The sequence below is a fragment of the Cupressus sempervirens genome, chromosome 1 (assembly GCF_028749045.1).
Source record: "Cupressus sempervirens isolate cs-2001-9-10 chromosome 1, ASM2874904v1, whole genome shotgun sequence".
Taxonomy (NCBI): domain Eukaryota; kingdom Viridiplantae; phylum Streptophyta; class Pinopsida; order Cupressales; family Cupressaceae; genus Cupressus; species Cupressus sempervirens.
Genome location: NC_143118.1, coordinates 342,224,829 through 342,296,917, shown reverse-complemented (window position 1 = coordinate 342,296,917; position 72,089 = coordinate 342,224,829). Strand labels below are relative to the sequence as shown.

At 32.8% G+C, this 72,089-nt stretch overlaps 2 protein-coding genes across 2 annotated transcripts; both read right to left on the bottom strand.

Annotated features, from left to right (window-relative positions):
• Window positions 1-44,653: 44,653 nt before the first annotated feature.
• On the bottom strand, window positions 44,654-47,545 carry LOC149577613 (methyl jasmonate esterase 1-like). The gene is made up of 4 exons (XM_089790199.1): window positions 47,246-47,545; window positions 45,707-45,847; window positions 45,497-45,628; window positions 44,654-45,393 (listed from the first exon to the last, which is right to left on the bottom strand). Exons 1-4 carry the CDS (start codon window positions 47,483-47,485, stop codon window positions 45,124-45,126), a joined length of 783 nt encoding a protein of 260 aa, XP_089646325.1. The 5' UTR covers window positions 47,486-47,545; the 3' UTR covers window positions 44,654-45,123.
• An 8,275-nt stretch (window positions 47,546-55,820) lies between these two features.
• Window positions 55,821-56,800, bottom strand: LOC149577612 (methylesterase 8-like). Its single transcript, XM_089790229.1, has 2 exons — window positions 56,463-56,800; window positions 55,821-56,050 (listed from the first exon to the last, which is right to left on the bottom strand). Exons 1-2 carry the CDS (start codon window positions 56,700-56,702, stop codon window positions 55,940-55,942), a joined length of 351 nt encoding a protein of 116 aa, XP_089646355.1. The 5' UTR covers window positions 56,703-56,800; the 3' UTR covers window positions 55,821-55,939.
• Between the last annotated feature and the right edge of the window lie 15,289 nt (window positions 56,801-72,089).

The window sequence follows — 72,089 nt, the reverse complement described above, 5'->3', positions numbered from 1 at the left end:
GTTTGTATATACACATGTGTGTGTGGTACTTACTTATAGATATGTATAAATAATTTTGAAATTTATGTATATCTTTCTTTGATGGAGGGTCCATATACTCCTTGGTTAACCAATTCATCTTCCATTTTATTCCCTTTCCTATATACATGCTTAATTTTAGCTTCTTCATATAAATCTAATAGCTTAATTATTCTTTCTAATATATAATTTAATTTCCAATTTTAGGTTCCATGATTTGATTGAGTTAATATTTATTTGAGAGTCTCGTTCTATTTCTAGTTGTTTTACCCCTAATTCTTTTCCTAATAATAATCCTATAGTGAATGCTCCAATTTGTGCTATGTATTTACTATTATTATTTCCTCCAATTAAATACTTAACATGTAATATTCTTTCTTGATATGTAGAAGGTTAGGCTCTATTTGTTTGAATTAATCAACAAAAAGATTTTGTATACACTGTTGTTGATAACAAAAGAATCTACTCCAGTGTCTGGAAACAAGTGTAAATTATTTTGAATCAATGTTTTAAATTGCACTTAGAATTGCTGACAAAACAAGAAGAAACTATCAACCTAGGAAGAAACAAGAGATTCTAGTGTCACCATAGACCCATGATAGAAAACATTGGATAACATGAGTTTGTTATGAAGCAATTGTGATATGAGTATTTATATACTTGATAATTGACCACTGACTTGATATTATACTATCAACTAGAATTTTTTTTAGGGAACTACACTACATATGATTGGAATTTACACAGAAGTAAATGAGACAATGAGAAAAGAAACTAGCTTAGTAATACCCCTACACTAGCTAGACCATCAAATTGTTAGCATCTTGGCTTCAGACCAAAGGAGCCTTCATTGCTTGACTGAAACATTCCTTAAACCAATTTAATAGGCTTTTTGGCCTTGGCAACGTTGAACCTCTTGCATAAGAAAGGTTCTCATTAGGTGTGTTAGCTCCTCCATTTCCAGTATTGAAGTTTTATAGCTATGACAGATAATATGCACCTGAGATTATATGTTATGGTTTCTTGAGATTCATTAGCTATTGTTTATATGAAGAGACACATGACATGTGAAGAGACACATGTTTGGAAATATGTAAAGGTATGTAACATGCAAAGAGACATGCATTTGGAAATATGAAGAGGCTCGCATTTGGAAATATGAAGAGGCTCACATTTGGAAAATGAAGAGACTTTTGGTTATGTATGAAGAGTCACTTAATTCAAGATATATATGATTCCTTTGTGTGATGAGTGTGGTATTCAGTTAGACACATTATACTCAGACCTCTAATATTTAATAAAAGAGGCATATATTTGGTGTGGCTAGGTTTTTCCTTCAAAATAGAGGGTTTTTTCCAAGATAAATTGTTATGACTTATTGCTCTTCATTTTGTTTATTGCTATTTATTTTTATTTCTGGGCAATACATTAGCATGGTATCATAGTGAGTCGGATAATAACACCTTCATTTTCTTATGCTTGGTTTTGATATTTCTGGGCAATACATTAGCATGGTATCATAGTGAGTTGAGAGCTATTGGATTTTAGTTTAGAATTAATTCTGAGGATGAAACCCAACTCTAGTTGAATCTAGTTGTTGTGAGCCTAAGGTAACAGGTAATAAAAATGGTTAAGGTTTTTAAAAGATGAAATTTAGCTTCCTGAGCATTACAACATTTATGCTTTACTATAGGAAATATCCTCTTCTAGAATCAAACTCTACTACAGTTATAGGGGCTTAGATCAGATTGAAGATGAATTACATTTAGAATGACTTCTCTGGGTTCATGGTTAATAGAAGTGCAGTTGCATTGTACCATCGAGTAGGTTTGGTACTGTCGTAGAAGTCATAGTTGAACTATATTAAACATTCAACATAGGGAGATGGTTGGGGAGATTTTTTACATTTTCTATAGACATGAATATCATGCAATATTTTTTGAACATTTTAATCTATTTTTTAAATTAAGAACAAACCATTATTTGAGATGTTTCTATCTTGTCTGAGAACCATATGGAAATGTGACTAGGAGTTGTGTTGGTCAATTCCTATAAATGTATTGCTAAACACAACTTGGTTATTTACCATTGTAGGGAGGTAGTAACAAATTGTGCTCTTTAGATGATGTGGCTGAGAGGTGCACCAAACTAAAGGAAGCTAACAAGACCTCGCTTGTTGTTAGTGTGAAAAATTTTGTATTGAAGAAGGCGGCATACACTTTATAATTTCCCTATGAGATGGTATTACTGGAACTTGAGTATCTATAGGACATAGTAGGAAATGCTTAGAGACTATTTCTTACAGTGTGTAAATACTCCTTCCCATTAATCTTTTGCTTATTGATCTCAGAAGTGCCTTTCACTAAGTCATTGGAAATTAAGTTTTGTTAGCGAGTTTTAGTACGATTGTGCACAAGTGATGAGAGTCATCTTAGGCTGTATATACTTAATGTGTATTTATAAACACAATAAAAATGCTCTATTATTTAAAATCATATCGATAGATGGCAGTAGAGAGTTTGGAGAATGATGTTGGCCATGTTCTCCAACCCATCTTTGATAATCACTGATTGTTCACATTGATTTCTTAGCTAAATCTGGGAAAACTTGGGATCACCATGAAAACTACTTGTTCTTTGAATCTTATTAATTTGAGTGACTGCCTAGTTAATGTATCAAATATGCATTTATTTTTTCTTGGGATATATTTAATATCAAACCCATAATGTATCAAAAATGATTACCACCATGCATTGTCTTTATGGTAGCTTATATTTTATTATTTGGTCTGGTAAGATTGATTTTGATTTTATTTGGTGCAGGACATCATATGTGGCAGATGCATTGGCAGTTTTAGTAAGAATGGGTCCTCGAACCATTAGCATGCAAAGGTGCTTTGGAATAGGAGCCACAACTATCGGTAACTTTCTACATCAGCTGTAAATGGATCACATCTATAATTCCAGCAGAGCAAACAACATACCCTCCCAAAGAATTGTGTCAAGGTAGAACAAATTGATGTTTCTAATTTGGATAAGAACAAGTCAGGTCATGAAGTCATTGAAATTGACAATTCAAAGGGGATGAGGAACTAAATGGAGCATGAATAGGCTCTGTAAGGTCAATCACATTCTACTAGTGGCAACCGATGAGCATATCGAATGTTGAAACTTATGATCATGTACCAATTGGAGGATGAAATCAATTGGTAGACTATGTGGATGAGGCCATGGTGTGTAGTGGGCAACAAGACTTGTTTGGTGGATCAATGCCTCTACAATCCCTGCAACTTCTCAACACACGTCCATCACTTGTAACCTCAACGTACTCCACTGATGAGACTTGTTTGAATGATGTAGTGGGTGCATGTGGTGGTTAGCAACATGGTTTCTTCAGAGCATCGGTCCCTCTACAACTCCTACAACTTCTCAACATATGCTCCCCTTCCTCATTCAGCATGCTTGATCTATTGGAATATTTAATGCAGCGTTGACATTTTCCCCTAGAGCCAAACGCTCACCTACCCCCCTGATGTCCAGAACAGATAGAAAAATTAATACGGGTAGGTGAAGTTTTTTCAAACTCTGAAAAGAGGGGGAAAATGGTATGTGACAAAAGGAATTTTTTATTCATTCATTCAATAGTTTTTGCAGATCAAGCAGATCAAAGAGAAGTTGCAGAGCTGAGAAGAGAAGGAAGAAGGAAAGAAGTTTGTGCCTGCAGTTGCACATGTTTCCCCTGCTCACTCAGTAAGTTTGTTGTTGTTTAAGATTTTTCCTATTGAAGCAGTGATTGATCCAAGCACCATTGTATGCATCCATTAGAGTTGCAGGTTTAAAAGTTTATTGAAGTTTGAAGTATTATCAGTTTAGGGTTTTCTGGTTGAAGCTAAATGCTCCCAGGTTTTGTAATAGTTTAATGAAAGATTGAATAGAAAGAAAGTAGGCATACTTGAATCTAGTGTTCTTCCTCTTCTATTCATTACATTTGAGAAACTTGGTTGAAAGGTTAAAGCGTGGCTCTTTGGTTTGAATTGTGAAAGCATTCACATTAGATTGTTTCTAAGTTATAAATTTTTTTAGTCAGAGCTGACCTTACTTGGCATCCATTGTCTTCTTTGAGTGTCAAGCTAACTTGACATCTACTAAATTTTCCTTTGAGTGCCAAGCTCACTCGGCACCCTCAAGTGCTGAGCAACCTGTCACTTGGCACCATCATGTGCCGAACAAAACTGGCACTTGACACTTCTGTGCCGAGCATTTTTCAAGTGCCAAGTAAAGTTTCTGAGTTAGGGTTGTGAGTATTAAATTAATTTTAATTGATATTTCTCACATGGTATCAGAGATTTGAGGCCCCACATCCAGAGTGAGTTAGGGCATTTGTTTTCTTGGGAAATTTGACATGGCAGGAGATGCAGGAAAGATATGGCAGCAGCCACCATCCTTTAATGGACAGAATTATGATACATGGGCAAAGAAGATGAAGACCATAATGGTTGCAAATGATTTGTGGAAGTTTGTGGTCAATGGATTCAATGATGTGACTGATCCAACTCAGTATGCTACTCTCACAAATGCATAGAAGACTCATTTGAAAGAGTCAAGGAGGAAGGATGCTAAGGCATTAAGTCTTATTGAAGTAGAAATGACAGAGACAATTTTCTCAAAGATTGCAGTAGCAAATTATGCAAAGGAAGCATGAGATATCCTTGAGACAAACTTCAAGAGGAATAATAAAGTTTGTACTATAAAGCTACAGAACATTAGGAGGGAGTTTGAGAACTTTCAAATGAAGGAAAATGAATCAGTTGCAGACTTCAGTTCAAGGACCACCAATGTAATTAACCAATTGAAGTCAAATGGAGAATACTATCAAGAGTAGAGGATAGTGGAAAAGATATTGAGGAGTTTACCTCATAAATATGACAATTTGGTCATGACCATAGAAGAGGCAAAAGACCTCACTGTTTTGACAATGGATGAGTTAATGGGTACACTTCAAACCCATGAGCATAGGATCAATAGATCCACCTCTTCATCTTCCCAAGAGCAAGCATTCAAGGCTTAGTCAAATCCAAGATGAAGGGGAAGAGGAAGAAATGGCTCAGGCAGAAACTCTAGAGGAAGAGGTCGAGGAAATAGAGGACAAAGAAATGTTGCAATAGAAAGCTCAGAAAGAGCAGATGGAGCAAGTAGCTCACAAAATACTTCAAGAGGAGGTAAGAAAAACTACAACTCAAATAAGAGTAATTTAGAATGCTATTACTATCATAAATATGGGCATTATACAAATGAATGCTAGAAGAAGCAGAATGATCAGTCAGGACAAGAAAATGTGGCTGATGTGAACATGGGAAGTGGACCAAATGCTGCTGCCTTCATCATGTGTAATGTAGGTAAAGAAGGAAGCCCTGAGGTTTGGTATCTCGACATTGGATGTAGCAACCACATGAGTGGAAATGAAACCTTGTTTTCATTCATTGACAAGAGTTTCAAATCTAAAATTAAAATGGGTAATAATGGAACCCTACTAGTTGTGGGAAAAGGATCTATTATGGTCTGCACCAAGAAAGGTGAGAAGAAGGAAATACAAAATGTGTATTTCACCCCTGGTATGAAGCAAAATTTGATGAGCATTAGTTAGCTCATTCAAAATGGATACAAAGTGCTAATGGAGAATGACAAGTGTGTCATTCACGAAAAATATGGGAGCAAGAACTTACTTGCAGTAGTTCAAATGACAAAGAACAGAATGTTTCCCTTGAGGATAGAGACATGTTTCTCATCTCAAGTTGGTGCTGCACCTCCCACACAATCAACTCTAAGGAGTGTGATTGAAGACCCCTCATGGCTATGGCATCTTAGGTATGGTCATCTTGGCTATGCTAGTTTAAATTTATTGTCAAATAAAAGAATGGTAGATGGTTTGCCACATGTAGGAAATTCTTGTGACAAGTGTGAGGCTTTTATTTTGGGTAAGCAACATAGGCTTCCCTTTAATTTTGGAAATTATAGTAGGGCTAGATATCCATTAGAATTAGTGCATACTAACCTAGTTGGTCCTATGCAAGTTACTTCCATTGGAGGGAGTACTTATTTCATGACATTCATTGATGATTTCAATCGTAGGACATGGGTGTATTTCTTAAAGAATAAATTTGAAGCATTTGAAAAATTTGTAGAATTTAAAGCCCAGGTTGAAAGAGAATGTAGACACTATATCAAGGTCCTTAGATTAGATAAAGGAGGGGAGTATACCTCCAATTATTTTGTAAACTTTTGCAAGAAACATGGCATAAAGAAAGAGCTCACAACAAGCTATACACCACAACAGAATGGAGTGGCTGAAAGAAAGAACAAGACCATTGTTGAAACGGCAAGGAGCATGATCAAAGAGAAAGGTCTCCCAACTGAATTTTGGGGAGAGGCTATGGCAATAGTAGTTTACCTAATTAATAGGTTTCCTACAAAGGTAGTCCATGAAAAAATTCCAATGGAAGCATGGTTACGAAGAAGATGGATAGTCGAACACCTAAGAGTGTTTGGATGTGTTGCATATGCACATGTGCCTTAAGAGCAAAGGTAGAAATTTGATGATAAAGGTGTGAAGTGCATCTTCACAAGGTACAACCCAGAATCAAAGGCATATAGATTGTATGACCCATTGAACAACAAGATGATGCTTTCAAGAGATGTGGAATTTCTTGAAAATCAGTCTTGGTATGGTTCAATTGATGAGTCACCAAGCACTTCTAGTAAAGTGCCAATTATGAATGAAGAAGATGCTGATGAATAGCAAGAAGAAGGAGCAAATAGAAGAAAAGGCAAGCAAGTTCAGACAGTGCCAAGCTCCTCTAGGCATGACCGAGTGTCAGTGCTGAGTACTAGTGAAGACCGTACTGGTCAGTAATGCAGCAACAGTGAAGATTCTGATCCCACACTCTCCTCCCTATTACCAAGAAAGAACAAGAGTCTTAGGGAGATATACCAAGATGAAAGGTATGAAGGTTATTATGAGAGTGTTAATTTTTCATTATTTTCTCATAGTGATCCAATATATTTTGAAGAAGTTATTAAGGAGAAGAAATGGTGTAAAGCCATGGATGAGGAAATAGATGCTATAGAAAGAAATGAGACATGGGAGCTAACTGAATTGCCTCCAAAGAAGCATGTGATTGGAGTGAAACGGGTCTACAAGACCAAATGCAATGCTAAAGGCAAGATTGATAGGAATAAGGCAAGGCTGGTAGTCAAGGGATACAAACAGTAGTATGGAAGAGAATATGATGAGACCTATGTCCCTGTTGCAAGAATGGAAACCGTGCATGCTATCATAGCAATTGCAGCCCAGCAAAAATGGAAGGTATTTCAAATGGATGTGAAGTTCGCCTTCCTAAATGGTGTATTAAAAGAAGAAGTGTATGTGGAGAAGCCACCTGGTTATGAAGTTGCAGGTGAAGAGAAAAAAGTATATAGGTTGAAGATAGCTCTTCATGGGCTCAAGAAAGCTCCACGGGCATGGTACAGTAGGATTGACTCATATTTGATGAGCAATGGCTTTAGCAAAAGCAATGGTGAGCCCACTCTTTACATTAAGGAAACAAATGGTAATGTATTGATTGTTGTCTTTTATGTAGATGACTTGATTTTTATTGGAAATGACAAGGCTCTAATGGGTGAGTTTAAAGAAGCCATGAAAAGTGAATTTGAAATGATAGACCTAGGTCTCTTGAAATACTTTCTAGGCATAGAAGTAAAAAAAATGCATGATGGAATCTTCATCTCTCAAGAAAAGTATGCAGGGTAGATCTTGGAGAGATTTAAAATGTAGAATAGTAAGGCAGTCCCCACACCAATAGCAGTAGGTCTAAAGTTGAGCAAGGAAGACTCTAGCAAGAGAGTGGATCCAACATTATACAAGAGTATGGTTGGAAGTCTAATGTATTTGAATGCAACTCGACCGGACCTAATGCATATGGTAAGTCTAATTTCTAGATAAATGAAAACACCAAAGGATTCCCATTAGCAAGTGGGAAAGAGGATCCTAAGGTATGCGAAAGGTACCAAGGGATTTGGGATTTTATATACTGCAAATGATGATTTCAAGTTGGTTAGTTACACCGATAGTGATTGGGCTGGAAGTATAGATGATAGAAAGAGCACTTCTGGATACATGTTTCATATGGGATCGGGTACAATTTCATGGGCATCCAAGAAGCAACCTATTGTTGCTCAATCTACAGCAAAGGCTGAATACATAGCAGCATGTCAAGCAATTTGGCTAAGGAGGATCTTGACAGATTTGAATGAAAGGCAAGAGGATGGAACAACAATTTATTGTGACAACATCTCATCAATTGCATTGTCCAAGAATCTAGTCTTCCATGGGAGAAGCAAACACATAAAAATTAGATATCACTTCATCAGAGAGTTGGTGGAGAATGGGGATATCAAAATGAATTTTTGTAAGTCTGAGTAGCAGCTAGCAGACATTTTCACAAAGCCATTAGGCATTTGATCTTTTGTACACCTAAGAGAGTATCTTGGTGTAGTTGATTTGGATCAGCTATGATCCTTATTTGTTTGGGTCGGGACAAAGGGGGAGTGTTGGAATATTTAATGCAGCGTTGAAATTTGCCCCTAGAGCCTAACACTCACCTACCCCGCTGACGTCCAGAACAAACAAAAAAATTAATACGGGTAGGTGAAGTTTTTTCAAACTCTGAAAAGAGTGGGAAAATGGTATGTGACAAAAGGAATTTTTTATTTATTCATTCAGTAGTTTTTGTAGATCAAGAAGATCAGAGAGAAGTTGTAGAGCTGAGCAAAGAAGGAAGAAGGAAAGAAGTTTGTGCTTGCAATTGCACGTGTTTCCCCTGCTCACTTAGTAAGTTTTTTGTTGATTAGGATTTGTCCTATTGAAGCAGTGATTGCTCCAGGCACCATTGTATGTAGCCATTAGAGTTGCAGGTTTAAAAGTTTATTGAAGTTTGAAGTATTATCAGTTTAGGGTTATTTTAGGGTTTTTTGGTTGAAGCCAAATGCTCCCAGATTTTGTAATAGTTTAATGAAAGATTGAATAGAAAGAAAGTAGGCATACTTGAATCTATTGTTCTTCCTCTTCTATTCATTGCATTTGAGAAACTTGGTTGAAAGGTTAAAGCTCGGCTCTCTGGTTTTAATCGTGAAAGCATTCACATTAGATTGTTTCTAAGTTATAAATTCTATTAGTTGGAGCCAACCTTACTTAGCATCCATTTTCTTCTTTGAGTGCCAAGCTAACTCGGAATCTACTACATTTTCCTTTGTGTGCCGAGCTCACTTGGTACCTGTTGCCTGTCACTCAGCACCCTCAAGTGCCAAGCAACCTATCACTCAGCACCATCATGTGCCGAGCAAAACTGGCACTCAGCACCTTCTGTGCCGAGCATTTTTCAAGTGCTGAGTAAAGTTTTTGAGTTAGGGTTTTGAGTATTAAATTAATTTTAATTGATATTTCTCACATGATTGTATACCTGACACTTCATGAGTACACATCGACATTGTTATAACTACCACAATGAGCATCACTATCACATTTATTACCCCTGACTTTTCCATTCCTATACTTGGATTGAGATTGAGAATGTGAATGAGAAAGTGATGCCCAACTTTAGATTATGAAGATGAATATGAAGGTGGAGGTGAAGGGAGAGGCAACTATGTTTGTTTATTTATAGTGATGTCTTTCTGAATAGTTCAAACTAGTGTAGTTACAATTCTGAGCGAGAGGCGTTCAAACACCCAGTGCATGTAAAGGATCTACATATGACTAAGTGTTACAAGATTCCCTATTTAGAGACAAAACTAGGCATTTTTGACACACTATGCACCTCCCATGTACGATACTCCGCCATAGCATCTATAGCAATGGACTGTGAGAGTATAAAGGGATTAATCCACTAAATCTTGCATGTTTTAAGAATTAACTTAGTTAACTATTGAATGAATGCATATGTGATTTATTGCCTTGGTTCTAGTGACCTAGTTTCATATTGGGCTCCTCTAACATCACATGATGTGGAGAATCCCACTTACAGTTTGTCAAAGACATGTAGTGGACAATTGTACACGATGAAAGTGTCATAAATGCATAATCTTAAGGCTCAGTCATTTGTGAAATATTTAAATGAGTAGAAGGATAACAAGGAGCTAAATAAGGCAAAAAATCATAGTACATTGCATTCAATCAACTAACTTAATTTTCAAAAGGTGTGTCATTCAGTGGATGTCTAAATCCAACTCCCTTTGTGAGACGGTGGAGAATCGTACATGATGTGGAGAATCCCACCCGATGTTCATAAGACTGAGTCTAACTCAGTCTTAAATAACTATTTGTAATGGTGAGAAATGCATTCTATTTTTTTATTGTGAGACAGCTAAGTGTGTGTCAGACAATAAATGCATTCATTTTGGAGCCTTTGCTCCATAGGAGAAGCCTATTGACTTAACTAGTAGCCACAAAAATATGAAGTAAGAATATAGAACATAGAACCAACCAACAAGATAATACAAAAGGGGCATAGGAACCCCTTTCTAGTCCTCATTCTACTCCTTTAGCTTCTCTAGAATGTATTCCCACTTGGGAGGATGATCAATTGCGTCATCAATAGAAGTCTCGTCACGTTAGAGAACCACCTGAAGGATTTCATCTTTTTTCCTTTTCTTATCCTTCTTCTCTTCCATGTCCATTTGTAAAGTATTGAGGAAAAGAGTGATCTTTTCCATCATCCCACTATAAGAGACTAGGTCTTGAAGTTTCTTGTTAATATGCACTAGTTTGTCTACACATTTTCTAGAGCATTACCCATCTCATTTTTCTTCTCCTTAGTTATAATTTGGGCCTTAAGTTCTATGATTTGTTTCTTCATTATCTCTCATCATTTAGTTTGTGGGAAACATCTTCTACCACTAACCACATTCTCTCATCCCCCTTACCATAGGTCTAATCACCTGTCATCTTCTCTACCTCAAGAATAACTTCCAATCTATTTATCTTCTTTCTAGAAATATGAAACTACATAATAAGCCATTTGGTAATCACATTTTTCCTATTGTAGAAAATGAATAGTTCATCCATATTTTTCCAAATAGTATCTACTTCATGCATATGTGCAAGATCATGGTGTGTCAAAAAGTGGCGATGTGAAAAAAGTGGAGTTTGAAAATGTCTAAAAGTGTTTCAAAATCCACTCTGACTTTTTTTCCACCCATCCTGATACCAAGGCTAAATTTTTTTGGCCAAGCCTTTTTGGGTATGCAATTTCGTATCAGATACCTGATATGAAATCGGATACCCAAAACCTATGACATAGATTTAAAAAAAAAAAACCCGATAGCTATTTTGCATTGCATTTTTTTTGAGTTTTATTGTTGTGCTTCATTCGGGTATCAAATTTTTGAATGGGTATCAGATAAAGGTAATTTTTTAAATATATTTTTTAATGATTTGAATGAATATTATAATAAATTAGCTTTTTAAAATATAATTTGTTAAAAATCAGGCTTTTTTAAATAGAAATTGTTGAAATTTAGGTTGTTTTTAATAGAAATTATGTTTTACAAATTAATAGGTATGGCTGACCAAAATAATGATACTGAGCCAAGAAACAATGTTCCTCATGATCTTCCACCAAATGATTCAATATCCCCTCAAAACCCTCCTTGAATTAAAGATTTGATAATTGAAAATCTCGTTGAACTGAGGGTTTTGTGAACCACATATAACAATAAACCCACATTGGCTCCCATGTTATCCATGTTAAACACCATAGTGGACAATAATGAAACACTTACCATTGAACACAATGCTACTGTTCACTGGCATGAGGAAATGCATGCCATGTTTGATGATGGGTTGGACTATGATGAGGTTGTGGCCCTAAATATAACCAAAGATGATATAGTTAACCTTTTTGTGGACCCAAAAATTGGTAAAAAAGTAGAATGCACAAAGCCCAAATTATCAATTAAATGGTGCACAAATGAGGCTACACGTGTAAAATTTTGGGATCGTTGGTGGATTTTTTTTGACATCCCTCCATAGAATAATTTAGAAGTGCCATTCTATTTCATTAAAAAATTGTATGCCAAATTTTTGTTGCACCTGAAGGTGAACTGTTTGAGCATGAGGCCCAATATGGGTGTAGGAGGAGGAACTCCTCAGAATAGACCCTTTTCCCAGTGAAAGAAAGATGACACTTTTGTTCCCCCTATTGATGTCTTCCCCCCTTCTCTAATGCAACATCCTAATATCATTGCAGAGGCTAACTCTTAAACTATTAGAGCCATCCACAGATTGAGTAGCCTATTGATATCCCAAGCTAAGCTAGTGTTGCCTCCTCGTGTTGATGATGCTAGTGTGAGTCAATCATTAGTGAGCTCATCACATATTTGTGTGCCCCATACTTGCATAATTTGCAAGAATATTTTTTTGGGTTCCATAGGTGATCTTTTTGAGTATAAATTTGTATTTGAGGAGGACACACCATACGCACATACAGAGGCTACACACCCTAACGTGAGAGAGGAGGGGCATGCAGAGGCATGGAATCCTTCTGTGTTGGTATGTGTATACATTTTTTTGTTATGACATATATGATTTAAAGTTAATCTTTAAAATAGAGTAACTTTAACCTATACTAACTTATACATGTATGTGATCTTCATTCATGTTTAGTTGATGACTGAAGAGGAGCTCAGATAGGTTGATAATGTCACACTCTCAACTATTTCATTTGGCCTTGAGACATATATGGTAGATTATGTTGTGTTCTCATTGTTTTTCTATTTTATATTGGAGCATATATGGTTTTTAATCTTTCTTTTCTCTTGCAAGTATCACCTATCAGTGGGGTGCCGAGTGCGGGGGTTGAGGCACAACCCATTGATACGGGAAAGTTAATTAGGTTCTTTTAATGTGGTTATAACATCCATCATTCATGCCTTTAATCAGACAATGGTGGATGGGTGTTCCTCAGTTGGAAGGTACCAAAATGCATCAATTTGCAACCAAGCTAAAATATACTGAAGTTCAGATCAAAAAATGGAATGAAGTAGTCTTCCAGAACATATTTAAAGAAAAGGAGATTGTAAAACAAAAAATAGAAGAATTTTTTGATAAGATCACCAAACATGGTATGGATAACGATTCTTACCTTACCCAGAAAAGCCTAACTACAGATTGGAAAGAACTATGCGGAAGGGAAGAGATTTATTAGAGGTAGAACTCTCGAGAGTTATGGCTAAAAGAGGGAGATAAAAATACAAAATTTTTCCATGCTTCAACTAAGCAAAAATCAGCAGCTAATCAGATCTTTTCAATTAATAATGTGAAGACAGGTATCCCAATTAAAGACCCTCAAAGCATACAAGAGGAAGGGGTGAGATTCTTTAAATCCTTGTTAGCTCCCCAACACCCTCCTTCTCACTCGAATGCCCAAGAGGATGAGCTTCTTGTAGATATGCCATCTATTGTTACAAAATTAGACAACATTAAGCTCAAGGCACCATTCACTATTCAAGAAGTAAGGAAAGTAGTTTTCTCCCTCCTTTTAGACAAAGTGCTAGGTTCAGATAGATTTACGACTCTTTTTTTCCAAGCATGTTGGGATATAGTAGGGTGGGATTTATTGGGTGTGATTGAAGAATCTAGAGCTAGTAAGTCCATGCTGAGATATTTCAATAATACTAACATAGCTATTATTCCTAAAGTGAAACCACCTAAGACTTTTGTGGAATTTAGACCCATTTCCTTGTGCAACACGGTGTAAAAAATCATCACAAAACCATATATCTTAGAATGTAATAGTTAATTCCAAGTCTTATATCACAACCTCAAGGTGGTTTTGTTATGGGCAGAGAAACAATGGAGGGAGCACTAGTGGCACATGAAACACTTCATTCAATTAATACAAGAAAAACTTGGAATTTTGTCATTAAATTAGATATGATGAAGGCATATGATAGGGCTTGCTAGAGCTTCCTATTCAAAGTCTTATGCAAATTTGGATTTTCCAAAGCATGGTGTAAATGGGTGTGATCTGTTGGATATAATTGTCTAATTGTGTGTTGTCTTTGATGTTACATAAATGTCATATCAATTGTTAGTTAGTGCTTACTGAGCTCAGTTGGTCGACAAGTCAATTTTCCTTATCTACCAAGCATTCCTAAAGATTACTCTGTGCAAGTAGTGTTAATTGAGTTCCCATGGTTAATGAAGAAAAGTTGGTCAGAGTTAGTAATAACCAAGTTCACTTGGTTGCCAAAGGATTTGTGCAAGTTTGCAATGTTAACCGAGCTTTTGTTGGTTAAATCAGGAAATCATTTTAGAACCAGTGTTTATCAAGCAGGGTTGGCTAATGAAGGATTTTGTTGTTTTGGTATATGATGCTTAATTATTTCAAAGTATTGGTTTTGGTCAACTATGGTAATGATTATTGATCGTTATAATTTGTATTGAGCTGACTTGAGAATCTAGACAATATAAATATAAGGTCAAATTGTGATTTTCAATAGTATGCAAGTGTATTGATTGAATTGAGAAGGAAAGTGTGAAAGTGAATTTGAAGGATAAGTAGATATCCTTGTGGAGAAGAAAAGTAATATTCAATCAGGAAGGATCAAGTTTTTGAGCAGAACAAAAATCTAGATTCAGTAATTCAGTTACATCACAATCAGGTCATTTCATTGTTACTCTTTAACCATTCTAGTAGTGATCTAAAATCTCTTAATAGAGTTGGTTTATCAGCTAGTTGTAAATCCTCTAACAAGGTGATAGTTCCATTGAATTGTTTTAAGACCTCTTGCAAGGCCACTCCTAATAGGGTGATTAAATCCTCTAACAAGTGTTAGATTGTGGTGATTGATCAGGAAAATACTGTACATACTTCATAAATAGTGGGGTCCGGGGCATCAGCCTGAAATTTTTTTTTTTTGGGAAGTAGCCGACATGGTAGCCGACATATTATGGCCGACATATGGCCGACATGTTATAACCCTAAAGCGGTTTAATACTTGTATAAAAAGGTCTTAGGGTTGGGTATTTTTCATGTGTGGTGATACGAAATTGGTTCTTGCGGCGGTATTGAGCTGTAAGGGATTACGGATTGTAATCAGGTTATAATCACTGGATTGTAATAAGATCGGACTTTCTGTTTGGTGGATGTAGCCTAGGGATTGCGTGAACCACGTTAAATCTTGGTGCCTTGTGTTCATTTCTATGTGTTCTATTATTTTTTGTTATTGGTTATATTTGCATGTAGTTTTTATTTCTGTCTGTGGTTTATCCTAACAACAAGGTCACACCTAATAGTGTGTTTTGTAACCTTTAACCAAGTTGGCTCCTAACTGGGCTAACTTTAGAAGAGTGAAAAATAGTAACTAGTTACATTGGTGGTTTTTCCAATATTGGGTTTCCACGTTAAATCCCAGTGTCTCATGTGTTCATGTTATTTCTCTTATGCTTGCAAATTAATTATTAATATTTTAAGATAAGCGAAAAGTAATTCACACTTTGCATTTATTGAGTTACAACATTTTCAGTGTGTTTATCGAGTAATAGTAGCAATCAATTTTTCAGTTTAAATTTTATTGTTGACATCTAAGGGATCTAGTATTTATTTTAGTAGTAACTAATTCACTCCCCCTCTCAGTTACTCCTTCTATATTTCCAAAAATTAGTATTAGAGTAGTTGGTGCTTGTAGGAAAGGTTTCAAGGACCTAAGCTAAAGATTAGGATGTCTTACAAGAGAGAGATTCCAAGGCTTAATAGAGACAACTTTTTAGCATGGCAAGGACTCCTGAGACTTCATCTGGCCACCATTAGTGATTCAGGCTTGGAAGTACCTTGATGAAGAATACACAACTCCTATTGGTACATTATCTATTGGAGATATTGCTGAGAAAAAGAACCATAACATCATGATGATTGATATTGCATCTGCTCTTAGCTATGATGAATTTTGTGGGATCAAAGACTGCAAAACTGAGTTTGATATGTGGAACAAGCTAAAAGATATCTATGGTGGTGATGACAATGTGAGGAGAGCCAAAGTAGAAAGCCTTAGAGGACAGTTTGATCAGATGAGAATGAGAGAAGATGAAAGTGTTGCCAAATATGTAGAAATAATCAAAGCTAGTGTTAGTGCAATCAAAGCTTTTGGAGGAGAAATCAAGGATGAAACCATTGTAAGAAAAGTTCTCAAAGCATTGGCTGACATCTATGCAATTAGAGTATCTACTATTCAAGAAAAGAATTGTGAGCCAAATCACAAGATAAGTTTGGATACCTTAGTAGGAAGATTGACAACTTTTGAGCTAGACAATTATGACAATTATGTTCTAGCTTTGAAAAATACCGAATCTACATTTGAGGCCAAGCTTTCACTCAAAGAAAAAGGCAAGAAAATAAAGGACATTCAGTCAAAAAGTGAAGAAGAGTCAGAGGAAAGTTTTGATAGTGATCTTGAAATTGTTGAAGCTTTACTTGCAAAGAAATATTCTAGAAGTAGGGGAAAGCACAAAGGTAAAGTTCCTCTAATTTGTTTTTCATGTGAAGAAATTGGTCATATTGTTGCCAAGTGCCTAAACAAAGAAAGCAAGGATGAAAAGAAGAATCACAAGAAAAATGGCAAGAAGGATTTAAAAAATTACAAATCATACAAGGACAAAGGTAAGAAGAATTATTTTATGGCTAAAGATTCTAATAATAGTGAAGATGAAATAGTATACATTGTTGTGAAAGATGAATCTGATGAAGAAGAAGAAAAGATGACACTTGTCCCTCATGTTAGAAAAAATGATACATGGATCATAGATAGTGGATGTTCACATCATATGATTGGTGACAGAACAAAGTTTGAAAATTTTGAACATTATGATGGAGGAAGTGTAAGATTTGGAAAAATTGAACCTTGTTGCATAAAAGGAAAGGGTCGTATCTCATTAACCATTAAACTTGTATGTGATAATGCCTATTGGGTTGAAGGACTAAAGCATAATCTGCTAAGTGTAACACATCTAATCAATATTGGATTCAAGGTAGAATTCATGCATGGCAAGGCAAGATTGCTGGATGATAAAGGGAATTTGATTAGATCAGGCAAACAAACAAGAGGTAACCTATTTTATCTTGATCTTGGTGATTGTTCATGTTTTATTGTGCAAATGGAAGAAAGTTGGTTATGGCACAGAAGATTATGTCATGTAAACTTTGATAATATGGTCAAGATAAGAAAATTCAGAAAAGTAAGAGCTATTCCTAGTTTGAAGAAACCAACTGTTGGTTTATGTAAAAATTGTCAAATTGGCAAAATGGGAAAGACTAGTTTTAAAAGAAAAAACTATCAATTTGAAGATATCTTGGAAATTGTGCATATTGAAATATGTAGATCCATTGGAATAGAAAGCTATAGTGGAAAAAAATTATGTATCTTAGATAAAATTCAAAAGCAATTGAGAAGTTCAAATGGTATTTAGCAAGAATAGAGAAGGAAACATGGAAAATATTGAAATGCTTAAGATCAAATAGAGGTGGTGAATTCATCTCCAATGAATTTAATAACTTTTGCATTGAAAGAGGAATTAAAAGACAAGCATTAGCCCTTGGTACTCCTGAGTAGAATGGAATAGCTAAAAGAAGAAATAGATCCATAATGGATTGTGCAAGGACTCTAATGATTGAAAGAATGTTTCTATCAAATACTAGAAGGAAGCCATCAACACTACAATTCATACTTTGAACCAAGTATAATTGAAGAAGGACTCATATAAAACTCCCTATGAATTATGGTATGGCTACAAACCCAATGTAAGTTACCTGAAAGTATTTGGAAGTAAATGTTATATCTTGAAGGAGTCTAGAAAAAGAAAGTTTGATGTGAAAGGTAATGAAGGTGGATTCTTAGGATATTCTTGCAGAAGCAAGGCATATATATGTTTGAATTTGACTACTCATAAAATCATAGAAAGTACACATGTGAGAATTGATGAGTTTGTAGAAAAGACTGAGGAAGAAAGTGAAAAGGAACTAGAGGGCTACAAGAGATTTGCTTATTTTGAACTTGACACATTGCCAAACACATCTATCAACAAGGAGACTTCACCTCCCAATTCTTCCTTCGTTATCGAGTTGCAAGAATCTCAAACGAAGTCACAAGGACCCGAGTCACATTCTAAAGCTACAAAGCCAATACCTTCTGAGTTTGAGCAACCCAAGCTAGAAGTTGAAAGTCAAAATGAAAAAGTGCAATTCATTCAAAATGCAAAGAACCTATACTGGCCAAGTATGTCAGAAGGCATCATGCACCTGATTAGATTATTGGAGATAAATCAGAAGGTACTATGACAAGAATTAAGCTAAAAGATACATGTTTACTTGCTAATTTTGAACCTAGAAGTGTTAAAGATGCATTGGAAAATGAAAGTTGGATTGAGGCTATGAATGAAGAAATAGAACAAATAGAGAAAAACAAAACTTGGACTCTTGTTTGTAGACCTAAAGATAAAAATGTGATTGGAACAAAATGGGTATTCAAAAATAAGTTGAATGAAGATGGACAAGCATCAATAAACAAAGCAAGACTAGTATGTAAAGGCTACTCTCAAGAAGAAGGAATTGATTATGGTGAGACTTTTGCTCCTGTTGCAAGATTAGAAGGTGTTAGGACTCTACTTGCATATGTTGCTCATGAAGGATTCAAATTATATCAGATGGATGTTAAATCTATATTTCTCAATGGTATACTTGATGAAGAAGTCTACATTGAACAACCATAAGGTTTTGTTGATCCAAATAAAACAGACATGGTCTGCAAATTACAAAAAAGATTGTATGGTCTGAAACAAGCTCCTAGAGCATAGTATGAAAGGTTACATAACTACCTTATGCAGATTGGTTTTCAAAGAACTAATGATAATAGTAGTTTGTATATCAAGGAAGGACTAGATAAAAAGATTGTATTGTCAGAAATATTTGTGGATGACACTCTATTTATAGGGAATGATGATCTATGCAAAGAATTTTCAAAGAAAATGAACAAAGAGTTTGAAATGTCTATGTTTGGTGAGACTAAATTCTTTGTTGGATTGCAGATATAGTAGAGTAGGAATGGTATCTACATTACTCAATCTAAATACATCAAGGAGATACTCAATAAGTTTGGTATGGAAGATTCAAAACCAATTGGAACTCCCATGTGTACTGGACTAAAGCTTACCAAAGATGATGACTCCAAAGAGGTAGATCAGACCTTGTACAGATCAATGATTGGGAAATTACAGTATGTAGTTCATACAAGACCTAATATTGCTCTAGTAGTTGGTATAGTGGCAAGATTCTTGGGAAAATCTAGAGAAAATGATATGATGCCAATCAAAAGAATTTTGAGATATCTGAAAGGTACTAAAGACTATGGTTTATGGTACAAACTAGGTATTTATTGATGTTGATTGGGTAGTAAATCTTGGTGATAGAAAAAACACAAGTGGTGGAGCATTCTTTCTTGGTAAAAGATTGGTATCTTGGACAAGCAAGAAGCAAAACTGCACATCCCAATCCATGGCTGAAGTAGAATATGTTGTAGTAGCAATAAATTTTTCTAACATTGTTTGGTTTAAATAGTTGTTGGAAGACATGAAAGTTGAAATCAAAGAGCCAGTTGTCATGTTTTGTGATAATACCAGCTCAATTAGCATATCAAAGAGCCCAATGATCCATTCCAAAACTAAGCACATTGCTATAAAATATCATTTTGTTAGAGAATTGGTGCAGGAGAAAGAAATTAGACTGAAATATGTCCATACAAAAGAATAGATTGTAGACATATATACCAAGCCATTACCTAAGGATGCATTCCTATATCTAAGAGGTAAGTTAGGGGTCATTCCCCAATCTAAAGCTCACTAAGTAAAGTTTTAGTGATGCATCAATAGAAACCTAGTTGAAGATCAATAAATTGATGCTACATAGTTAAAAGAATATTTCATATGAATCAGTACTCAAGGTGAATTGATACTAATTTGGTATGTGTTGTCTTTGGCATGTGTTTTCAAAGAGGTAGAAGTTATACTGTCATATCTCATAAGAAATTTCTCTAAGAGGGAGAAGTCTTCAGTAAGAGGGAGAAGTTTGCTATCATAGAAACTTTATGAAGAAAAAGAATTTTCTAATAGAGGAAGAAATATGAAGATAGGAAAGGAGCTCACAATGATAGAGGGATTTCTCATGATGAGAATCAGAATGAAACTAAGGATATATTCCTTACTTTATTCTTTCTCTAGAAATTTCATTGTGCTATGACATGTTGTGTTTCCATCAATGACAAAGAGGGATATTGTTGGATACAATTGTCTAATTGTGTATTGTCTTTGATGTTACAAAAATGTCATATCAGTTGTCAATTAGTGCTTACCAAGCTCACTTGGTCAACAAGTTAGTTTTTCTTATCTACCAAGCATTCCTAAAGATTACTCTACACAAGCAGTATTAATTGAGTTCTCATGGTTAAAAAAGGAAAGTTGGTCAGAGTTAGTAATAACTGAGTTCACTCGGTTGCCAAAGGATTTGTGCAAGTTCACAGTGTTAACCAAGCTTTTTTTGGTTAACTCAAGAAATTGTTTCAGAACTAGTGTTTACCAATCAGGGTTGGCTAATGAAGGATTTTGTTGTTTTGGTATATGAAGCTTAATTATTTCAAAGTATTGGTTCTAGCCAACTAGAGTAATAATTATTGGTCATTATAATTTGTATTGAGCCAACTTGAGAATCTGGACGATATAAATATAAGGTCAAGTTGTGATTTTCAATAGTATGGAAGTGTATTGAGTGAATTAAGAATGAAAGTTTGAAAGCGAATTTGAAAGATGAGAAGATATCCTTGTGGAGCGGAAAAGTAATATTCAATAAAAAAGGATCAAGTTTTTGAGAAAAATAGAGATTTGGATTCAGCAATTCAGTTGCATCACAATCAAGTCATTTCATTGTTACTCTCTAACCATTGCAGCAGTGATCTAAAATTTCTTAATAGAATTGGTTTAATAGCCAGTTGTAAATCCTGTAACAAGGTGACTGTTCCATTAAATTGTTTTAAGACCTCTTGCAAGGCCACTCCTAATAGGGTGATTAAATCCTCTAAAAAGGTCACACCTAATAGTTTGTTTTGTAACTTTTAACCGAGTTGGCTCCTAACAGGGCTCACTTTAGAAGAGTGAAAAATAGTAACTAGTTACATTGGTGATTTTTCCCATATTGGGTTTCCACATTAAATCTTGGTGTCTCATGTGTTCATGTTATTTCTCTTGTGCTTGCAAATTAATTATTAATATTTTAAGATGAGCTAAAAGTAATTCACACTCTGCATTTATTGAGTTACAAAATTTTCAGTGTGTTTATCGAGTAACAATAGTAATTAGTTTTTTAGTTTAAATTTTATTGTTGACATCTAAGGGATCTGGGATTTATTTTAGTGGTAACTGATTCACCCTCCTCTTAGTTACTCCTATATTTCCAGCATGATCCTGTGTATCAGGGGCCTAGTTTTCAATTATGATAAATGGAGTTGCTATGGGATTCTTGTCATCTACACAAGGGTTTGGCAAGGAGACTCATTATACCCACTCCTTTTTATACTTATGGTTGAATCTTTTAGTAGACACATTTAGCACAAGTAGGCAATAGGGCTCTGGAAAGGTGCAAGTATTAGTACACAAGCATTTTCATCAGTCATACCTTATTCGCGGGCGACACCCTTCTGTTTGGAGTCTCTTTGGTATTAGAAGGAAAACACATTAAATAATCTTTATATTTGTACACATCAATTTCAAATCATAAAGTGAATTTGTAGAAATCTAAGATCTACTTGTTCAATACAAATTAGATAATAGCCAACAAGATTGTCAATATTCTTGGCTTCACAGTAGATTTTTTTCCATCAATCTATTTAGGAATTTCATTCTTTGTAGGTGCCAATCGAACAAGCTACTAGACACCCATTATTGATAGAATAAAATCAAGAGTGGTTGCATGGAAAGCCAGGTGGCTGTCCCTTTTAAGTAGAATCCTTCTCATTAAGATAGTGCTCTCAAAAATTCCAAATTACTATCTTTTAGTACTCAAAGCTCCTTCTTCAGTCATCAAATCCATTTAGAAAATTTTGAGAGACTTCCTATGGATGTCTAATATGAATGGAGAAAAGAAAAATTCCTTTGTTTCACTAGATTGTATAGCACATACAAAAAACCTTGGTGGTGTTGGGATCCATGATCTTCACAAAAGGAACAAAGTATTTGGTGGAAAACAAGTTTGGAAAATGTACACTAAGCCCAACAACAATTGGTGTCAAATTATGTAGCAAAAATATCTATATAATAATAATCTGGCTAGAGTCCTGACCATCCTTGACCCTTCGAGAGGATCAACAATATAGGATTTCATGATGACATCAAGGGAGATTGTAACTAGTCACATCTCTTGGGAAGTTAATAGTGGGTATCAAATTAAATTTTGGCAATGACTCATGGAATGGGGCTTTGCCACTAAGTAAGATGGAAGGTGTGGATAACTTGATTAGTACAACAGAAGACATGTGGGGGTCACTCCTGATAATTTTTTTTTTCTATTGTTTCACTTCATTCAAGAAAATTGATTTGGAAAGATCCATCAGAATTGAATCTTCCCCTCCTACATGGCCAATTATTGCAAAAAATATTTTCAGAAAAAGTAGTGTATTTATCAAATTTAGATGATAAGGTGCTTTGGGTTCCTAGGAGCGAGGGAAACTATAATATCAAGGATGGGTATAACATCATCCAATAGTAGGAAGTAAATTCTCCCCCTTGTAGGGCATTCACATTTTGTTGGAGTCATTTAATAGTTCCCAAAGTAGGTTGTTTCTCGTGGTTAGCATTGAAAAATAGGATTTTAACCAGTGATAGATTACACAAACTAAGGATTACACAACCTTTTAATTGCATCCTCTATGGACAAGATTCAGAAAGTGTAGACCATTTATTCCTATCCTACTCATTTGCACAACATTGCTAGATTTTTGTATTGAGAAAAATTCACTATTCAATGCATTTTCCAAAAAATCTCTAGGACTTGTTTTAGTCTTGGCTAGAATTATACCTAGATTCTCTATTCTTTGCATTATGGACATGTATCCAAGAATTGGTTGTGTAGGCAATTTGGTGGGAGCGTAATAAAAGAATATTTTGTAAGACATCCTCTACAATTGAAGCAATACTAACTAATTTGGAAAAATCAATATTCGAAGTGGTGAATTCCATCCATTTAGAGCTTAAATGTAATCTACGTATGAGAAATTGGGATAGTGTGATTGCAGGGGAATGAAAACATATTCATGTGCCATTTGGCTAGTGCTAGTGAAACCATAATTCTAAACCACTAGATTGTAAGCTGATTCATTGGATTCCTCTAGTAGAAGGTATTGTGAAACTAAACTTTGATGGATCCTCTAGAGGGAAACCTAGTGAATCAAGTGCAGGGGTGTGTATTTGGGATCATCATGGAGTTAAAGCATTGCAATTTTTCCCTCTTCCTTGCAGTACAAACAATATGGCTGAAGCCTAGGGGTTATTCATTAGCCTCACACTGGCTAAAGTAGGTAGATTCAAAAGGTTACAAGTAGAGGGGGATTCCTTGATCATTATTAATAACTACATAAAATGGGAAACAAACTATTGGTAGTTAGGATATATCTTCTGACAAATCTGGTTCCTATTAGATTCCTTCGAAGAAATATACATATCCCATACCCTTCATGAGGGGAATGCAATGAAATATTATCTTGCTAATAGAGCATGTGATGGATATGATATGATGTCATTGGCACCTACTAAAATCATTAAGCAAGACACAAGACTACAAGCCCTAGTTTGTGTGGACATGACAACCTCTTCATCATAAGTGGAGTTTGAAATTGACAACTTAAATATTTGTTAGTTTTTGAGGATTTTGGGTGCATAGTTACAATATCCCATATGATGTGGGAATAGTACTTTTGGTGTGTGATAAGCTACGTACTTTTTCTAGATTCACTTGAATTTCCTAGCTCTACATCACCTTGGCCAACAATGCTAGTTCATTTGTGCCCTATCAATAGTGGGAATTCACCAAGGTTAGTTGATGCAGTGCTAGATCTCAATACTCAACCTTCGGGCTTGGGTTTTGTATCTTAGTTGGAAGAATAATTTACATAGGCCACTGACCATGTTATGCCTCATCCTCAAGCTTTGGCCTATGATTGTGGATGGATTTTTGGCTTTTCACATGTGGAATATTCTTTGCATCCATCATCATCAGATCTTGTGGTGGCTACTGGTTTAGATCCTTCGGATTGGTCCCCACACGTTTCAATGTCTTTGGCTAAGGATTGGGGTTTGATGAACATGGTTGAATAAATGTTCCATTTTTTATTGTGTCTAAAATTTTGATGGCTTCTTCATAAGATTTTGTCTAAATTTCTAAAGCAGGGTTTTTTTGATGTATGAAGTAATTATTGGGTTTTGATATGCATGGTCTTCTTGTGTATTGTATATCAATTACATTTCTTAGAATATGGGGAATGTTAGGAATAGGACTATGTGCCAATTTGACATCTCTTGTCAATGCATATGTAACTATTTGTATTCTAATATATACTTGTATATAACTATGATCCTGAGGTTTCTTCCTAGTTCTTCCATAGGGGAGTTATTGAACTAGTTTATTAATAAAATATGGTGAATATGCCACTTTTTCTTTAAAAAATAAAATCAATACGTTCTTGTAAAATGTTTTTAGTAATGAGATTTAATTACATTCTTTGTTGTATAGGGCATGTCTACTAGTGATGAGTCTAGGCAGATTCGACATCGTAGACCCTCTAGCATTTCCATTCATAGTGAGAGCCCCATCATATGTATACATATCATTTATTTATTATTTTTCTTCTTTTCATAAATAAATCCAAAACTAATTTTGGTGATATTAAAAACTAGTATTTTGTATCTCATGGGAAACACCTAGTGCACAAGAAGTTGGACGCCAGATGTTTTTTTAATCTTTGATGATGCATCCATTATATACAGAGGAGGAGTTGATAGAGTTAAGTTGTAGTTTGAATTCTTGATCATATATTATAAATTTATTATTTTATGAATTATAATATTATATTTTAAGTTGTAGATTCATTTGACAAACATACTTGAACATATACAAGCCACAATCAACGAGGTTCAAGCATTGCTGAGGACATATGAGAGGACTCCTGACTGGTGCAGGAGATTGACGAGAGAGGTATTTATGATGAAATTTTAATACTATAAATCTTCATTAGAAAAATGATCATTATGCATTTGAGTAAGTCAATGTTAGATACATAGAATCATATAAATTTAGTAGGCTAACTTTGGGTTTTCCTTTTTGGTTTATGTAGAAGGCATCTGACCCACCTAGTGTAATGAAGAGGCTGCATTTTGATCATCCACTAGCAGCATAGGATAGTATAGTTGTCATAGGATGTGTCATGAGACATTTTGAGATGGCATATGCCACATTGTATACAGAAACATTGATATTATACACATTTCGATGGCATGATCAGCCATATTTTGTATATGGATCTATGTATTTTGATATATATTTTCATAATTTGTCTATGGATACATGTATTTTGATATATATATTTTTCATTTTTGTAACAATGATATACAAATTAATTTAGTATAGTATTGTTCAATTTATTGCCGATCATGTGTATTGTTCATGTTTATGGAATATCATTCATTTTAATCATGTTTGTTATATTCGATTCAAATGCAATAATTTGTGAATAACATTTTAACAATCTTTATTATCAAATTTTTAAGAAATTTTTAATTTGAAATGATATCATATATGTTTAATTTGAAATGATCTCTACAATCCCTTAAGATGTCACTATGGTTCACCTACCCAAACACACTTAGAGCACCTTGGATACTCTTTGGTACAAGGTGGATGCGAACGATGGAGGATCTTTTTGGCTAGAAGAAGAGTGTCACTAGGGTTCACCCACCCATTTGGAGCTAATTATGCTAGAAATTTGATGTCAAGATCAGTGGTTTCAAAGTTATGCAGTAATGCACCTATGAACTGAGCCACACTGCAAGTTTTGGCATCAAGCGAGATTGCTATGCCAAATCCAAATGGTATGTGATATCTCAAAAATGAGATAGCTCATTATAAGGCTTGACATGAAAATCCTATAGAATTCACCATTTCATCAATATCCTCGATGAGCTCTGAGTAATGACCCTCAGAAGATCGACCTCAAAATACACTTAGAACACCTTGGAGACTCTTCGGTACGGGGTGGCCGCAAACAATAGAGGCTATCTATGGCTCGAAGAAAAGTGTCACTAGGGTTCACCCACCCATCTAGAGCTAATGAAATTGACAATTTGATGCCAAGATTAGCGGTTTCAAAGTTACATAGTGATGCACCTATGAACTCACTATGAGTTTTGGCATCGAGCGAGATCGTTGTCCTGAATCAAAATAGAATGTGATCTCTCAAAAATGAGATAGGTTATTTTAGGCCCTAGTATGATCATCTTGTAGAATTTGATTTTTCATCGATAGCCCCCACGAACTCCAAGTCACAACCCTCAGAAGATCAACCTCGTAACACACTTAGAGCACCTTGGAGACTCTTCAGTATAGGGTGGCCGCGAATGATAGAGTCTCTCAGCAAAAAAAACAAGGGTATCACTAGGGTTCACCCACCCATCTAGAGCTAATGGCACTAATGATTTGATGCCAAGATCAACAATTTTAAAGTTACGCAGTGATGCACCTATGAATTGGGGCACACTACAAGTTTTGGCATCGAGCAAGATTATTGTGCCGAATCCAAACAAAATGTGATCTCTTGAAGATGAGTTATGTTATTGTAGGCCTTGGTATGATCATCCTATACCATTTGACATTTCATCAATATCCCCCATGTGCTCTAAGTTATGATCCTCAGAAGATCGACCTTGAAATGCACATAGAGCACCTTGGAGAGTCTTCGGTACGAGGTGGCCGTGAATGATGGAGGCTCTCCATGGTTGGAAGAAGAGTGTCACTAGGGTTCACCCATCCATCTGGAGCTAATGGTATTGACAATTTGATGCCAATATTAGCAGTTTTGAAGTTACGTAGTGATGCACCTATGAATTGAGGCATACTATAAGTTTTGGCATTAAGCGAGATCGCTATGCTGAATCCAAATAGAATGTGATCTCTTGAAAATGAGTTAGGTAATTCCAAGCCTTCACATGACCATCTTTTAGCATTCAACATTTCATTGATAGCTCCCATGAGCTCTGAGTTATGACCCTTGAAAAATTGACCTTGAAATGCACTAAGAACACCTTGGAGACTCTTTAGTATGGGGTGGCAGTGAATGATGCAGGCTCTCCATGGTTGGAAGAAGAGCTAATAACATTGACAATTTGATGCCAAGATTAGTGGTTTCAAAGTTACACAGTGATGCACCTATGGACTGAGGCACACTGTGAGTTTTGGCATCGAGCAAGATTGTTGTGTTGAATCCAAATAGAATGTGATCTCTCAAAAATGAAATAGTTTATTATAGGCCTCAACATGGTCATCCTATAGCATTTGACATTTCTTTGATAGCCCCCACAAGCTCTGAGTTACGATCCTTAGAAGATCAACCTCGAAACACACTTAGAGCACCTTGGAGACTCTTCAGCACAGGGTGGTCATGAATGATGGAGGCTCTCTCTGGCTGGAAGAGGAGTGTCATTAGGGTTCAACTACCAATTTGGACCTAATGGCACCAAATATTTGATGCCAAGATCAACAGTTTCAAAGTAACATAGTGATGCACTTATGAACTAAGGCACACTATGAGTTTTGGCATTGAGCGAGATCGCTATGCCAAATCCAAATGGAATGTGATCTCTTGAAAATGAGATATTTTATTTTAGGCCTCAGCATGACCATCTTTTAGCATTCAATGTTTCATCAATAGCCCCTACGAGCTTTGAGTTATGACCCTCAGAAGATCAACCTCAAAATGCACTAAGAGCACCTTGGAGACTCTTCGATACAGGGTGGTTGCAAATGATGAAGGCTCTCCATAGCCAAAAGAAGAGTGTCACTAGGATTTACCTACCCATCCAAAGCTAATGGTATTGACAATTTGATGCCAAGATCAACGGTTTCAAAGTTACACAGTGATGCACCTATGAACTGAGGCACACTATGAATTTTGGGATCAAGCGAGATTGCTATGCGAAATCTAAACATAATGTGATCTCTCAAAAATGAGATAGATTATTGTAGGTCTTGGCATGACTATCTTGTAGCATTTTATGTTTCATTGATAGCCCCCATGAGCTCTAAGTTATGACCCTCAAAAGATTGACCTCGAAATGCACTCAGGGCACCTTGGAGACTCTTTAGTATGGGGTGGTCGCAAATGATGGAGGCTCTCCATGGCCAAAAGAAGAGTCTCTCTAAGGTTCACCCACCAATCTAGAGCTAATGAAACTGATGATTCAATGCTAAGATCAATAGTTTCAAAGTTATGTAGTGATGCACCTATGAGTTGAGGCCCACTACGAGTTTTGGCATCGAGCGAGATCATTGTACCAAATCCAAATAGAAAGATATCTCTTGAAAATGAGATAGGTTATTGTAGGCCTTAACATGAGCATCCCATAGCATTCAAAATTTCATCAATAGCCCCCATGAGCTCTAAGTTATGAACCTTAGAAGATTGACCTTGAAATGCACTCAATGTGCCTTGGAGACTCTTCGGTACGAGGTGGTCGCAAATGATGGATGCTCTCCATGGTTAGAACAAGAGTGTCACTAGGGTTCACTTTCCCATATCAAGCTAATGGTGTTGAAAATTTGATGCTAAGATCAATGGTTTCAAAGCTATGTAGTGATGCACCTATGAGCTGAGGCACACTGTGAGTTTTGGCATCGAGTGATATCATTGTGCCGAATCCAAATGGAATGTGATTTGTTGAAAATGAGATAGGTTATTATAGGCCTTGGCATAACCATCATGTAGCATTTGACATTTCATTGATAGCTTTGACAAACTCTGAGTTATGACCCTCAGAAGATTGACCTTGAAATGCACTTAGAGCGCCTTAGAGACTCTTTAGTACAGGGTGGTTGTAAATGATAATGGCTCTCATTGGATGCAACAAGGGTGTCACTAGGGTTCATTAGGCCATCCAAAGCTAATGGAACTAGTGATTTGATGCAAACATCACTAGTTTCAAAGTTACACAATGATGCACGTATGAACTGAGGCACACTGTGAGTTTTGACATCAAGCGAGATCATTGTGTCGAATCCAAATGGAATGAAATCTCTTAAAAATGAGATAAGTTATTCTAGGCCTTAGTATGTCTATCCTATAATATTTGATATTTCATCGATAGGCCCCATGAGCTCCAAGTTACACTGCTCAAAAGATCAACCTCGAAACACATTCTGAGCACCTTGGAGACTCTTCAATATGGGGTGGCCGTGAATGATGGAGGCTATCTATGACTAGAAGAAAAGTGTCTCTAGGGTTCACTCACCCATCTAGAGCTAATGGCACTAACAATTCAATGCCAAGATTAGTAGTTTCAGAGGTACGCAATGATGCACCTATGAACTGAGGCATAATGCAAATTTTAGCATCGAGCGAGATCGCTATGCTAAATCCAAACGGAATGTGATCTCTCAAAAAATGAGATAGGTTATTATAGGCCTTGACATTACCATCTTATATCATTTTATGTTTCATCTACATCCCCAATGAGATTCGAGTTATGACCCTCAAAAAATCAACCTCGAAATGCACTTAAAGCACCTTGGAGACTCTCTGGTACGGGGTGGCCATGAATGATGGAGGCTCTCCATGGCCAGAAGAAGAGTTTCACTAGGGTTAGTATTAAGTAAAAAAATTAATTTTTACCTCTCTCAAGTTTTTAGCATTGGGCACAGTGCAAGTTTGGTGTTAGTATGTATTAAAATCATCATTTTTTAGGTCCCTCTAAATAAATTGCATTAAGTAAAAACATCTTTGTTTCTTACATTAAATCAACAAGTTTACATTTTCAATATCTCAAGTGTTTCATCATTATTGCATCAATACACAACTATCAAAAATCATTATGAACAAAAGAACATAAGAAGTAAATATACCTAGTCAAGTGTTCATGTAGGGCCCTCTCTTTATTTTAAGGTCTTTAATAGGGCTTCATGATCAACATTAGTAGTAGTAAAAAGTTTTTTTACTTTTGGTCTTCCTTGATGCTTCAACAACTTCACATTTGTTGCTATAATAAGATGTGAATATATGAGAATTCTTTTGTGCTTCTGATAGTCTTCAAATGCAGGAATTCCATTCCTTCTAAGCATGTATGTCCGCAACCATGTTCTAGCAACAACAACTAAACTAATAGGATATGTGAATCCATCATCATCTTGATCAGTTGTGCAAGCTTTTGTTTACCTCTTACATATAGTGCTAACCAATAATCTAATTTCTCATCATTCCCCTGTGGTGCTAGCAATGCAAAGACATGCCCTGGCCAAAGAAGATCTAATAGATGGTTATGCTCAAGTGAACTTTCCATGTCATCATTTTTTATAGAGGGTATGATAGACAATGGAGTAAGATAATGTGGAGCCCATGTGTCCACCCATTCACTTGAATCATAGTTATCCCAATCACATTGAAAACAACTAGGACAAAAGCAAGCTAGCTGTCATGTCCAAATGGTACATGTACTAGAGTCAGAGCTCTAGAATGAATGCATTTTTATGAGTCTCTAACTGTAGCACAATCTGATCTATATAATAATAATAGTAAATAATAATAATAATCATTATTATATATATTACTATTTTTTTATTTAGTAATAATAATCATATATAGTAATTATAGTCAATAATAATAATGATGTCCACACTTCCCAAATTTTGGTTTCCCTCCAAATTTTGGGCTATGAATCTTTGGAAAAAAAATTGGCCTCCACTTTTTGGGTACCCAATTTCACATCGGGTACCCTATTTAGTATCAGGTACCCGATTAGGCTTGGCATTTACCAAACCTATTTGGTCAACTCAAAAAATGTGTTTGAGACATGTTTCAATGACATTTAGACTTTGAGTAGCCATTTGACAATATTTTTTTCATCAAAATTCAGTGAAATGAAAAGGGTTTGTTTATAATGTTCTCAAGATTCCATCAATATAATTGCTGTCAAATTCCAAGTTCAATAAGTATTTATTAGTTAATTTTTAATGAAGATGTTTGTAAACTGCTGATTGACATATTGATTGAAAAATACCCATAACTTTCAAATGGTATAACATTTTTGAAATCCAAAAGTTGCGTCACGTTCTATGCTTCACCTTGTATAAGAAAAAAATAATAATTAATTTTGTAAAGTTTTCAATTAGTTAAGGTGGTTAGACACGATTTTTTTTTAATTCTATGAATGTTATAGTAGAAAATCCATATTTAATTATTTATTTGGAATAAAAATAACTAAAATATGCATCACATCCGGGCATGAGTCTACTTTTTTAATCTATAATTATATAAAAAAATATTATCATTTGATTTTGATTAAGGTGGTCAAACATATGCTTACTTTTTATTTTCACCTTGAAATTTTTGTAGTACTATGTTAAAATCCAAAATTTTGATAAATTGAATAATTTTTTCTATAGATAAGGCCTAGTAGTGTAGAAATTAAATTCAATTTCCTATAGATTCTTTTCTTACAAATTTTTGATATAAATCCCATAACTACTTTAAAATTACATGTCAAGTTAACATAACCCTGATTTGTTGGTTTTTCACTACAACTTAAGGCCATAGTTTGGTTGACCATCATCCTGCACATACTCTCATAAAGATCCATTGTAGATGAATTCTTCTTTGTCATGGAAGCAGTAATATTTTTAGGGGTGACATTATCTCCCAAGTAACTATAAGAAGTCAAAACATGGGTTACTAGACTAGGAGAGGAATCAACAACAAAAGATTCAAGAGTCTAGGTCAACTCATTTAATCAAGATGACACAACCATAATATTTTTTTTTGGATTCTCAATACTGAGGGCTTTTTATTTGACTTTCCTCAAGAGTTTGACTTTGGTGGACTTGGGAGAAGGAAGAATTTGGGCTATCAAGTGGATATGGGTAAATTTAGGGTTATTTAATTCCACAAAGAGAAATAAGTTAGGTCTAGTATGAGGAGTTAGGGAAACGTGGAAGTTATAAAGATAGAGAATACACCAATAATGAATGGGGAAATTGTTGGAATTAAAATAGGAAAGGTAAACTTTAAGAGGTTGGGGGGGGGGTGTGAATCAGTGCTTTAAACTTTAACCCATAAAACATTCACAAGACATCCATCTCACATATTCAATAAGTAAACTAAAATACCATGTAAAGAATGTACATATAATGTATGTAAAAAAGTAAGCATTCACACATATATGACACATGGTAGGATTACCCAGAAACCCTCCAATGAGAAGGTAAAACTGGGGTGGGGATGACACCCACAAATCTTCACTATTGTAGTAATAAAGTGTATCCAATGAAGGTTATAATGTTTGATCGTGAACCATGATCTACCCTATGAAAGGTCTACCCTATTAAAAGCTTACAAAGGTTGTTAGGTCTCACCCTGTTAAAGGATTTCAACACCCTGTTAGAAGTGTTCCTAGTTAAAGGACTTCATCTCACAATTAAGTAAGCACCTTGTTAGAGGATTTCAATATAGCTTATCAAGACTACTCTGTTAAGAGATTTAACTGATCCACCTGTTAGAATGTCTCAGCAATGATCCTGCAATTAGCACTCTAATGCTTGATGACAGATCATCTCTATTATGTTATGTACTTGATCCTTCTTGATCATATGTCTCTCTTCTATTCACTATTTCCTTCCTTTTTTCTCCTTTAACCGATTTTGCAATTCAATTCAGATCATAATGCCTTGGTCACCATGAATGTTCTGCTTTGTGCATGCAAAACTCTCCTTGATCATTCATTCATTCCCTCTCTACTCATAAGAAGTTTAGGATTTTTCCTCCTTAAGAAGACATAGGTGACTTAGGGTTAGGTATGAACCAACATCTATGATTCATCCATATTGTTGCTTAAACCTTCCCTTTACTTGATTGGATGCATATAATACATAGGGATTCCCACTTAAGATTCGTCCTTATAAAAAAAAATCATAATTCAATCCTTAAGTCAGCCCAAAAATGATTTACATAGTAGTTTGTGCCAATACAAACAACTATGACAAAACTGTGTTACTCAGCATTTGAAGTCCCTGGTGCTTGGCACATACTGTGGCTTCAATATTGTCACTCGGCATCTAAATGACTTGACATGCATTGCTTGCTTGACTCCTGAATAACTTGGCACATACTATCTACTTGACACTTGAGTGACTCGGCATAAGAGTGACTTGACACTCACTATTTACTTGCCATGCACTAACTTATATGTTGTGCTCGGTATATGTTACTTGTTCGGCATGAACCAAGTAAATGAGTTAAGTGTATAGACACTCAATTGTTAAAACCAATATGAGATTAAAATAAATCTCCCTTATTTTTCACTTTGGACATAGGCTGAGACACAAAGGAGAAAATTTAGAGTGGACAAATATATTTAACATCACAATAAAAATGATTTAAAATAGGGAAGAGATGAGAATGGAATCACTTGAATCTTCCCTCCATAGTTATGAATTTGATGAGCATCATTTGGACATCTTTGCACTCTCTAGGAAGCTTGTGCCCATTAAAACTATTTTACAACCTAGGGATGTTCTCTCTAGAGCCAAGAAAATGCTTCAAATCCATCTTATTGTGTCTATTAGAGTTTTTGGGCAATCCTTTTCCTTCAGCTAAAAGACATGTGACTACAACCAATGTTTCCTTGGAAACCACAAAATACACTCCATTGATGTTAGCCCTTCCCTCACTCCATGGTTCAGAAAACTTCTCTGCCAGGTTCAGATTAAAAGCCTTCATTTCCTCTGCATACTAGTCCATGTGACCTACTCAGATACTGAGATATAGGGTTGATTTATATTTGGACTTATCATAATAATCTAGGTCAATCTAATTAAGATCTCCCCCAATATTACAAATATAGATACAACCTTAAGAACAAAGATAGGACAAAAAGAAATGGAAAACTATTACATAGGAGGAGAGTAAAACCCAATTCTTGAACTCATAGCAATGTGAAAATAATTTCTCATCGTCATTAAAACTTAAAGGAAAGTACCATTATTTCCAAGCTTGGCAATACTTCATGATCTCTACATGAACCACATGGGGAATATCTTGGGCGGCATACCAAGTAATAATATTTTGGGTAAAGTGATCCATCATCACCAGCCTATTAACATCCTCATTCCATTCGTCATAGATGTGCTAGTACATAAACATATCCACCATATCAAGGAGATCTTTGGATTTTATAATAATGTTAGTTGTTTCCCATTTTAGACTATAATTTCTTATCAATATCATAAGTTGCATTCTTAATGTCAACTTCAACTATGGTTTTCTTGAATCCCCACGTGATTTCTGAAAAACACCGTGAAAAGAAGAAAACATTTGAACAACATGCGTATTCTAGGCTTCTAGGTTGACAAAAAATGTTGCCACGGTGTTACCCAACATATCACTTTTGAGACCACCCCCTCCCTTTATCTTGAATTACCAAGAGATGAGCCATCAAAATTTACTTTGACCCATCCAAGATTAGAGGAGTTGGGGTGACCTTTAATTTAACTAAGTTATATTGAATATATAAATGTAATATAATTAGCCATGTTGCTTTTTCTAATTAATTAGAAAATCATTAAATAAAAATAAGGGTAATGAGAGAACATTAATTCTAACTTTTATTATATGTTAAATTTTAAAGATAGAGTATTAACACTTAAACAATCTTTTTTTCACGCAATGCTTGTAATCTAATTATCAACAAATAGAATTTAGTGTTGATTTATTTTTATGCAAATCATCTAAGTTCAATCAACAAAATTCTACTTCCATTATGAATAATTGATCAAATTGAAGGTCATTTTATTCTAATTGTTGAAATCTATGAATGGCTAAATAACCATCATGTTTAATGGTGAGACTATGTTAATTAAATACCAATATAGAAAAATTCTAATGGTAGAGTTAGATTTATTTATGATATTCTTTTTAAGATAAAAATTAATTAATTCTAGTCTAACTCATTCTACCAAAAATATGAAAGAAAAAATAAGTCAAAGTTAATTTTCAAACAAATATATAACAAATTTGTAAAGTTAATCATGGTCTTAAGTTTAATCCTAATTATAAATGTTCTAATATAATGTTCAATAATTAATTCAATTATGAACACTATATATATAAGATTTTAAATAAATTTAATTACTTATATCAATTAGATGAACAATACCACCAAATTACATACATATTTTTCTCACATTAATCTTACTACACAATACTTTAAGAGTATTCCATCAAATTACCCAATTTAATGAGCATAAAATAGACTAAGTAGTAGTTGCACTAAAAAAGGGTGCAATGTACTAGCCGATAGTTAAATATAATTTGTATTATTTTATTAGTAACCTCATAGAGTCCCTGTGCTTCACCTAGATCAAATGAGTGGTAAGCCTTTTATTCATTGTCATGAGAGGTGGGTTTGTGTAAACCACTACTCATGAAATATGGGTCAATGAGTTTGACTCAAAAACAACAAAGTTGATTCTTGGTAGAAATATCACAATTTAAATTGCTATGAATTATCAATTGATGAGTTTAAGGGGATTTCTGATGAATCATTCATAAGGCACAAAACTTGGTCAAGGTTTTGAAAATGGGGTTACAAGAAGAGTAGGTAGAATCATGGAGGAAACTTTATAGTTAAGCATGCTCAAGTTGGGGTAGTATTGGGATTGATAACCTTGCATGAATTCTCGGTGCTTCACCTCAGTGAGAGTCGCCTAGATCCAATGAGTGCAAAGTGTTCTATTCATTTTCATGGAAGATGGATTTGTGTAAACCACTACTCATGAAATATGGGTCAACGAGTTGGACTAAAAAACCACACAGTTTAATCCTAGTAGCAATATAGTGAAATTTTAATTGCTATGGAAAGCATCCCCTACTTATCAATTGACATGATTAAGGGGGTTCCTAATGAATGGTTCATAATGTACAACACTTGGTGAAGGTTTTTCAAATGGGATTGCAAGTAGAGTGAGTTCAACTATGGAGGAAACTCCATAGTTAAGTGCACTTGAGATCATACTCAGATGGGTGACCTCTTGGGAAGTCCTAGTCCTTCATCTCTATGACCATCACCTAGATTTAATGAGTACTAAGTGTTATTTTCATTGTCACGAGATATGGGTTTGTGTAAGCCACTACTCATGAAATATGAGTGAATGAGTTTGACTCATAAATGACATAGCTGAATCTTGGTACTGATATCAAAATATATTTTATGTAATGTATATAAGTATAACACTTATTAATATTATTAAGATCATATATAATACTTTGATGATTTGTGTAAAATTATAATGATGTATAACAATTCATAAAATGTGTATTTTAGTCAAATCAATTTTTATTTTTTTACTTTGATACACATTTAACTATATAAATATTGTTATACATGTCGATTTAAAAAAATATTATAGATTAAGTGAGTTTTGAGAACCAAATCAAACTTTTCTTTAATGATTATAATATTTTTTAGAGATTTTGAAAAATTTGAGTTTATTTATTTATATTTATTATTCTATCAGTATTTTACTATAGGTAATTATTTTTGTATTTAAGTTAAATTAATCTAAATTTATAAAAAGTTAATAATGCATGTCTTATTTTCAATACTATTTTAGTCTTGTGTTTCCAAGTGTTTTATTATAAACAATAGATAATATGATTTTCATTGATTTTTTGACATTCTATTTTCTATTTAATATTTGTCACCAAACTCAGAATCCTTAAAAATAAATGAGCAAAGATTTTAGTTTTAATTTAACTTCAAAATTTAAATCTACATAAACAAAGTGATCCGACAATGCAATTAACTTATTGAAAAAAATCTAATAAAATAAAATTATAGACTAAATTTTATGTAAAAATATATTCCAAATAGAAATATAATTTTTTTTTATTATCATTCTAAATCTTCGATCAAGTTTTTATCATCAAGGTAAGTACTGGTAAAATAGTTAATATTCTTTTTCTCTATTAACAATCAATTATCCAAGGCTTTTCTTTCCGTACTCTATCTGTATTCATGCTCACTAGTTTTGAATCTCAATATAGTTATGAAATATTGAGCTGTAATGTAGTATGGTTACTATGGATGTTGTTGTTTAGTTGTTTCAATTCACTTATTAATTTTACATCTTTAAGGATATCCACATTCAAATTTTGATGGGCTCCATGCTTGCATATGCCTTTTTAATAGGATTTGATGGGCTAAGACTTAGAATCAATGTCAGCCCAATGGTAGATTTTTAAGCACTCGGGTTTGAGGTGTTGAGCTCAGAAGTGTTGAATGTAGATGAGTAGTAACTTATTTAGTTTATGATGTTAGCTATGTTTATCTTGACCAATATTAGTTTAAAAGTGTTGCCTATACATGGTAGATTGAAAATAATTAATTTGATGTGGATATTTTGCATAACTTTACATAAGAAGTGCAAGAGAACTATTAGGAAAATGTAGAATGGATAGTATGGATTTGGATGATCAGTTTTTAGAATTTCTTGTATACTAACATCTCTAAGGAGCATCAACAAATACAACAAGAAAGGATTATTATTATCAAATGACTTGCGGTAGGGAAGGAGGAGTTAGAATTTGGACTCTTTATTAGCACAATTTCTGATAATTTAGCAGCCAGGTTAGAGGTGTTGAGATTAGAAATGAAAACTGATGCATAACTGTAATCTATTCAGTCAATGATAGGTTGACTTTCATGATAATGTTTGAGACTAGTTAAAAATGCTGCAGTCTGATACTAACTCTTTTGATATGAATGGTTAAATATAGATTCTGTGCTTAAACATGACTTATTTAGGTAATTTAATGAGTTTAATGAATTAATAAATCAAATTTTAGAATCATATCTATATAGACAAGGTTCTAGGTCTAGCTAGGAAGATAACGAACACTAATATTTTCAATATTTCAAGGAGAAAGTAAAGGTATGAATATATTTATAATGATGTAGGACTAATATCAAAGAATATAGGCACTTTGAGAAAATTTGGTTTTCTTTCCAAGGTTATGATTAAATAAAAAAAATGTTTGTACTTAATCACTAACCTTTTTTGATTGCTAAGGCATGAAGGTAGGGAAGTGTGTATTTCTTAGTAATGGGAGGAGTGTAAAGTACAGTGGCAGGATTGGCTCATCTAAAATTGGTCACAACAATAGTAAAGTATCACTGACGAATGTATCAAATTATTATGTAATAATCCTAGATGTAATCACAAAATATGAAGTAATTTGATTGGGGTATGCCCCTTTTATGATGTAACAATAAAGGACATTAGTCTCAGGCTAGACTAGAGGTTTTCTTCTCTGTTCTTTCCTACTAGTGCCCATTTGAATGGAGAAAATCTGATGTAAATTAGCTTGTTATTAATAAAATATTCAAGGCCTTCGCTGTTTATTGATAAAAAAAACAAAAAAATTATCCAAGGCTTAAACCTAAATTATTCACTAATAATTATTTTCCTTTGCTGATTTACTTGGTGTGTATTGTTAGTTCAAATTACCCGATATTTTTTTGACACACACAATTTGAAGTAACATTGCTAAAAGGAAAAAAAAAGAAAAACGAAAAATATTTAAGAGTGCAAATTAAAGATAAGTAAATAGATAAGTTTCCAAAGGAAATTAAGCTTGAAAGGTAATTAAGCTTGATGCAAGAGGATGCCAGCCTTTAATTTTCCATTTTGCCTTAGAATAAGGATTCATTTGTACTACCTGTCGTGAGCTTTCTTTTTAGCCTCCCATATTCAGGTTGTGTGTGGCGACAAATTTATACTTTTTTGAGCACCTATTTAATATTTTATTTGATGCAGGGAGATCCTAGGTTGCCTTTCTATCCTGCTCATCTTTGTTCACTATGCCTATTAGTGTTGAGTTCTAGTGGTTGATGAGTTGTTGTCATTGTTGAGTTCTATATGCACCAAGCTATCCAATGTTGGCCAAGCATTCCTTTGTGATCCGAGTGAACCTAATGTTTGTTGATGCTCGGTTCCTTCTTTGACTGAGTTTATTTGTGATTAGTTGGACTATTTTGAGTTGACTTATGTATTGAATTTGGATTGTAAATTTAATGTAAGGATCTTGTCTTCAGATGTGTGAAAACCATTTTAAGGTTGACCTTCTATTATGTAATGATGTAGAATCTTTTGTAAGTCATTTTGGAAAGTATAAATAGGGGTGTTTAGGTTTAGGTTAGGTATCCCTTAGAGAGTTTGGAGAAAATTTTCCCGGAGGAGTGAGCTTGAGTTGGATCATGGACCTTGAAGTTGAATCTTTGCATTGATTGTAACCCAAATGGCCTTACAATTGGGCATGTATGTTGATAACTTTATGAATCAATAAAGTGTTTTTGTTTCTTCTCCTCTTGGTGTTGTTCTCTTTATTGTTTTTTTTCATAGTGTTTACTTAGTGAGGTGGTTGGATAGTTAGGTGTACCTCTAACCCTATCTATTTCAAATCCTCCTTGCATTAGGTGGTATAAGACCTTGAGGTTTGACCTTAAGAAGATTTGATTATGTAGAACCCTAAATTGGATTTGGTTTTAGGGTGGAAGATCTATGAATTTGACCTATAACTGGCAGAGGGTTATGACCTTATAAGAACTTGTTTATCAAAATGGTTCGAGGTACAAGAAATGTTGACACTCCTATAATGGACATGTTGGGCCAAATTGCAGCCATATTAGATGATATGGAGACAACCTAGAGGAGAGGAGCGCACCTTGATGATGTGAGTGATGATGAAGAAGTTGCACCAAACCCAAATCTGGAACCTGAAGAAGATTAAGATGAGGAAAGATTATTGAGAGTATTATCTATGGTACATTCAAAACCTATTGTAGAAGTTGTTCCTTATGATGGAGAATTGGACACCAATATTGCGTTGGATTAGATCTCTAACAGGGAGAAGTTTTTTGAGTTTGAAAAAACTCTTGATAATGGAAAGGTGAATATTATAGTCATTGGGTTGAAAGATCATGCCTTACCATGGTGTGAGCATTTACAAACTAATAGATAAAGAAGAGGAAATGAGAAGATTAGGACATGGTTGAAAATGTTGAACAAGGTGAAACAAAAGTCCCTTCTGTCAATAACCAAGTTATCTTGTTGAGAAAGATATAAAATCTATGACAAAAGGACATAATTGTGAAGGAGTACATTGAGGAATTCTACAGAGTCGACATCAGATCTGGACATGTGGATGGTGAGGTTGAAAAAATTGCAAGGTACTTAATGGATTGAGATCTAGAATTTAAGATGAGATAAGTTTTGTGAAATTAGAAAGTGTGGAAGAAGCATATTAATATGCCCTAAAAGATGAGGATATCTTCACAAAGAAGCATGAAAAAAGATAGAGAGGTAGAGGTGGTAGATTCCAAAGAGGCAAAGGTAGGTTTTATGGAGAAGTTGGAAGATCTAACAATTTTGTGCAAGATAAGGGCAAGTCTGAATGGAAGAATGAAGGTAAAGGAAACGACTGAGTGCAAAGGTGGTAATTCTTACTAAGGAGGTACTAGATGTTACCAAGGAAGAGGTAATTCTTATTCTAGAAGATGTTTTCATTGTAATTATTTCAGATGTGGTAAAGAAGGGCATAGATCCTTTGATTGTAGATAATCTGGTGAAAATAAACAAAGTAATAGAAATGTTGTGATTCAAGGAGATCTTGAGGGTTCACCTTATGGACCTAAGGTTAGAGAAAACTTGATGGCAAGGAGAACTTTTTTTAATAAGATAGTTGGTGATGAACTTGTCCCAAGGAGAAGTCTTTTCAAGAACATATGTAAGATGGTAGGAAAATGTTGCAAAGTAATTATTGAGAGTGGCAACTCAGCAAAATTGGCATAACAAGAGTTGGTTAAAAAGTTGGATTTGTAGAGGTTGAGACACCCTAAACCCTATCATGTTTTATGGGTCAAGAATGAGCATAAATTGTAAGTAAGAAACGTGTTGTAAAATTCAAAGTTGTTGACTACTTTGATGAATTTATATATGACATTATGCCTATGGATTGTTGCCATATTATGTTCGGTAGACCTTGGCAATATGATAGACATGTTGTGCATGATGGTAGACTAAACAAATATACACTTTGGGTGAATGGAAAAAATAAAATATTGCTGCCTTTAATTGAAGCTCCTGATGAAGTGAATTTTACTATTGTTAGAGTTTGCATGGTTAATAGGAAACAATTTGAGAAGGAGATGAAAAAGGACCAAATTTGTTTTGTTGTAATTCCTAGAGGGCTAAGCTATAGTAGAGATGGTCAAGAGACATAATATAGGAATGATTGAGTGATAGATAGAGGTCAAGTGACAATAGAAGCTAATAGTGTTAGCCAATTGCCAACATAGTATGAAAGGTTATTGAATGAGTATAAGGAGATTGTTGTAGAGGATATTCTTGATGGTTTACCACTAGTTAGAAACATAAGTCATTGTATGGATATGATTCCTGGAGCTATTTTTCTGAATAAAGAACCATATAGATTGTCACCTACATAAAATGAAGAACAAAATAGACAAGTGCATGAGTTGTTGCAGAAAGGTTTGATCAAAGAAAGTTTAAGTCCATGTGATGTACCAAAATTAGAGAAGGCGATGAGTGAAAGACTTCTTTCAAGACAAAAGATGGTTTGTATAAGTGGTTTTTTATGCCTTTTGGTTTGACTAATGCACCTAGTACTTTCATGAGGTTGATGAATGGCGTTCTCAAAAGACTCTTGAGTAAGTTTGTGATCAGAGTAATCTTTAGTGGCTAATATTCACCAATTGGTTAATTTTAGAATTTTTGTCTAATAATTTGATATTTAAGGCAACCTAAATTGCCACATTTATATAAAATTTAGCTCTAAAATATTTAAAATCGCTCAATAATTTATGTTATTGAAAAAATTAAGCTCAAGGATTGGCCACTATATTCGATACATGATTATATTAGACTCACCTAAACATTATACTTTTTTTGAGAAATTATAATTAATTCACCAATCATTATTATAATTATTAGTTAGTTTACAGATATATCATCACTATTTAGTTTTCACTATTGATTTAAAATATAATGTAATGATCCTCATAATAATCCATGAGGTAAAAAATATTCAAGTTTGATTTGTAATATTCCATGGTGATTAATAAAATTCCTCTTATTATTGAGATTCATCAATATTTTATAAATAAAAATTATGATTCCCAAATAATCACCAATATAAATAATATTCAATTTTTTAAAAATGAGAGATTCACTAATAGAAATAATTATAATTTTCAAAATAATGAAAGATTGGCCAATAATTTATATCTTTTTTTGGAGGGGGGTTTCTTAAAGTTTACCCTAGTTTCTGATTGTTTATTTGGATGATATTTTGATCTTAAGTGAGACTAGGGAATAAAATCTTGATCATGTTAGTCAAGTACTGCAGAGATTAAAAGAGAAGTTGCTGATTAATTTGAAGAAGTGTTCATTTATGCAAGAGGAGATTATGTTTTTGGGATTTGTGATTTCAGCTGATGGTTTGAGAATGGACCTTGAGAAGGTTAAAGTAATTATGGAATGGCCTACTCTTGGGAATGTAGGTGAGGTAAGATCATTTCATGGTTTGGCTAGTTTCTACATAAAGTTTATAAAGAATTTTAGTTTTGTTTGTATTGCTACGACTTAGACTATGAGAGGAGATAAAAAGGATTTCAAGTGAACACATGGAGCTGATAAGAGTTTTGAAACTTTGAAACAAAAGGTCATTGAGTTGTCTCTATTGGATTTTCCTAATTTCAATAAGGTATTTCAAGTTGACTGTGATACTAGTGTGAGTGCAATAGGAGTTGTGTTGAGTCAAGAGGGTAAACTTATTTCTTTCTTCATTGAGAAGTTGATTGATGCTAAAAGGAAGTATTCTATGTATGATCAAGAGTTCTATGCTATTGTTCAAGCTTTGAAGAAGTGGATACATTATTTGATTCATAAGGAGTATGATGTGAGAGTTTGGGATTGAGAACTTAAGAATTAACTCAAAGCTACACTTTTCTAAGAGTTAAGAGACACTTGGTGGAGTCTTTGGCTCAAGATTTGTTCATTTAGGAGAATATTTTGTCAAAATATATATTCTTGATATGTAATCAATATGTAGTTTTGTTTTGTAAGACTTAAGGGGGGCTCTCTAGGCAAGGTGAAATCAATGTTTCTAAGGTCCAGGTATTAAGCAACAATTTTATCATAGTTATGGTTGTTGATATATATATATATATATAATGAAACTAATTTTTTGTTTATTGACTATTCTTTACAATGTATAAAATTATAACGCCAACAATATTGAATAATGATGAGCTACATGCTTAAGTACATGCTAATGTGTAGATCTTTTAATTTTATAGTAGGACACGAGCTAGTAATATAAATCTTGGTGTAAGCAACTATTTTTGGGAAAGGAAACTATATATTCTAGTCATGTTGGTGCTTAAAAGTGTGTATAAATAACATGCTCTAAGCACAAGAACAAATGGCCTGAGCTAATCAAATTTGATTGTAAATTTTAAATTGAAAAACAAAAAGGTTATTCCTTTGAAGTTACCTCCATATCCATGGACTCTTGCTGAAATAGGAAATAATTAAAAAAATAAAATAAAAACTAATTATTAAATTTAAATACTTCAGTAGCACTAATAAATAAGTAAATAAATTTAAGTAAAAAATTAAGAATTACATTTTCTAAAGTATTTTAATAAAACAAGAATTTAGTTTAGTGTGGAGACTAATATTTGATTGTATGATTTATTCCACAGCTCTTTAAAATAACATATCTAGTGTAAGGCTCCTAGAAATGACTTTTCAAATAATAGACTAAGACTTAATCTAAAAATCTCTAATAGTTAAACATAGAATATCATTTTTTAATTAAAAATACAACTTATATGCAAGATAAATAAATCAAATACTAATTAGTTACAATAAATATTTTTTAATATTTAACTTTTAAATCCAACACAAATGAATTAATAGTTGAACAAAAAAAAACTATTATTATCATAAGCACCATATTATTATATTTAAAATACGACAAAGTATTAATGTGAATTCTCCAAAACATATAGATTGCCACCTTTTACAATTTTACATATAAAAATGATATTTCTATTATAACAATAATAAATATTTAATTAAGCATTTTATATTATGAAGGACGCATTTATAATAAATAATAAAATGTTTTATTTGAAATTTGAAAAATTAGTTCAATTATGATAAATTCGTATGTGCTTATTTATATAACATTAATATGTTTTTATATTTTCAAGTATGAATCCATTTTGATCAATTGTTTATCTAAAATAGAAAATATAAATATATTGTATGACTAGATGAATTCTCTGCAACATATCTCCATAGTCATGGATTTGTAGATATTGAAAACAAGTCCATCTCAATCTGACTTCTTCATTTTCACTTAGTCAAGGATTTGTAGATATTAAAAACAGGTCCATCTCAATCTGACTGCTTCATTTTCACTTAGGTAGCTCATTCAAAATGAGAATTTTTTTTCCTAAAAAGATTCATCCTTTTAATGTGATTTAAAATGAACAATATAAATGAATTAAAGTCAAATTCGTGGAGATGGCTCATATTAAATCAGATTCCTAACAATGATAGAATTCACCTATTAGTAGATATTGAAAACTTTATCTGAAGTCCAACTCCATCTGATTGCCTCACTTATACGTAATGGCAATTTTTATAAGCACCTCAGCCAGTTGAAGAGGCTTCGAGAAGAATACAGTATGATCAGCTCCCTCAATTTCATAAACCATTTGTGGAGGATTCTCTGCAATCATCTTTCTCTGCAACGCCTCTACAATTAGCTTATCCTCCTGTGCTACAACGTATATTCTCTTCACACTTCCATAGTTTTTAGCTGTGTACAAAAGAGGCCCTTGCCATAGAGGAAACTTCTTCTCCAGCGAGTCAAACAACAAAAGATCCTGCATTCAGATCCACATTCGAATTTCACACCCATATTAACCAATTGAAATTCCATAAATACCCAATACACCACACAACTATCTATGTTCTCAAGTCGCTTACCCAAGAAGGACTGTTCTGTGATAAATTCTCTCGCGTAAAGTGGGGGCCAAACTTGATGGATGTTGCTGGTTTATCTTTCCCATTTGCATAATAAAATGTGGAGTCTCCTAAGCCTCCAATTATTGATGTGATCTGTTCAGAGAAATGAAATTGTACTGTAAAGACTGTGAAGCCTCCTATTAGTAGAAAGGGAGAGAGAATTCATCAGACCTCATTCAACGACTCAGTGAGAGTAGTTCCACTGAGGGCCATAACGGCAGTAACAAAGACAGCTGCAGCAATTTTATGTGGAAAATGCTCCATTGTAAAGCTTACATTGAACCCACCAGCACTGTGGCCAACCAATATAACCTTAACATAGATAACAGCTACAAGTTAGTTGACATCCCTGGACCAATTGGTGATCTGAATTTTAATACAAACTTTTAAAAAAAACACAATGCATATAATTCAATGATCTTATTTTATGTATTGATTTATTTTTGAAATTCTAGTGTGATTTAAAATGAACAATATAAACAAATCAAAGTCAAATTCGTGTCAATTGTTCATCTGAAATGACATTCCTTTCAATGATAGAATTCACCTATTAGTATGATTTAAGAAAAGTAATCTAAACAAATCAAAACTCTTTAGGCAAACTTGTTTAAATGGTTCATCTAAAATCAGTTTCACTTAGTCTGTTTGGTTGCTGGTATAGGAATGGAGAATAGGAGTGCATATTGGGAATAGGAATGGCTATTCCAATAACAACTATTTTTTGGAATGGATATATTCTCATTTTACAGGCAAAATGAGAATATGTATTCCTATTCCCTATTCCAATTGATGAACCAAACAGAAAATAGAAAACATATTCCAAATTTTGTATTCCTATTCCACCAACCAAATGAACTTATAAAATAGAATTACTGTTGTATTAATATGATTTAAAAATATAAAACCTAAACAAATCAAAGCAAAATTCATTTATATGATTCATCTTAAATCAAATCGGTTTTTCCAATAGAACCTATTTGTTATTTCAAATGAACAATCTAAACAAATTAAAACTTAGATTATACTCTTTAGCCAAATTCATCTAGATGGTTCATCAAAAATCAGATTTGCTTCTCCAATAGAACTCGTATATTAGTATGATTTTGAATGAAAGATCTAAACTAATCAAAGTCAAATTTGTTTAACTATTCATTTAAAATCAGATTCGCCTGTTTATTAAACTATTCATTTAAAATCAGCTTCGCCTGTTTATTAGAAACAACAATTTAAACAAATCAAAACATAGATTAATCTTTTGGTCAAATTTGATTGATTGGTTCATCTAAAACCAGTTCGGCTTCTCCAATAGAACATACCTATAGTATGATTTAAAACAATCTAGAACAAATCAAAAAACATGGATTAAACTCTTCAGCCAAATTCATTTAGATGGTTCATCAAAAATAAGGTTTGTTTATCCTTGGAACCCATCTATTATTATAAAATGAACAATCTGAACGAATCAAAATATAGCTTAAATTCTTCAGCCAAATTCATTAGAATAGTTCGCTTAAAATCAGATTCAATTCTCAGAAAGCATTCATCTATTAGTATATAAACAAATTGAAATTTAGATTAAATTATTCATCAAGGTTTTTAGTTGACTTATCTAGAATCAGTTACATTTCTCCAATAAAACTCTATTAATATGATTTAAAATTAAACATCTAAACCAAAAAAACTTAAACAAATCTAAAGTTAGATTTATACCTTTTCCATAGAAGGAAGAGCTGTAAAGAAGTCTGTAAGTGGTTGATTGAACTCTTGTAAAGATGAAATGTGGTCGGCATCTCTAGGGTCAATACCAGCACTTGCCATGTCAAGGGAAGAAACAGTGTGACCCGCTTTCACAAGAAGATCTGCAACTTTATACCAACACCATCCTCCAAAGGTTGCTCCATGCGCCTTCACAAAGTGACATCCCTTTTCCTTAACCACATTTTTATCCATGTTGTAGCTCTTAAAGTTTCAGAAATGAAAGGTAGAAGGCTAATATATCAAGGCTACAGTTTACCTATGGACACTAAATTACGTGTCAGTACCATTTAACTCGTAAACTTGATCTGAGCGATTGCCTAAGACTACTGAGATTAAAAGTTAGGTCAACAAATTTTTACACTGTGGTTAATCCTTTTATTCAAATCTTTGACTTTACAATTTTTCTTCCACGCTCTCTTCTTTATTTCTTTCATTTGACAATAATATTTCATTCTAAAGAACAACGAAATTGTTTAAATTGATTTGGGGATAAGATGAAAGGAATCGTGTACTGTCAATATAGCTCTCTAAAATAGATTCACGTTATTGTAGTTGGGATAGATCTGTATGATCAGTCTTGTTTGTTTTTAGACTTCATTGAGCATAATTAGTCGGTCCACGATTATTTTATTATGGCAGAGGTTTAGACGTCTCTAAAATTCGATTTTGATTTGTTATGGCAGAGACTGTAAAGAATGACGGTACCTAATTAATTTGGAAGAGTGTACTTTTTAATATTAAAAAATTGATTTTGAAACAGATTGTAACTTGAAATGATAGGTAACCTGGTTATTTATCTTTGAGTTGTTTTTTTTCCTTTTTGTGAATGGGCAAATCAGAATATATAGTTGTAGGTATCTTAGCCTTTATATAGCAGTTCACGATAATAGTTAAGCATGTACCTAAATCATAAATTATCTTGGGTTTTACAATAATTTGGTTAAGGATACATTTAATTGCCTTGGAATAAACAGTTGCATGTAGAATAATCTAATTGATCAAATCATCTTGAATGTTCGACAATCTAATTTTTTTATATTGCTTTCTTTCAAATAAAAAATTTGCATTTCTTTCTGTCATATTCATACAGATTTAAATTAAATATTTGACATGACAATATTATATATATTATTGTAAATAATAGATGGTGTAGTTGTTTAATAAGAGTTTTATACATTTTAGTATTTTATTTATCTTTATATGGAATAATTTTGTTTGCTTTCATTATGTCAATTGTATTTATGCATACTAAAAAATGACGCAATGGAAGATTCATCATTCTATTGATAATAGATAAATCTTTACAATAATGAATTTTTGTAATATGTTGGGTCTATTTTCCATTAAGGTTTTTCTAGCTGAAAAGATTGAATATTTTTTTTTGGTTATTGTCCTTTAAATTTCAGATTGTCAAGCTTATCCAACATCTTTTTCCTAATATTTGGTAGTAGAGCTTGGTTTAAGTTCTCTTTGAAGGATTAAAGTTTATTTCTTCCTATAATCCTTTCTTTAGTAGTAGGTATGAACCTAAGATTCTATGAGTGAATTTGAATGATGGGAAACACAAAGATAGATAGAGAATAAGAGTGGAAAGAATTTTGGGTTTGAAAAATAAAGTAAAAGAGTTATTTGCTAATAGACATCAATGGATTGATGAATAATGATACCAGACATGTATGATCCTTATTTTAGACTCACAAGTTATGTAACTAGTCATAGTCCAAAGGAAGATTTGGTAGATCAAATTGACCTCCAACACGTGGATGTTTCTAAGAGTATATTTGTGCTTACTAATTTATCGTTGAAATTATTAAAGAAGTTAGTCTACATGGTTTTCTTTCCTAGCCTAATCTAGGTTATGATAATAATACACATGCATATATCATCCACATTCTTGGGTTTACATATTTTCTACCATGGCATGAAACACAATTTACTTTGACTTAGTAAGGGATCTAGAAATAGTCAACATTTCCAACAACTAAAGGGACCAAAGGATGTAAATAACCTTGGGTGGATGGGACAATTTTTTTTTGAAAAAGAACTCCATAATTCTTCTTTTAGTTCCTTTAAATATAAGGGTATTTCATGTATTATTCACCAATAAAATAGTTTACTAATAAACTGAGAAAATTTAGATAATAGCTTACAACGCATCAATAAATTGTGAGTGTCTTATTTGGAAGGTCTTGGGTGCTAGTTTGTGGTGACTGGTCGGGGAAGTATTGTACATACTTCATAAATTCTTTAGGGTTCAGAGTAGCACCCAATTTTTTTTTTTGGGTCGTGATTGACATTGTGGCCGATGTACGGCCGACATGTTGTAACCTTAAAGTGGCATAAAAATACTTGTATAAAAGGGATTAGGGTTAGGGATTATTTCATTATAGTGACGCAAAATTGGTTCTTGCGGCAGTATTGAGATGTAAGGAATTACAGATTGTAATTAGGTTATAATCATTGGATCATAATATTATTGGACTTTCTATTTGGTGGACGTAGCCCAGGGATTGGGTGAACCACATTAAATCCTGGTGTCGTGTTTTTTTTCTGTGTGATCTATTATTTTCTGTTATTGGTTATATTTTTATGTAATTGTTATTTTTATCCGTGGTTTAATCCTAACAAGTGGTATCAGAGTGAGGTTTTGGTTTTTCAGTTATCCTCTGCAGGAAAGTCTCACAGTTGAGTGGGAGTCTCACGATCGAGTGGGAGTAATGGCAGATAAGGGTAAGCTGAGGGTTGATAGGTAAAATGGGCATGACTTTTAGTTATGAAAGATGTAAATGGAAGACTATCTTTATCAAAAGGATTTATGGAATCCATTGGAAGGAAAAGCCAAGAATCAGGGATCTATATCAAATGATGAATGAGATCTTTTAGAGAGAAAGGCACTTGGAAGCATTTTATTATGCCTGGCACAATCGATGGCATTTAATATTAAAAAAGCGAAGACAACAGAAGAGTTGATGAAAACCCTAGCAACACTATATGAAAAGCCCTCTGCTTCAAACAAGGTATTTCTCATGAAGCATTTATTTAATATAAAAATGGCATAAGGTGGATCTGTTGTGGATCATTTAAATGAGTTTAATACTATTACTAGTCAATTATCTTCTATGGATATCAAATTTGATGAATAAATTAGGGCTCCCTTGATTTTGTATTCTTTGCCTAAATGCTGGAATAACTTGGTAATGGTTGTGAGTAATTTTGTTCCTAGATCTAGTACCCTAAGATATGATGATGTGATCAATGTTATTTTAAGTGACGAAACTTGTAGAAAATTCTTAGGAAGATCTACATCTGGAAGTGCTTTGAATGCACAAAGTCGAGGCAGAATGACTGAGAGAGGAAGTAATTCTAGAAATTAGGGGAAATCAAGAGGAAAGTCAAAGGGGAGGAGGTCTCAATCGAGAGGACTAAATGACTACTGGTACTATGGGAAACTAGGGCATAAAAAGAAAGATTGTTGGAATTGAAAGAAAAATGAAAGAGATAAACCAGATGGAGACAAGGAGGCAAATGTGGCAAGTAACAAATCCAAAGAGGATACTTTGGTTCTATTTTTAGAAAGTGTTGATGATTCATGGGTTTTAGATTCTAGTGCTTCATTTCATGCTACGCCTCATAAAGGCTATTTCATTGATTATGTCCAAGGGGATTTTGAGCTTGTTTATTTGGGGGATTATGAACCTTGTCAGATTGTTGGAAAGGGAAAAGTTAAGATTAAGTTGCAAAATGGGAATCATTGGCCACTACATGAGGTAAGACATGTTTCAAGGTTGAGTAAGAGTTTAATTTCAATAGCGCAACTCAGTGATGAGGGTTGTGTTGTTACTTTTAATGATAAAAATTGGAAGGTTACAAAAAGTTCCCTTGTAGTAGCAAAAGTTGTGAAAGTAGGCACCTTATATCTTTGTACAGGTCATATTGTTCCTTCTACTTTAATTGTTTCAGAAAAAATAAATGTTTAGGAACAATTGCTGTAGTTGAGCAAGGAGAACAAATAGCTGCTGTAAGTTTTGATACAACACTGTGACACAATAAACTTGGGCACATGAGTGAGAAAGGTATGAAAGTACTTCATTCAAAGAAAGTTCTACTAGGTCTGAAATGTGTTAATATGGATTTCTATGAAAGTTGTGTGTATGGAAAACAAAAGAGAGTGAGTTTTGTAAAGATTGGGAAGGAAAACAAAAACAAGAAATTAGAGTTTGTGCATACCGATGTATGGGGACTGGCTCAGGTATCTTCGCTTGGAGGCTCTCATTATTATGTTACATTTATTGATGATGCAACTAGAAAGGTATGTATTTATTTCCTTAGATAGAAATATGATGTATTTCAAACTTTTAAGAAATGGAAATGCTTGGTTGAAAATGAGACTGGTAAGAAATTAAAATTTCTTAGATCTGATAATGATGGTGAGTATCATAGTCATGAATTTGAAGATTATTGCTCAACTAATGGTATTCATAGACATGCAACTATTCCAAGGACTTCACAAGTAAATTGAGTGGTTGAACACATGAACATGACTATAATGGTGCGTGCAAGGAGCATGAGGTTGCATGTTGGGTTGCCCTTTCACAAGTGGGTGGAGGCTATCAATACTGCTATATATTTGATTAATAGAGCTTCCTCTATTCCTTTGGGTTGTGGTATTCTAGAGGAAGCATGGACAGTAAGGTGAGTTATTCTTTTCTCAAAACCTTCGATTGTGAAGCATTTGCTCACATAGATTCTGAAAATAGAACCAAGGTAGAAGCCAAGTCAAAGAAATGTGTATTTGTTGGATATGGAAATAATGGATTTGGTTATAGGCTTTGGGATTTTGAAAATCATAAAATTGTAAGAAGTAGGGATTTCATATTCAATGAGAAAGTGTTGTACAAAGATTTGTTGTAGCAACATGAGAAGAAAGAAGATGATTATGTAGTGTTGGATGATAATTCAAAAGATGATGTTCTAGCCATTCCTCATGATGTGCAACAACCACAACAATAAATACCACACACACCAATGAATGTTAGATGGTCAACAAGGAAAATTGGACCTCCAAAAAGATTTTCTCCCTCTTTGTATTCAATTTTACTTACTAATGTTGGTGAACTTGAATGTTATGATGAAGTTATGTAGGTGGATACTAAAATTCAGTTGGAGTTTGCAATGAAAGACGAAATGGACTCTTTGCTAAAAAATAAGACTTGGGATTTATGCAAGTTGCCTACAAGTAAAGGGCTTTACAGAATAAATGGGTTTACAGGTTAAAAGAAAAAGACGAAGGTAAGAAAATATTTAAAGCTAAGTTAGTTGTAAAAGGATTTGCACAGAAAAAGGGCATTGATTTTGATGAGATATTTTCTCTTGTTGTTAAAATGACTTCTATCCATACTGTTTTAAGTATTGTGGCTACTGAATATTTGTGTTTAGAGTAGCTTGATGTTAAAATAGTCTTCTTTCAGCCATGGGGATTTGAGGTCAAAGGTAAGGAGAACTTAGTGTGCAAATTGAAGAAAAGTTTATATGGCTTGAAGCAAGCACCTCAAAAATGATACCTATAATTTGATAGTTTTATGCATGGGCATGGATACAATAGGTGTCATTTAGATCATTGTATTTACTCTAAGAGCTTGGATGATGACAGCTACATTATTTTATGTTTATATGTTGATGATATGCTTGTAGTTGGGTCTAACATGGATCATATTAAGGGGCTGAAACACCAATTAGCACATGCATTTTCTATGAAGGATTTGGGGGCAGCAAAACAAATCCTTGCTATGAAGATTTGCAAAGATAGGAAGAATAGAAAATTGATGCTATCTGAGACTAATTATGTTGAGAAGGTTTGCAACGTTTCTCTATAAAGAATAGCTTTCTCTATGGAGAATGCTAAAGCTATTAGCACACCTTTACCTGGTCATTTCAAATTGACTAAGGAGATGTGTCCTAAGACACAAGAAGAGGAGGATAAGATGTCCAAGGTACCCTATGCTTTAGATGTAAGAAGCTTGATGTATGCTATGGTATGTACAAGGCCAAATATTGCACATGCAGTGGGAGTCATTAGTAGGTATATGAGTCATCTAGGAATTGAGCATTGGAATGCAGTCAAGTGGATTCTTAGATATTTGAGAGGAACATTCAATAAGTGTTTACACTTTGGGGGCTTTACTACTGATTTACAAGGCTACGTTGACTTAGATTTGGCAAGGGATATTGATACTAGACGAAGTACTACAAGTTATGTCTTTATTGTTGGTGGGGTAGCCATGAGCTGGGTTTCTAGGTTACAAAAGGTTAATGCTTTATCCACTACAGAGGCGGAGTATGTTGTTCCTATAGAGGAAGCCAAGGAGATGATATGGCTTTAGTTCTTCTTAGAAGAATTGGGACATCCTTAAAAGGATAATTATTTGTTTATAGATAGTCAGAGTTCCATTCATCTTGCAAAGAATTTAGCTCTGCATTCAAAGACCAAACACATACGGTTGTGGTACCATTTGATTTAGTCAGTTTTGGAGGATGGATAGTTAAAGCTAGACAAGATACATATAGATGACAAACCAGTAGATATATTTATGAAGGTAGTAACAAGGGAGAAGTTGAACTCCTCTTTAGCTTCAGATGGTCCTCTAGACCGAACATGCATAAAAGAATAACAAGGTCTAGGGTGGTTTAATCCAGTGGGAGCCCCATGTGGTAGTAGTATTGCTATAGGATTAGTCTCCAAGTGGGAGATTGCAGTCTAGTGTGGAGTCTGATCAGTTCCCAAGTGGGAGATTGTTAGTTTGTGGTGACTGATTAGGTAAGTATTGTACATCATAAATTCTTTGGGTGCATGACTAAAATATGGCCGACATATGGATGACATGTTGTAACCCTAAAGTAGCATAAAAATACTTGTATAAAAGAGATTAGGGTTAGGGATTGTTTCATTGTAGGGATGCAAAATTGATTCTTGTGGTGGTATTGAGCTATAAAGAATTACATATTGTAATCAGGTTATAATCACTAGATCGTAATATTATTGGACTTGCTATTTTGTGGATGTAGCCCAGGGATTGGGTGAACCACATTAAATCTTAGTTTCTTGTGTTTTTTCTGTGTAATCTATTATTTGATGTTATTGGTTATATTTTGCATGTAATTGTTATTTTTGTCCATGGTTTAATCCTAACATTGGGTTCAAGTGTACTCAAGATTAAAATAGATTAATACTTAATCTGACAATAATAATAAAATGAATACTAAAGAATCTAGACGTTGAACAATATCTATAAAAAAATGGGAGAAAATTTTTAATTAAGATTTTTGTACATTATTATTTCTAACACTAACCATGCAAAAGAAATACAACAATTAGAAAATTATTGATTTTGGTGTTCCCACTATAGTACATAATGTAGATACACTAGTCATTACATAATCTCACTCCCTATAGTCATATCAATGCTCTACCCCACTACAAGAAATATGTAAGAAGTTTTGAGTTTATATTCACAAGATTGTCATGCGATTGGTCAATTAATAAGATATATATTGAAATATCTACCCTTTATTCTCATCTTTGCAAATCAATGGTTGGTAATCCTATCTAATATATTGGTTGAAATTGCTAATAAATTTTACTTAAAATATATAAAGAATAATATTGGATGATAACTACATTCCATGTATCAATAAAATTTCCAGTAGAAATGATGAAATATAGTTTAGAAACTTAAATTATTGCTTATTGATTTATTAGATGTTTCAAAGTAAATAAGTGAGGATGAGAATTTATATGCATAGATTAATGTCTTCCTATTAATGTTTGGTAGTTTGAGTTGGATAAATTCATGAAACTAAATTGAAGTTACATATATATATATTATATATTAAATGTATGATATTTATATATATCATATATGTGTATGTAGCTAAATAAAAAATTATCCATGTCTATTCATATCTCATCCAATATAAGAGAAATTGCTTCCATTTGGAGAGCACATACATTAACAGGTAGTACAAATACATGTGCAGAAATGAACATGGTATCAGAGCTAGACCATGAATATAATATGCAATTTTGAAATACTAGCAAGAGTTTACATCAAACAAGATAATTGTCAGCAAGAGGAGATTCTAAAGAGGCTCTATCATGATCTCTCAAATAGTTTTGAATAACATAGCCAAAGTATGTATAAACCATTACAAACCGAGTACCCTTTTTCATACAATTCTATGGTAGTGTGAATCTGGGTGGCACCAATATTTGCTTTCACCTTCTCTATTTGCACAGGAGTTGGAGTCAGAGTTTTTCATAATTACAGGTCTCAATATAATAGGGAAAGGATACATCTTCATTTAGTTTTGATGTGAATCTTAGTGCAATACAACTTTGAATAATAAAAAAAGTTCAAAATGATAAAAATGACTGATTACGTATAAATATTAAATCACATCTAGAGTGATTATTAGAATTATAGTTGAACGCCATTTTTTTAACCACTATGAAAGAGAAATGGAACCATAATTGGATGTGATAGCAAGACAAGGTAAGTGAACTATATAACAAACACATTCTGAATCAATGACATGATTGGAGCGTGGACAAAAAATGCATGTTAAAAAAGGTAGAAATATTTAAAAGGACTAATCAATTGCCCTGTCCACATATATTACATGAGTCCTTGAATAACCAAGGTGGTGAGGATAGTAATGATAATCTCTAAGGTGGTTGGTTAACATAAACCAGTTTGGCTTCTGCAATAGAACACACCTATAGTATGATTTAAAACAATCTAGAACAAATCAAAACATAGATTAAACTCTTCAACCAAATTCATTTAGATGGTTCATAAAAAATAAGGTTTGTTTATCCCTTGGAACCCATCTATTATTATAAAATGAACAATCTGAACGAATCAAAATACAGCTTAAATTCTTCAGCCAAATTCATTAGAATAGTTCGCTTGAAATCAGATTCAATTCTCAGAAAGCATTCATCTATTAGTATATAAACAAATTGAAATTTAGATTAAATTATTCATCAAGGTTTTTAGTTGACTTATCTAGAATCAGTTACATTTCTCCAGAAAAACGGGTCTATTAATATGATTTAAAATTAAACATCTAAACCAAAAAAACTTAAACAAATCTAAAGTTAGATTTATACCTTTTCCATAGAAGGAAGAGCTGTAAAGAAGTCTGTAAGTGGTTGATTGAACTCTTGTAAAGATGAAATGTGGTCAGCATCTCTAGGGTCAATACCAGCACTTGCCATGTCAAGGGAAGAAACAGTGTGACCAGCTTTCACAAGAAGATCTGCAACTTTATACCAACACCATCCTCCAAAGGTTGCTCCATGCACCATCACAAAGTGACATCCCTTTTCCTTAACCACATTTTTATCCATGTTGTAGCTCTTAAAGTTTCAGAAATGATAGGTAGAAGGCTAATATATCAAGGCTGCAGTTTACCTATGGACACTAAATTACGTGTCAGTACCATTTAACTTGTAAACTTGATCTGAGCGATTACCTAAGACTACTGAGATTAAAAGTTAGGTCAACAAATTTTTACACTGTGGTTAACCCTTTTATTCAAATCTTTGACTTTGCAATTTTTCTTCCACGCTATCTTCTTTATTTCTTTCATTTGACAATAATATTTCATTCTAAAGAACAAGGAAAATGTTTAAATTGATTTGGGGATAAGATGAAAGGAATCGTGTACTGTCAATATAGCTCTCTAAAACAGATTCACGTTATTGTAGTTGGGATAGATCTGTATGATCAGTCTTGTTTGTTTTTAGACTTCATTGAGCATATTAGTCGGTCCACAATTATTTTATTATACCTTCTTTTAAGGTAATCTGCATTAGAATTGTTCTAAGAGGTTTAGACGTCTCTAAAATTCGATTTTGATTTGTTATGGCAGAGACTGTAAAGAATGATGGTACCTAATTAATTTGTAAGAGTGTACTTTTATATATATAAAAATTGATTTTGAAACAGATTGTTACTTGAAATGATATGTAACCTGGTTATTTATCTTTGATTTGTTTTTTCCCTTTTTATGAATGGGCAAATCAGAATATATAGTTGTAGGTATCTTAGCCTTTATATAACAGTTCACGATAATAGTTAAGCATGTATCTAAATCATAAATTATCTTGGGTTTTACAATAATTTGGTTAAAGATACATTTAATTACCTTGGAATAAACAGTTACATGCAGAATAATCTAATGGATCAAATCATCTTGAATGTTTGACAATGTAAACTTTTTCATATTGTTTTCTTTCAAATATAAAATTTGCATTTCTCTCTCATATTCATACAGATTTAAATTGAATATTTGACATGACAATATTATATATATTATTGTAATTAATGGATAGTGTAGTTGTTTCAATAAGAGTTTTATACATTTTCGTGTTTTATTTATTTTTGTATGGAGTAATTTTGTTTGCTTTCAATGTGTCAATGTATTTAAGCATACTGAAAAATGAGGCAATGGACCTATTTTCATTAAGGTTTTCCTAGGTGAAAAGATTGAATATTTTCTTTTTCTTATTTATTTATTTATTATTGTCCTTTAAATTTCAGATTGTTAAGCTTATCCAACATCTTTTTCCTAATATTTGATAGTAGAACTTGGTTTAAGTTCTCTTTGAAGGATTAAAGTTTATTTCTTCTTATAATCCTTTCTTTAGTAGTAGGTATGAACCTAATATTCTATGAGTAAATTTGAATGATGGGAAGCACAAAGATAAATAGAGAAAAATAGTGGAAAGAATTTTGGGTTTTAAAAAATAAAGTAAAAGAGTTATTTGCTGATAGACATCAATGAATTGATGAATAACGATACTAGACATGTATGACCCTTATTTTAGACTCACAAGTTATGTAACTAGTCATAGTCCAAAGGAAGAAATGGTAAATCAAATCGACGTCCAACACACAGATGTTTCTAAGAGTATATTTGTGCTTGCTAATCTATCTTTGAAATTATTATATAAGTTAGTCTACATGGTTTTCTTTCCTAGCCTACTTTAGGTGATGATAATAATACACATGCATATATCATCCACATTGTTGGGTTTACATATTTTCTAGCATGACATGAATCACAATTTAATTTGAATTGGTAAGGGATCTAGAAACAGTCAACATTTCCAACAACTAAAGGGAACAAAGGATGTAGATAACCTTTGGTGGATAGGACAATTTTTTTTTGAAAAAGAACTCCATCATTCTTCTTTTAGTTCCTTTAAATACAAGGGTATTTCATGTATTATTCACCAATAAAATGGTTTACTAACAATCAAAGATAATTCAGGTAAGAGTTTACAATGCATCAGTAAATTGTGAGCCTCTCATCTGGGAGGTCTTGGGTTCAAATGTACTCAAGAATAAAATATATTAATAATTAATCTAACAATAATAATAAAATGAATAATAAAGAATCTAGGCTTCAACCAATTACCTATAAAAAATGGGAGAAATTTTTTTATTAAGATTTTTGTACATTATTTTTTCTAACACTAACCATGCAAAAGAAATACAACAATTAGAAAATTTTGATTTTGGTGTTCCCACTATAGCACATAAAGTAGATACACTAGATGTTACATAATCTCACTCCTTATAGACATCAATGCTCCACCTCACTATAAAAAATATGTAAGAAGTTTTGAGTTTATATTCACAAGATTGTCACACGATTGGTCAATTAATAAGATATATATTGAAATATCTACCCTTTATTCTCATCTTTGCAAATATACGGTTGGTAATCCTATCTAATATACTGGTTGAAATTTCTAATAACTTTTATTTAAAATATATAAAGAATAATATTCGATGATAACTACATTCCATGTATCAATAAAATTTATAATTAAATTTATAGTATACATGATGAAATGTAATTTAGAAACTTAAATTATTGCTTATTGATTTATTAGATGTTTAAAAGTAAAATAGTTACGATGAGAATTTATATGCATAGATTAATGTCTTCCTATTAATGTTTGGTAGCTTTAGTTGGATAAATTAATGAGACTAAATTGAAGTTACATATATATTATATATTAAATGCATGATATTTATATATATCATATATATGTGTGTATGTAGCTAAATAAAAAATTATCTATGTATATCCACATTTCATCCAATATAAGAGAAATGACTTCCATTTGGAGTGCACATACATTGATAGGTAGTAAAAATAAATTTGCAGTGATCCTTAGACAAATCAACATGATATCATAACCAGGCCATGAATATAGTTTGCAATTTTGAAATACTAGCAAGAGTTTACATCAAACAAGATAATTGTCAGCAAGAGGAGATTCTAAAGAGGATCTATCATGATCTGTCAAATAGTTGTGGATAATATATCTAAAGTATGTATAAACCATGAAAAACCAAGTACCCTATTTCATACAATTCTATGGTGGTGTGAATCTGGGTGGTACCAATATTTGCTTTCACTTTCTCCATTTGCACATAGGACTTGGAGTTAGAGTTTAACATAATCGCAGGTCTCAATATAATAGGGAAAGGATAAATTTTGGTTTAGTTTTGATGTGAATCTTAGTGCAATACAACTTTGAATAATAAAAAATGCTCAAAATGATCAAAATGACTGACTACATATAAATATTAAATCACATCTAGAGTGTTTATTAGAATTATAGTTGAATGCCATTTTTTAAACCAATATGAAAGAGGGATGGAACCATAAATGGATGTAATAGCAAGACAAGGTAAGTGAACTATATGAAAAACACATTCTGAATCAACGACATGATTGGAGCATGGACAAAAAATACATGTTAAAAAAGGCTGAAATATTAAAAGGACTAATCAACTGCCCTATCAACATATATTGCATGAGTCCTTCAATAACCAAGGTGGAGAGGATAGTAATGATAATCTCTAAGGTGGCTGGTTAACATAAACCAAACCGTGAGAATATACAAGAATCAGAGGGACACATATGGTCTAGTTGGAAAAGAAGATACATGCAAGATAATAATAAAATGTGGTCTTACTGTCAGATAGTGTAGTAGGAAAATTCCTTACTCTACACTTAGTAAAATATGTAGGTGCCATGGTATCCTACCTTACTCACATGTGATAACCTCCAAATATTTAAAAGGAGATATAAAAAGGACAAATCATTAAATTATAAAGGGAAGTCACTAGTTAACAAGAGACACAATGTGTCAAAGTTCCTGCCAATAATTGGAAAAGAAGGAAAATAGAGATTTATAGATAGCAAGGAAGGATAGAAAGAGACAACTAAAAGAGAGAATGATATGTGATTATAAGAAAAAGTAACTTGGTAGAATGATAGAGAGAGAGTTGAAGTAAATTTTAAAAATATTAACAATTATAATATTTCAAGAAATATATAAATAACAATAGAAATCATAAATGAACTACTCATTTTTTCCAACTCAATTATAATTTGAAATATTTAATTTAAAAAAATAAATTATTGATTACTTAATTCAAACTACCAAAATATCTAGTAAGTTTGAGGGGTAGTATTAGTTTAACATTTTGTAAAATGATATTAAAAAAATTAGAGCTAGATTGTAATATAATAGCTAGTAAAACATAATGTAAACTTAAAAAAATAGCATTTTATAATTGGAAAAAATAAATACCAATGTAAAAATAATAACTATATTTAAAATAAGAAAAATAAAATATTTAACTCTATATTTGAACTTGGTAAGAAAAATAAATTGTGATAATTAATATTGATTAGACATTATTTTTGTTCAAAATGGTGTGAGGTGGAAGATAAAAATATTACTTTTATGAAAATCTAATGAACATGTCACAAACGTGGAAAGGATAAAGTTGTAACTAATGCATTCATTAATGCATGCTAGAAAATATTTGTAATTTTGTTAGAGAAAATTGAATTTTCTCCCTACCAAAAATAGAATTGTCCAATAGAGTGAATGAAAAATGTGATTTATAAAATAATGAAAAATGTGAAAAAGATATAAACATTTGAAGTTTCTTTTAATCTTTTAAATCCTATGAGTTGATTGGTCAATTTAATTGAAAAATTGAATTGCATGAAAGCAATAGTATCTTGCCTTTGGCAGGAACTAATAAATCAAAATTGGTAAAAGTATAGTTGCCAATGTCAAACATCTTTAGTGGCAAAGGAGAAATTGGTTGTCTTAGGGAACGTATAGAGATTATTGAAAGGAAATAATAAACAATAGATAACCACCTCTTAATGAAGGAACTAATGTGAATGCCAAGATATAATATTATAATAATAAAGTATGGGAGAGAAGGTTTACCCAATAGGAAATAAAATTTAAGGAAAATTTATCACTTTATCATAGCATAGTATTACTATAAAGGGAGAATGAATGTGGCCTTAGGAATATGAAAAAAGAAATTAATTTCGCAAAGGGAAATTGAACTTAGTGGTAGAAATTGTCACGAGGATGTACCATTTAACAATATGAGATAAGTATTATTTTAAGAATAATTTCTAAATAATTGCATTCATAATATAGTAAGCCTCTTTTATTCATATTTCTTTTAGAGCTATATGCCTTCATCTATTCCTCTGAAAATATTACTACAGGGAAATGGAGATTGACTTTACAGTTAGAGGGCATTTGATGCCTCTTAAAAGGTAACATTGATGAGCAATTATGAAGATTGATATTTAGAGAGATTCTAATGGGCTACCACCTATGTACATCATGATGAAGTAACAACTTCCAAATGATTATCACTTGTATTTGTAGAAGTTATTGAAAGGCGATGATCTTACAATAACTTAATTTTCTATTATGATGGATATCTAATGATATCTAGATACATATCATGATAGATTATACTTTGCATGCTCATATTGTAAGCATGTTGGCAATATGGTTAGATAGATGTATGAGCATTGTCATTTATGGAAACATATATTTTTGATATTTCATGATGTTATCAGAGTTATAAAATTTTCTAAGTGTTAGATAGTTTGCAATAATACATAGACAATTTTGGTATGTACGGATGATAGACTTCGAGTTAACTTATGCACAGTTGAGGATCAACACTTGACAATATCATGATGATGTATGTTAGTGCATAGACCTATATGGATAGTATGATGCAAGTTACAGACAAAATACTAGTTCACATAATTTACAAAATAGAACAAAGCATATTAGAGAAATATTGGATTACATAACTTTGTTTTGGCGACAAAATAATTGCTAAGTCATGATGGGTCGACATCCTAGATGTTTACCCCAAGTCATTTTTATATTTGATCAAGCATGTGATAGAATAAAGGTTGATTGAATAGAGATTTATTAATTTGGGAGATATAAGTAAAGTCTTATCTTGTACACATAAAGAGAGACAAATTTGAAGTATATGAGATGCAAACGATTGTGAAGAAGGCTTGAAAGATATGCATGCCTTATGTGATGCAAAATTTGATGTATGATCTAAACAAGTGTGACATATATAGTAGTATGACAATATTTTATGTATACCTATTCTTGTGAAGAACTTAATTGTATATTGAATTTTAGGGCAACAAGCTCTTCTTTCATACATTGTATTTGATCTATGAACTCCTAACAACATTGAGGCTTTAAAGAAGGCCTAGTTCTCTAACAAGGACTCAAGAAATTATATGTACTTCGTAGACTCCTAATAGGGTCAATATCATTTATAGGCTTCTTTTTTTAATTAATCATCTTGTGGGTATCATCTCCATTGAGGTTTTACCTTGGCTAGGGTTTCCCTAGTTAACAAATAATGGTGTTATGATTTTTCTTTGTGTATGGCTATGTTTACTATTCAACATTGTTGGATTACTTTCATATGTTAGTTATAAAGTAATTAACAATATTTAGTTGTGGGTAAAAGTTTGTAAAATACTGATTCACTACCACCCCTTGGCCCCCCTCTCTTAGTATTATCTATTTCTAACAATTGTTATCAAATCTCAGTTACTTAGAAGAGGCTTAACAGCTTGAGTAAGATCCCTATGAACATGGAACAATTAAAGAGAAATCTTGATGAAGCTCTTGAGAAAATTGACCTTCTTATAGAAGAAGGAGATCACCTAAAAGATAGGTATGAAGATGCGAAACTTTACATTCACAAACTAAAAGACAAGATTGATGATTTGAAATCTAAAGAGGAATCAAATGTGCAAACTAGTGATAATTATGAAATAGGAATTCTCAAGAAAGAAAATGAGATTTTGGAACATCAATTGAAAATTGTTGAACTTAAGTTAAGTCTTAAAAAAGATGATAGTAAAAATGAACTAGGTCTAAAAACTTAAAATGTAGACCTTAGATCCCAGTTGACTCAAGTAACATCTGAACTAAATTTTATTAAGATAGGACATGTTGAGTTAGAAAAGTACAAGAATATTATGAAACGAGAATTGGCATAGGCTAAACAATAGTTAGAGAAGCTTTATACAAGTAATGATAAAATTAATGAGAAGATATTTTATCAGAGACCCTCCTATGATAAGACAAGTCTTTGATATCTTTTTAAGAAATGAAGCAACAAAACTAAAGGTAGAAAGGAACCAAATCCAATTATAGAAACCCCTAAGTCTAAAGAAACTTATTAGGGTAAGATCAAATCATCTAAAGGAGTTGAGCTAGTTGATTTGTTTGATAAATATGATGAACCAAAGATAATAGAGAAAGTTTATCAACCTAAGTAGGTTGAATCATCTAAGGAAGTTAGGCATGAATTTAGAGGTAGATGTTTCACATACAATGAAGTTGGCCATATGAAGAGAGATTACATAGGTAAGTCTTTTAAACCTATTACTAATTTCTTTTTTTATAATTTTCATGGTTATGGACATAAAGCAGTAGATTGCAAGAAACCTAAATTTGATAGTAATAATGGGAATAGTAGAATGTAGGAATACTAACCCTATAGGTAATGAAAGAGTAAGATCACAAAGAAGATCCAATGATGCTGAAATATCTAATGGTGGAAGGAGACAATTTGTTGTACATATGTTACAATGTAACAATCCTGGACATATTGCAAGGAACTGCAGAGCACCTAAAAATTAGAATGGAACCAATCAGAGAAGGAATTCACCTATATGTTAGTTATGCAATAAATTTGGACACACAAAAAGATTTTACAAAGTGGACACAAGAAATTTCAACATGAATCCTAATCACATAAGGAACAATAATAGAAATGACAGAAGGAATGGTAGTGACAATAGTTAGATGGAAGCAATCTAAGAACATATTGATGAATTCAAAGAGGCATTTGTTAAAGCATGTAATTCATAAATTTCTTATGCAATTTTAAAAGAGAAGTATTTTGATGCACCTGATGGGAAATTGAAGTCAAAAATTGTTTGTGACTCATCCTATCTGAATTAAACATTTCTAGATGAGATAGAGCATCAGTTCAATAGAAATGATATTAGAAAGAAAATGAGAAGTTTTTTAGTTAACAAAACATAGAGGAAATAGAGAGGAAGCTATGGTCAAGTACACAAGTATTGATATGATCGCAGGAAGTTATGTGAAAGAAAATAGGTTTACTGGTAATCAATGATAGTTTTTGAAAATATGGTAGATTCACATTTAATGTGAAGTTAGATTTGAAATTATTTAAGGATTGTGAGCAAGATTGTGTGTACCATCTGATCATGTGAAGAAGTCTTAGGAGATTACATATGAGTGACTTGATGATGAATCCAAGTGCAAAGAAAGGCATTTGTTATGTGAAGTTGCAGAAGCCCTAAATGTGACATTAAAGGTATTTTATGAAGGTTATGTTGGAATTTCCAATATAAATTGTAAGCAGTATGGAAGGCCAATCAGTGTGTGATATAGGTGATAGACCCAAATATAAGTTCAAGAAACAACCATTTGTTTCTCTCATAGATGATTTCTTAGGAGCATTTTCTCAAATCCTACACTTCACATAGAAGATGCTAGGAGTTACATTCATTGTAAATTTGAGAATATTAGAGATGAGGACATCCATAAAGATTTAGGAGTTATGTGTAATGGTGACCTAACCCTAAACTCTAAGTACGCACACCTAAATGAGTTGAATTTGATTAAGTATATGTTCTACATAGAATTTGACAATCATGAATGGACCAGAATTATCTTAAGAAGAGCTCAAGAAGATATGTTTTGGGTAGGTGATGTACCAATCAAAATTGAACATGACCTAATTCATAAGGTTATGTGTTTAAAAAATGAAGGATGTAATCTAGTATATGACAAAAATGTGAGAATGGTTGTTGAAAAAAACCTTAATACTAAGTTTGATGGCAAGAACATGAGAATTGATCTAATTTAGGATACTAGAATCAGAATACTAAGTAAGATTGTAGGTTACAAGTTAAATCATAGTTCTAGAGTGAACTCAGTTCCAATAGGATTTTTGCATGTAGCATATATGTCATGGCAGTTGAAAGAAAGAAAGTGAATATGTGTGATAATTTTAAAGCATAGTTGTTGGACAATATTGCTAAATTGAAGATGTCCAAGAATGTAGTCTTCAGATTTGAATCTCTATTAGCACACATATTCTTCTATGCAATTCCAAATAGTTCCATGGTATGAAAAATTGGGACAACAATGAATGTTCAATGAAGATAATAACACAATGCTATAGGGCCAGATTAGAAAATGTGAGAGACAGTGATATTGAGAGATTTGATAACATTCAGACCAAAATTCTAGAAGATCTATACAATAGGTTACTGAATAGGATGAAAAGAGTAGTAGAGAATGATACTAAGTTAAGAGAAAACATGACTAATAAATTATGTCAAGTTAACACAAAGAAGATATGGATAGAATAGTGAAAGGTATTGAACCTTTGTTGAGGAACAAAAGAAGAGTAATTCTTCTAATGGGAGGCAATTATGAGGAGGTTAAGAAGGAAATAGAAGAGGCCATAGTAAAATATATGACTTCTATGCCTAAGAAGAGTGCACACTCAAAATCACCAAGTCTAGTGTATGTGGAGGCCAGTACTACTAGACTGATGATGAAGAAGAAGTTGAAGAGACACATCACGCACTATCACCTCATCATATAGTTATTGGTACTGAATCCATGTAAGTGGATAGTACTCGCATCACTATAAATAATAAGGAAAATCCATTTGCAAAATATGGGACAAACATTTTTGGTAATCCTATTGCCTATTCGAGCTCTGAGGAAGACAATGATAGAGATGGAAAGGAAAGTGTAGAAAAAAAATTAGAAGAAGAGGAGAAGAGGAAACAAGACAAAAGAAGAATTGAAAGTGAGAAGAAGATTGAAGAGGAAAAAAAGAGAAGGAAAGAGGAAGAATTAAAGGAAGAAGAGATAAAGAGATCTAAGAAAAGAACAAAGAAGAAGAAAGAAGAAAGGACGTAGAGAAAGAAAAAGAAAGATTAAAAAAGGAAAGAAAAACTGCTGAGGAAACAAAGAAAGTAGAAGAAACTTTGGAGTTGAAGCATAAATGGAAGATTGTGATGCAAGAGTCAACATTCCTACCCAATCTGAAGCATGTGGAGATAGAACTTGGGAAGGTAGTGTTTTAGCATGAAGCTAACATACCTTATGTAGCTCTAGCAGTTGTACCTGTTGTAGTATCAATAGCTACCCCAACATTAGCAGTCAAACTATTGCTAGTATTATTTGATGATGATGATGAATAGAAAGGGCCAATGAGCTCTTTGAGAAAAATTCTTGAGAAGAACAAGTCTATAAAGAATTTGGAAGGGACATTAGAAAAATTCTTAGAGAGAATGTAGAAGATAGTTCACACAACTATCACAAATCCAGAATTGTGGATGAAGGAAAAAGAATTGGTGAAATCTTTTGATGCAGAATTCACAATCATATCAAAAATTGTTTCAGTTCATGCATAAACAAAGCATGATGCATCACTATTTGATATAATATGCAAACACATTAGAAATGATCTAAAAACATTAGATGTATACATCAAAGATTTGAGGAAGAGCACACATGAAGGTAAGAAGTTGTATGGACAATGCACAATGTCATATAGTTACCTGTTACATTTTGACAATTAGATCAAAGAGAAAATAAGTGACTTCAAACACTCACTACAAGATTGTAGTAGCCAGAAGCAAGAATTGAGGATTTTGAAAAAGAGATGAAGAAGATTCAAAATGCTATCAGAAGCATTGAATTTAACAAGGAAAAGGTATTAAAGAGATTCTCTATCCTTAGAGAATTCTTATCACCTTAAAAAGTTGTCATTTTGCAGAGGTAATTGGAGTAGTGTCTTGCAGCCAAGGCATCCTATGATAAATTTTCCTATACCGACCTGAGCACAATAGAAGTGGCATCTTATGCACTTTGCACTCTCATTAGTATATTTGATATAGTGAAAAAAAACTAGAAGAAGGACCTTGACAAGCTAAAGCATGACTTTGCAGATTTCTCATCTAGAATTATTAGCTAATCAATAGAAGGCAACACAGTTTTTTGGATACAATTTTTGACACCTTTGTCATTGATGTATATATTTTTAATTTGTAAAAGGATAATTATGAAAAATTTTATATGTATATGTAAGGGGGAGCTTAGCTATGTATCATTGTAAAGGAATAATAAGGAATGTAATGATCCATCAAGACATGAATAAAAGTATTAATTTTTGAAGGCATTTCTTTTGTATTTACTTTTGTTTTGTATAAAATCATTTTGGGACTTAGTCAATTTTCCCAAATGTTGCCATCAATGCCAAAGGGGGAGATTGGTGGCAATATGGATAGATATATTTATGAGTGTTGTTGTTTATGGCAACACATGTTTTTGATATTTCACGATGTTATTAGAGTTAGAAAATTGTCTAAGTGTTAGATAGTTTACAATAGTACAAAGACAATTTTGGTATGTACAGACGAAAAACTTTGAGTTAGCTTATGTGTAGTTGAGTATTGATATTTAACAATATCATGATGACGTATATCAGTGCCTCTACCTGTACAAATAATATGGCACAAGTTACAGTCAAAATACTAGTTTAGATATTTAACAGAATAGAATAGAACATATCATAGAATTGGATTGTACAATTTAAGAAAATTTTTTGGTGACAAAATAGTTACTAAGTCACAATGGACTAACATCCTAGATGTTTACCCCAAGTCATTTTTATATTTGGTCAAGCGTGTGAAAGCATAAAGACCGACTGAGCAAAGATTTATTAATTTGGGAGATATAAGTATAGATCATACCTTACGCAGATAAAGAAAGATAGATGTGAAGTATATGAGATGCAAACTATTGTGAAGAAATCTTGAAATATATGTGATCCTTATGTGATGCAAATTTTGATGAACAATACATTAGTAAGACAGTATTGTATGTATATCTATTCTTGTGAAGAACTTAATTGTATATTGCATGTTAGGGTAGCGGGATCTTCTTGTATACATTTTATTTGATCTACCAACTCCTAACAAGGTTGAAGAAGCTCCTAATAGGGTTGAGGCTTTTAACAGGGCCTAGAGTCCTCTTACAAGGACTGGAAAAATTGTATGTACTTCACAGACTCCTAACAGGGTCAATATCCTTAACATGATTCTTTTGTTTAGTGAATCATCTTGTGGGTATCATCCCCACTGGGGTTTTCCCTTGGCCAGGGTTTCCCTAGTCAAAAAATAATGGTGTTATTAGTTCTCTTTGTGTATGGTTATATTTACTATTTAGTATTGTTGGATTTCTTTCATATGATAGTTATCAAGTAATTAACAATATTCAATTGTGGGCAAAAGTTTGTAGAATACTCATTCACCCCCCCTCTCAATATTATCTATTTCTAACAAAGCATTATGAGAATGCATATACAGATACCTTATGAACATTTTGAATACTTGGTGAATGTCAAATGATTTAACACTCAGGATGTCATTGCTCAAAGAGTACTTGGTGAATGTCAAATGAGTTGACATCTAGGAGGTAGTTACTCCCAATATCTTTACTCAAAGTATTTGGTGAATGTCATATGTTGATATCCAAGAGGCCAATACTCATAATATTAAATGTGATATCAAAGTCTTTAATATCTTAGATCAAAGATATTCTTATATTACATTGAGGTAATAAATGGTTATATGTTTATCCTCCTGGTGAAAGTTTTATTTTCATAGACTCCACTTTAAAATTTGAATATATTATCTTTTAAAAGTCTAACTTTTGAGTTTCTAAATATTTTATCCTCTTAAAAAATATTTTTCAAAATCATAAATCTAAACGTTTTAGAAAAAAATGAGTTTTTCAAAAGTTTCAATCTAGATGTCTTAGAAAATCAGCACAATGATGTTTCAAATACATTTTAATAGTTGTCTTGGCATATATTAAAGGATGTATACTTTTCTTTATTGTGTTTTTAATAAAGGATTTACAATTATAAGGGCTTTGTAGAGCTTGAATCCTTTTCTTGTGGAAAGAAAGAGAAGAAAGATAATAAAGAAGCATTGACAGAGGATATGGAAACACATTTTTTGTATAGATGATGAAATTTAATAAAAATAGTTGTCTCTAAAGGTTTATATTAAACATTGTTGTCCAAAATATAATATACATATGTAATATAATTTAAATATTAGTCTTGTCAGCCAAATATATATACAAGAAAATAAATCAAAATATTATAAATCAATGCTTAGTAAATAAAATAAAGCACTCCCTAGCTAATTTGAAATACTTATAGCCAAATAAAATGAATTGACAAACAAGCATATTCATAGAAGACCTTGAAATATATGGAGAAAAAAGGAGATTTTCTAAAGTCAAGATGCAAAAATAAATTTTTTAATGGAAAAGATGACAAGGTAAAAGTACAGATCTGTCACCTTTTAGGTTAGCTGAACCTATTTTGGCCAAATTTTATTTCTTTATCAAAACTCAACTTTCTTCAAAAACTAAAAATACCCTTTTATAGATCTCAAAGTCAAGATCATCATCATATAAACTTTCTAATGTTTTGATTAGTTATAACATGTTATAATTTCAAAATATTGTAAGTATGTTTATTACCATTTGAGAAGATGCTACCCAAAAAAGGGAAAAAATAAAATAGTTAATTTAGTGCTATAGGAGAGAGTCTTCTTCAAGAATATGTTAATTTTTTTGAAAATTTATAAATTTTATAGGGAGGTTTTAATGAGAGAAAAAATTACAAAACTTGATAAGGTCAACTTTGAGAGCTCATAATAGAGAAAATATACATACAAAAACCAATATTTCCTTGTTTTTGAATTAGCTATACATGTTAACTATGGTATACTTTTTTCTAAACTAGATATATAGGTTATGGCTAGGTAGAAAGTGAAATGGAAATTGCTCCCTCACCTACTAGTTTAAACTCAATTTTGATGGATAAGTTTGGAACAGTTTAAACTTGCAATTCCCTCCCAAGTTCCGACCTCTTGCTTAGGATTTCCATTTTTCACATGCTAAAACATATTTACTCAAACATACCCCAAATTTTGATTAAAGGAATTAAATCTCTAAATGTACTTCTTTCAAATATTTATATAAAAGCTACTAATAAAGCACTAATGAATTAATCAATACTCTAAAAGTACTGAAACCTAGAATCATAGTGTCCAACTTATACCATGTTGTTACACCCATAAAAGAGCCCAACTTTCAACCATTAACATCCAATATATTGGGCAAGAACTAGAATCTAACATTTCTAGGATAATAAGTAATAACCATAAATATTATATTAAAAGATCATTGACAAAATGAATTAAGAAGAATTTGTAAACACAAAAGAGACTAATAAACAAGATTTTATCATATTTCCACTATACATTACTAATTGCACTTAATTTTATTCTTCATCCAAACAAATTAGTTTTAATTATATTCTTAAATCTAATATTTCAAGTATTATAATAACTCTTATAAAAACTAAAATTTATACTAAATTCAATTAACCATTAAAAAAAAAGAGATGTATAACTTACATACAACACTATATTAAATATTCTCTTAAGAAAATAATGAGCTACACATTCATATTATAATCTAAGAATTATAGTCTTTTAAAATGAGATAAATTGCATTTTTAATTTTTTTTTTAAAGAAAGAAAATAAACTAAATATAGAATCTAGAAAGAAATTGGGAATTGCTACCTACTACTAAATTATTTTAATGACCAATGTGATGACTTTTATTATTTTAATTGAAAAAATACAATAATAAAAGGGAGATTATGTTTTATGATTTAAACTACATCCACTTTCCAAGAATTAAGAAATGGGAGGTGAAATTCATTACTCTTAAACTTAATATTCTATCAAAAGAAATGTCTCAAATTTTAATTGTATATTCTAGTTATGCGGACTTCTTATTTGGTCATCACATTATTTATTTCCCATGAAAAGTGGTCACTACTAAAAATAAGCCCCTTCTTTTTTTGATGGAGGTCATCCACAAACAAGTTTTAGGTATCTGATATAGACCCATGTAAGCCAAAGAAGCCCCCTCTTTTAAAGAAGGAATATGGTTCTTTTATAGTTCTTAAAATTGTTAATGTGGTGTAGACGGGAAACAAAAGTGTTATATATTTTTAAATAGAGAACACAAAATAATTTTCTCACAAAGTTCTTTTTGCAAGTGCCCTACATCTGGTAATTTATTCTACCACATTTTCCTTTCATTTTACACCCTTATTTTTAATCTCATGGAATTAAACAGTTATGGAGACATTTTATTAAAATTAAGAAACAATGTAT

What these genes read in the sequence shown, in the direction of transcription:
- LOC149577613 (XM_089790199.1), bottom strand. Translation starts at nt 47,485, where the DNA reads ATGGATAAAAATGTGGTTAAGGAAAAGGGATGTCACTTTGTGAAGGCG. An exon ending in CTCTTCCTTCTATGGAAAAG is followed by an intron (nt 45,848 to 47,245) that starts GTATAAATCTAA and finishes ATCTATGTTAAG; the next exon opens with GTTATATTGGTTGGCCACAG. An exon ending in TCACTGAGTCGTTGAATGAG is followed by an intron (nt 45,629 to 45,706) that starts GTCTGATGAATT and finishes TTCTCTGAACAG; the next exon opens with ATCACATCAATAATTGGAGG.
- LOC149577612 (XM_089790229.1), bottom strand. Translation starts at nt 56,702, where the DNA reads ATGGATAAAAATGTGGTTAAGGAAAAGGGATGTCACTTTGTGATGGTG. An exon ending in CTCTTCCTTCTATGGAAAAG is followed by an intron (nt 56,051 to 56,462) that starts GTATAAATCTAA and finishes GTTCTATTGCAG; the next exon opens with AAGCCAAACTGGTTTATGTT.